This window comes from Myiozetetes cayanensis, unplaced genomic scaffold (assembly GCF_022539395.1).
Source record: "Myiozetetes cayanensis isolate MyiCay16 unplaced genomic scaffold, myiCay2020 scf24, whole genome shotgun sequence".
Taxonomy (NCBI): domain Eukaryota; kingdom Metazoa; phylum Chordata; class Aves; order Passeriformes; family Tyrannidae; genus Myiozetetes; species Myiozetetes cayanensis.
Window position 1 is genome coordinate 3,732,312 of NW_026087456.1, and position 72,089 is coordinate 3,804,400.

The window sequence follows — 72,089 nt, forward strand, 5'->3', positions numbered from 1 at the left end:
CTTAGTAAGAAAAGCAGTATATGTTAATTTTTCTAAATTTTATAAATACAAAACTAGTTGTGACTGCCTCTTAATCGCAGTAAAAGTACAGGCAAGTTTTAATTTATACTGCAAATATCACCATAATGAGAAAATACATTAAACATTTAATTTTCTACATCAGTACAGAAATTTCTTACCTGCAGGAATGGAGATAAACATATATAGTGGGAGCAGAGTATTCTCTTAAATCTTATCTGCCACTACTTTTTTCAACTCTGCTTTGCAACTTTCAGGCAATAAAGCTCATGCTTTGGGAGATTGTCCTAGATGAAACAGATCCTGCAAAACAAGAATTCGTAAGAAATAAATTAAAAATTAAAAAAGCAACAGGGAAAATTACCTAGAAGCACGTAGAGAGGAAACACAGTCGTAAGTGAATTTCCCTGTAAGGAAGGACTCAGACAACTACACTGATTTAGAAGTTAAAATAATGTATTATAAAATCATACATGGGAGCTCCTGAAGGAAAGTCACTATTGTTAAATACAGTACAAGAGGAGAGGAATTTCTGAACAATCTGCATCTCTTCCAGAAAGGACAAGTTTTGCTCCCAGCCTATCTAAGCACTGGTTACCTGAATGATGTGTATCCATGCTTCCTCACTTCCTAAGTAAGTAGGATATACTGGTCAACATGCTTCCATCAGTCAGTTAGGGCCCAGGAGATTTGGCAAAGGAAGAGTATTTTTGGTCCATTTTGCACTTAGTGTGAAAGAGAAGGACAATGACCTGGCATTTATTTCAATTCCTCACATCACAGGTCATACATAAGAATATAATTCATAAAAGTCATTCTACCAAAGGCAAGACATCTTAGCAGAAAAAACTGTTCTATCTGATTCCAGTACTTGTTTAATTAATGTAATGGGTAGACAGGACAGTATCGGGCTAAGTAAACAAGCTACTAATCTTAATAGGATGAGTTTTGAAAGTGAAATGTACTTGTGATCTACTGATGATTTTTGTTATTCTAAGAATAATGATGGCATATTCAAAAATAGTTTTCTGTGTGCAATTTTGCTTTGCCTTCTTTATATAGTTCTCCTTATAAGTTCTTCTAAATTATTTAAGTATTTACATGGAGCACACCTTTATGGAAGAGAGTAGCTTACAATCTAGGGCTGTGTACTATCAAATTAGATCTCAACTGCATACATCATCCAGAAAATTTCAGCATTTGCACAACACATTTATTCAGGTGAAATTTAATTAAACTGAACAAATTAAAGCTGACTACTGAGTCATTTCAAAGCATTGAAGCAGAGAAGTAGAAAGTGACACTGGAACAATTTGCAGCCATCTAGGACATTGTCATCTCTCAGTAGCCCTCAATTAGCCATTAATAATTTTGTGAAATTTAAATTCGATTTGTACTGTGCAAAAACTAATTTGGGAAGAGAGACCTGTTAACCTGTGCCTTTCCAGAAGTCTGTCAAAATGTGAAAACACTTCAGAATACACTTTCTGACCACTTCAAGCAACTATCATATTGGTTAGTGTCTATATGTACATGTATACACACGCTTCACATTTTTTATCTTCGCTTTGCTAGCTTTTCCTTCATCTACTCAGGTCATGATGCAACATAAACCGTGCTGACATGCTGCCTACATCCAGACTATACAAAACTGAGGCTACAGCTAAATGAGCACTTTGTACACACATTTATGTACTTATCAAATTATAATTGCAGGAATTGGAGAAAAAAAAAACCCAAACAAAACAACAAAACAAAAACCTATCTCAACTTTGTATTTATCTATGCATTTGATTGCCTTGACCAGTCAGGTGAACTCAAATTGAAAGCAGTAGCAAGCAGTTGTAAAAAGCCAGTATAAAGGCCATGTGCTCACTTATTCCATGTGCTCAGATTGGCACACTCACTGTTGGCTTCAGTACCAGGGAAGTATTTACCCCTGATCAAATTGCTTGTCTAGGACCACCTCACAACCCTATAGCATTAACTATTGGAAAATCATGGCTGACGATGTTTAACATAATCTGTGCTAAAAAGCCTCTAGTGAGCAAAGCCCCACAACCTCCACAAGTAACACATTCCATTGCTTAACTCTCCTTGCACTAGAAATGCTCAACAGCTAATCTGACCTCCCTTCATGCAACTTCAGGCCATTATATCTTCATACGGCATGGGATGTGAAAAATAGCTAATTCCTTTAGATCTTAAAACAGAACGTATATTTGAAAACTGTTTCTGTGTCTCTCTTCTATTTTCCTTTAGAAAAACCAACCCTAGTTCCAAGAGCCTTTTCTCTCAGGTAGTATTTGCAAGCCTTCTGAGCATTCCTGCAGTGCTCCCTTAGAGAATAAGCCCTCCTTGTGTTCCCTCTGGAGCTGCTCAGGTCTGCATGGGACATGATTTTAGAAGCTGGGCAATTTCCAAGGTAGCTCATGAAAGGTAAAAGAATTGACTTACAAGACTGGATGGTCAGAAACCTTGTTTCATAAAAATGAAAGTTAAAACAACTTGGGCTCTGACTGATGACAGGGTATCACCAAAATGCAGGAACTGCATTACCCCATAGTAACTGGAGTAGAAATAGGTTAAATATTCCACATTTTCCTGGAAAAATGAAGCATGCTGGGTAACCCTGATATGATATGTTCCCATAAGTTAAAGCATCTAAACACATTTAAAATAAAACCTGTCTCTAAAATAAGCATTTTGAAAGAAGAGGGAAAACATAAATCACTGTGATTTCTAAAAAAAAGTGAAAAATAATGAATGAAACTAAAAACAGGTATGAAATAGCACAGAACATTTCTAGAGAGTAAAATGGTACTCAGTAAACACTTAAATAGCTGAGGATGATTTTTTCCTTTACTGAAAAAAAAACCTGTATGGAAATAACTGCAGAAAGAAAAACCATTAAGGAAACCTACACTCGAAATGACAGCAGAAGAATCAGAATTGGCAGCAGCAAAAATACAGGAAAAAGGAAATGTTCTGATCTGCTTTTGAAAATCAGGCGCACTCAACTAAGGCAAGTAATACACAGATGACTCCCCATGTTAAATTTTTCCTGCATACCAACAGAGGCATCTTCGGTGTGGCTTTATCATTTCATGTGCAAAACCACAGGGTATCCACACACATACATGGGAAAAGCACGGACATCCTGTGATCTGTGTGGTGGAAGTCTGTGGGACTGTTCTGTGTGCTTAGAGAGCTGGGGTTCAGCCTGGAGAAAACTTCTATAAGGAGACTTTATTGTAGCCTTTCAGTACTCAGAGGGGGTTTACAAGAAAGATGGGGACAGGCTTTTTAGCACAGCCTGCTGTGATAGGACATGGGGTAATGGTTTTAAACTAAAAGAGGATAGATTCAGACTCGATGGTAGAAGAGATTTTTCATGATGAGGGTGGTAAAACAGTGACAACCTCTCTTTCCCAGAGAGGTAGTGGGTGCCCCATCCCTGGAAACATTTAAGGCCAGGTTCAGCAGGCCTGTGAGCAACCTGGTCTAGTTGAAAGTGTCCCTGTTCATTGCAGGGGGTTTGGACTAGATGGTCTTTAAAGGTCCCTTCCAAACCTAAACCATTCTATGATTCTATTTGTAGTCCAATACTTCATGAAGCCAAGAAATACTCATTACATGAGGAAAAGTTTTGGGCTACCCAGGCAAACTGTAAACCAAATTATTTAATTTCAGTTATTCAGCAATTTAACTAGGCAGAAGCCAAATAAGTAGACTTGAAGAGCCGGGCTGTATGCAGAATTTCCCATGTACTTTGATGACTGGAAGTTAATAAAGCTATCGCTTTCTTTTGCATGAATAATGTTTGTTACTACCTCAGTTCTATTAGATTTATGAATTGCTCATAAGCAAAGTCTCATTGTCTTTAATTCATTTGTTATGTGTATGCTCTCCTGGAACAGTTTAGAAAACTAATTTTTAGATTATTTTTGGTGAAATGTCTGGTTTATGTATTCTCAGATTTCATAGTGGGCTGTTACTGGACTGTTTCAATTATTATATTGGCTGACAATCTTCTTGCAAATAATAACAAATCCTCCTCCCCACACCCACTCACTGGCATGTCCAGGAGGAATTCTTAGATATGTAATTGATCCATTTCAAATAATGAAAACATCTGAGACTCATGTGCACTTGTACATTTAACCAGAAGATGCTAGAAGATTCATGACACATGCCCACTATGGATCACAAATATTCAAAATTTGACCCTGTCCTCAGAAACAGACTTGTATTTATGAATTTTCTCAAATTTTAACTAATTAGAAAAAGGGCAGAATGATACCTATAAATAGACATAGAAGGAGTTTTTGATCATTGGATCAATTGATCTGGTGACTGGGTCAGAGTTCAGTGCACAAAGATACTTTGAAGCACACAACTAAAATTATTTACTAATACAAGAGTGCATTAAGGCAATCAATAAGCATAGAAGTGATTTAAGAATTAACATGTTGGCAAATGTTCTTCTCTTAAGACTGTAGAGATCATGAAAATATAGGCTGTGCAAAAACTATGAAGCTAAAATTCTGAGCCCCTTACTAGTTTCTAGAAATATCACTTTTCAAATGTCTCTCTCCCAGAAAACTATAATGTATTATATAGCAGGAATTGTACTTATTTAACATTAAATAATGTGCAAATAATAGAATTCTGCATTTACATGGCACTATGCAACTGTTTTGGGTCTGAAAATACTTAAAATTTGAAGTCCCTGTCTTACAAACATTTCACAGAGCTTGTTACCAGGTACCTTACAGCACAGTTAACTGTGCTACACAGAATAAATGATGCCTGCTTGTAAGTATTTGCAGAATCGTCACTAAAAGAGGCAAAGTGACAGGTTTGGAATTCAATGTCGAACACCCTTTAATAAAACACTGAAAAAAAATTCAAAGTAATGGAGAGGAAGATCATACTATTCAAGATAAATTATATTCAACATATAAAACTCAAATATTGAGCTATTCAGCACAGTTCAGGTGACTGACCAAAAAAATACCAATTAAGACAGTTATTCAGGATTCAAACCCCAAAGAATTTTATTAAAAGGAAACAAATATTATACTGATAAAGGTTTTATTGTCATTTGGACTGTTCAGGTTGTTTGGCATTTTCCCCACTAAATGCTGTGTCTATCATTCAGCACCCGGAAAGATTTTACTGAGGGATTTTTTTCCAGTATTGACTCCAGTTACTATTTTTAAGGAGAGAGTGAAGACACAAGTGTTTACCTGCCCACACTTTACACAAATCAGATTAGGTATATATATATATATATATATATATATCATACACATTAACATCCTTGAAAGATAAACACACTTGTTAAAGTGTCCTTACAAGGTGATACAGTTTAGTGTTTAATCAGCTATTCCTCAAAGTTTAAACATCAGAAATCACAAACACAGTGATTAATAATCCTTTCATTTCTATGGTCATTGAAAGATTTATATTTATCTACATATTTTTGAAAATCTACTACTATCTACATACGGTTTTTTGGAAGACAGATACATTCTTTTTCAGTGAATTATCCTGGAAAAATTTAAAGAGGTACAGACAACCTGTTGTTTTCCCTGTGTTTTTAGATGCAGCACTTATAGATCTGTAAGGAAATAATTTCTCCATATTTTTGTTTGTTAAAAAGTTTTCCTGATGAAAAACTATATGTGTAGTAATTTTCTTTCCTCTCCCCACATGTAACAGACTACTCTTGTTTCTGTGTTCTTCCCTAAAACAGCAGAAAGAAAAAAATTAGGAAAGTGTAACTAATTCCACAAAACTTACTAGAGTGTTGTCTCAGTTTAATGAGACTGAAGTGTTTTGCTGAGGATGATGAGTTATGAGGAAGACCAAGCTCCTCCCTCTAAGCAATTGTAAATCTGAAATTAAGAGGCTCCAATTGAGGAAATACGGAGAAAGAAAAGATAATAGCCCTTTATTAAAGGATATATGTGTATTTGCAGAACAAAAAAAGAACATAAAAACAACTAAACAATAATCCTATACCCTATACTGTGGCCAATTCTTTTGTGTGTGTCAATCATTTCAGCCAAAAGAACCACCCTTCCCCTCCCTCATTCAACATCCCTCTTTCATAATGATGAAAGGGGAAAGAAAAAAATTCCCACTTGTTTTTTTTGGACAAGTAAACCTATGACAAGTGTCTGACAAGACACTCTAGTAGGCAAGATGCTTCTAACATTTCTAAGAATGACTAGATTTCAACTTCATACTGTTCTCTTAGTGTTTGTAAAAGCTATAGCTCCCAGAGCCTCCAAAGCTGAAATCTTTTTTCATTACTTCCACAGAACAGATGTGGCTGCAGTACAAGATTTTCAAACTTTACAGACAAACACTTTCCCTTTTTACAAAGAGTCATTTCTACAGGAGTGAAGCAGTAGTAGATTGTTGTGATATTATCTCCTAGGATGCCCCTGCCAGTTGCAGTGCTAAGTGGCATTCTCTTAGCTAGCTGGAGAGTCATCATATTGGTCTCAAGAGACAGAATGCATGCCTCAATATCTTCAGGAAAAATGACTAAGGACATTGTAGACATTATTTCAGCTTGAAATATATCTACCTTAGATCTTATTTCTTCAGTTCTTTGCAGGCTCAATGGAAAAAAAAGACACCTGTTGAAAAGGGAAATTGATTATTTTGAATTTTCAACACTGAGCAGCTATTCCCAGCTGCTGAATTCTCCAGAAGTTGATGAAGCAAGAGGGAGGAATACATTAGCAGCTCCTCATCAGATGGCAGCAAAACTTCCACCCCTCCACATCTATATCTTGGAGGTGAGAGTGACTGACACAGAAGATATTAGCTTATAAATGATCAATGAAAGTCTCTGTTTTAGCAATGTTTTCTTGCTGTTGCTGCTGTCAACAGCTACAAGGATTGCATGCTTCTTTTCTCTAAATATTTTATTGATGGGTAAGATCACCACTAACATATACACTTTCATTGTTCAGTAGGATCAATACCAACTTTAATGTTGCTTTAGCATTGATTAAAGCTGTTTTATATTTAGTTTCTAGTGAGAAGAAAAATCTCTATCTATAGAGTCTGAGTCTCGAATATAACATGGCTACCATATTTAGAACAACAAATCCAGAACAGGAAATATGGTTGAACGTTTTCTTCACCAAGTATTGCATGATCTCAGGATAGTACCAGGTTAAAAGAGAGAATAGTACTCATATTAAGAAAAAGCTGCTACACATTGATATCATTGACATCTCTGTCACTGATTCTTTTTGTGATCTTGGATAATTAATTTACTCTTTGTTTTACTTTGTCTCTCTATTGTGAAATGAGTTCTTAACAATATTCAATTATTGGTTATTGTATGACTTTGTGAACATGGGGCCAGAAACCAGTTTGTTTTCATCAAAGAAACTAGATGGGTTGGCATTTTTTATACATTATCGGTGCTCTTTGCAAAGAACCATGGGGTAAAAAAGGCCTTCTGATGTTCAGTCTTTTCAAAAGTATATTCAACAGGGTCAATAATACATTTAATTGAATGTTTCAATCAGGAATATTTATAAAAACACATAATTCACGTAGAAATATTTAATTTTGTTTTGCCATTTTTCAGGTAAATCTCTGAATTTATTCACTTTCTGTAACCGTAACTCCCCTGTTCATCTGATCCTTTACATTTTCAGCCTCAATAACTTTTCAATTGATCATACAAGCTCTGATGAGGTACCAGGTTTGTTGGCTTTAATTTCATGGCCTACAAAACCAAATTTCACTGGGCTTGCTAACTAATATTCGGGGAAAGAAAAAAAAAAAAAAAAGAAGAGAGGGAAATAGAAGAGCATATCAGTATATAACCAGGCTGCTGTCCAATTTACTTGTAATTTGAAACTTGTAACCTGTGATCTTTGATTATACTGACCTGAGCCCTATGCTGTAGGGAAGACCTGAAGTCCTGCTCCATGATCACCCAAATGCTCCTCATTTACTTCTAAAGGAATGGACAGCATAAAACAGGAAAAAGAATCTAAAACTTATTTAAACATGGATACAGTCTGGGCCCACATTTATTGCTTGGAGTTAGGTGGTCCGCAAGGCTCACAGACAGGTATGCATAATGGTAAACAGAACTATTTAGTCTCACTTTTTATCCCTTTCCTGCTCTCTGATCCAAATGCATTTGAAAACTTACCAATATAATAAATGCGATTCAACTAAATGTTCACAAGGTCTGTGTCCTATTGTCCCCTTGGAGGGTTTCTAGCAGTGTGAGTTAGATCCTTGGAAATCACAAGCAACCTGTTCATTTTCAGGTAGAAGCTAGCCTGGGTGATACCACTGTAGCAGAATATTCAAACCAGGCAAAAGTAAAAATCTAAAGAGGAAAAGGTCTGTTAAGGCTGTTTTTCCTTCCTCTGCCCAGTGCACCTACAGAGGAAACACTATTAACTGCAGAGAGAGGAGTCATTGCAAAACCCAGTTCTTTCTCTGACATTCATGTCTTCCAGATGTGCCAGCACCAATACTTCAAGGGATACAACTAAGCAAGAGCAAGTCATGGTAAAGACACAAGGTAGGCCCTAGCCTGTGATTAGAGACAAAGCTTTACAAGCAGACAGAAATATCACCAAGTTCTTTTCTGCAGCAGACAGCACCCGTGCCCCTACGGATATGACTGAAATTGGATTGTACAGTTCCCAAGGAGGAATGTATCTCATACACTGTAAATAGACTGACATTGATGCTGCCATACACTATATTGTCCAGAAAGTAGATTATAAAGCACAAGTTTCAGAAAGTACACCTCCCTGCAGCAATTTCAATGTAGCACAAAAGCTGACAGCGACCCAGCTACACATAAGCAGCATTAAAATCAACAGGAGTTGCAACAACATTTGGGATTACAGCCTTCAGACAAACAGCTCAGGTCCCTCATATTGTCACAAACCTGTGTCTGAATTACGCCACCAATTCATTTATGCTAATTTGTATTAATTATGTCATGGTATCTTTTGTTTTTTCCTAATGGTAATGTTCATGTTGTCATCCAACACCTTAGATACAATCAGAAAAAACTGACTATATTTTTTTTTAATGCTAGATGTACCCTTTAGACTTAATTTGTCAGAAAGGTAGAATAACATTAGATATCTACAAAATATGCTGAATTTACCTTGTAGTCTCTGTATTTATACTTCCAGATTCATTGTCTTCTATACTTTCAGGTTCTTTAGAGTAAATGCATAGCAAGCTTAAATCTCCAGTTTCTCAATGAATATATTAATTCTGATCTCTTCCTTCTCTGGCATCCTGTCAGTGAGACATGACAACATAAAGAAAAAATATAATGCCATTAATACAGAACATTTTGATTACTGTGACCTCAACATTTTAAAAAGCAGTGGCTTGACTGACAAGCAAATACCAGTTGAGAATTTAACAGGGAAAGGTTCCAGTTCATTAACAAATGATATAGAGAAGTAAACCAACCTCTTTTACTGAATGGAAAGCAGTGAGTTTCACATACCTGTTATTTATGCACAAATCTAGAATTTCAAATTATGACATTGTGAAGAAAGATTACGTGCAGGTATCACAAAATACCAGGCAGTGGAAGGATTAAGGAAAATTTACTTCCAAAAGCTGAGAACACTAACATTTTGGCACAAGTGGCAAAGCTTTCTTGAGTGACATGCCACTTGCCTACTCAGATTAAATCTTCTGGAAGGATTCTTCTCTACTTACACACATATAATGCAACATTATACCATAACAGCCCAGAAACCAGGTATTTAAGCTCTACACAGACAGAAGACGGAGAACATAGGAAAGGCTAATTAACTTTTTCCTTGCTGGAAACCTGGAACCACAAGCCAGATCTAATGTCCACTGGATCCCAGGCTGTTGTTTAAGCCCAGAATGCTGGAATGATGGATCCAAATTTTCCTGTGGTAAATTAGCATGAACCCACACTCTTTATCTACCACCAGCCTTCTGTCAAAATTAGCTTTCCTGCTGGTCTGCAGAGGTGTGCATATTATTGCCATCTTTCTCAGCAGTTGTGCAGACAATCCTTTGCATCCCATCATTGTGAGAGAGGCTCAACCTTGCCTGTGATTGTATCTTTGAATCAAATTTTCTAAGTACCAGATATACAAATAAACAACATAAGAAGGTTTGCATTCACACTGGTTCTAGCACCCCTACTCAACAGTATGCTTAAATAGTACAACAACACATTTCTTTGAGCAAATGTAATATTTGATGAATTTCTCTTCCTTGCAGAAGCCAATAAAAAAACAAAAATTAATGGAGAGGACTAAATCAAATAAAAATCTTACTTCAGATTTATTAGAGAACAGGAAAGATAGCTACTGCTTTTTGGAATAAAGTAGACATTCAAAGCCCCTTGTGCTGTGAAGCAAAACCATGGAAACACTTGCTCCACAAATACATCTGCTTGTTGAGACAGACTTATTCACCATACACCCATACCTTTTGGAGCTGGTTCTGCACCTTTTGTCTCCTAAGCCTCTCCAGGGAAAGAGGTGGATGTTGGGGGGGAGTTTAATTTACATTTGTTCTAGTCTATCATAGAGTCTAACATAGACAATATGTCACCAATTTAGGTTTGACAAGCTCTTTGGCTATTCCATGTCTGCCTGCAAGTTATTTGGACTATTATACAGGGTTAAAAAGCTGTAACTCAGTTGCCTCCAGCCATAGGAAGAAATATTACTTTGGATCGTGATTTACATTGAGATTAATCACAGTCATGGCCATGGCAAATGGTTACCCTGTTTTGTTCTAGTGATTTAATTGTACTGCACAGAATAAATCAAAGATGACGGAGTTTGTATTCTTGGTACTCTTTAAAAGTAACCTTACTGCTGCTATTACACATTGGCTGCCTGAGTTAACTGATTATATGGTTAAGTAATGTAGGTAGGTGATAAGTCTTATGTCATCATAATAAGTATATGTAAGTGCTAAATAAAAGTGGACAATTTTGACCAGGAGCCTGAACATCTGACAAGCCATGTGGTGCCTAGATCAAAAGTTGTGTTTTAACATGCTATACGTATGTGGGCAGCTGCACCATTTGGCTGTGGATCCAGGCTCAGGCTGGAACACCCCAGGCTGGTTTGAATGCTTCCTTGCAAAGTCCATGATGGTTTTCAGTTGGGTTCATTTTTCACAAAAGCAAATGCAAATGAGAAGCTACTCAGAAATAGCACTGCATATCAATTTTCTACGTCAATTTATAATGCAATGGAAACAGATGGTACATTCAGCACTGTCAGGGAAAGCCATTTGGGTTTTGGGGACTATCCCTTTTTTCTTTTTAATGGTATATTTACTCTGTCTATTTTCATTGCTGAGTTGTTTCAACACCTGTATAAAACAGGATACCACCATAAGTGAGAGCTACGTAAACTAATCTTGGTAACAGATGCAACTCTTTTAGTCCTGAACTGGTTTTCTGACCAGTGGTGGAGATTGTAAAGCATACCACATTTTGATGGCAATCAACAATGTTCACTTGCTTTCTACTTCCTGAAAGAGGGAGTAATTTATCAGGGGTTATGAGAAGCCATTTCAAAAAACATGAAAGGTTCCTTCAGTTTTTATGAGGCAAGTTTTATGTTAAAGATGAGTAAATAGATCATTTATTTTGATGTTGCATTCCACAGAATATTTGAATTCTACATTTTCTACAGTATTTACAAGAAAGGCCAGTATAGTGATCTAAATTCAGGAAATGCAGCTCAGAGAAGATTAATTTAGATCAGGCTTGGGGCAACACAGAGCTTGTGCAATTTACTGCCACCATTTCCACTGAACCTTCGCTGATTAATTCAGCAGCAGAAACAAAGTGACCATTGTTTTTTTAAGGGAGGAGCATGGCCGAGGTTGCTGCGTTTTGTACTGATATTGTACAGTTCTGAAGTAACCCCCTCTAGTGTCTACAGCCAATCAGAAATTCTTCAGTTAAACATTTTCATCAGAAATTGTTCATTCGTGAAGAGGCACAACCACTAAAATCCACCAAATATCTCATGCCCAGAATAAAATTTATGGCCATGATGAACAAAAACAATGTGGAATGCCCAGCTATCTACTTTTGTCACATAAAAAGAAACTAATTTAATTTTGAAGACTGAATCTCAGTTTTCCATTTTCCAGTGTCTCCCACTCACTGTTCTCTCTCACAGTTTGCAAGTCTTATTCTACCTTGCATTAAGTGATTACTTCCTGGAACAAATACTTGAATCCCCATCACAGGAGAATAACAAAATTGCCAAGTTAAAAAGTATTTTGCCTGCTTGGTCTTCTTTTTCCTACCCTCAAGCCCACTGTATTGAATCTTTTAAGTTCAGACAATTCTCTCAGAATAATAAAATCATTTTCCTTCAAGCAGAGTTTCTCTTTAGGCAATACAGGTGAATAAATATGTATTTTCTTCAGGGAGCTCTGAACACCAACTTGTGAGTGTTATCTTCACTGTACAGTAAACATCTACACTGGATATATATATCATAAAACAGTTTCCCTGTATCCATCAAAGGTAGATTAAGAATAATGGGAAATACTGTAACAATTATCAAAATAGCTCAGACATATAATTAGCTTTGGTAACTCATCGAGAAGGGACCATTGGGTTGTGGATAACACCCAGATAGGTAAATCTTGATAGTGGGGGGCATAGGGGGAGGAAGGGGGAAAAGAAGAGAAGGAAAGGAAGGACTCGTGTACTGTTCTCCTCAGGGAGAGAAGGACAATGAGTGACAGTTCAATATAGTGTATGAAAGGGGCAAAAGATTTCAATTAGATGAAGCAATGTAGTTATGAAAAGAATCAAGAAGTGTTCTTCTCTGGGATGTAAAACAAATTATTTAAATTTTATAGTACTTGGTTTTCCCATTTCATGTAATAGGGACCAGACATTCTTATTTTGTTTGGCCTATTTATCTAAAGTCTCCACAGCAGTATCTATGGAACAGTTGCATCAGATCACAGCTGCAGTCTTTAAATTCCACAGCATTAATCAATGAACCTTATTTATGCATTTACGATAGCATGGTCTCCCAGCTTAGTGCTGTTAGCAATAACACTGAATTCAACAGCAATACATTTCAGTTGGGTTGCTGTTGAGAGGCAGTATAGACAGCTCCAGAGCAGCCATGTGAAGACTGGAAATCCCAGTGGACATACCAGACACAGAACCAGCATGTGACCATTCATTGCACAACCACTGCTTGAGACAAAAATAGAAAACTACATAGTATTTACTTGCTGGACATGATTAAAATTAGAATTCAATTGAGAAGCAAATTAGCACATCATGTTATTTCCATATATCAAAAAAAAAAAAAAAGGTGACTGTAAAAAAAAGTTGTTTACATACTGCAATCTATTTACCTGATATTTACAGATAAACAAAATAGATATGGATCAGGCATATATCAATGCAAATCGTATGTTTATGTTCATCAAATGAACCTTATTTTTTGTGAATTTGCTGATAACCTATTATTTCAACACGTAAAAACTTCCCCCAAATGAGCAAATTTTTTCCTATTTACTATGCAAATAGAAGCAAACTGCATTTTCCATTTCTAATTAAACCTCTACCTGTTCCTCAATCATATAAATTGCTATTAGCTTCTTGCTAAGTTATTTTTGGGACTATTTTGAATAGAACTATTCTGGTTGCTATAATTAAGACTTCCAAAATTAATATTTAAATTTTATAAATGCTGGACTATGACATCCTGAGAAATAATAATTACCTGTCTGATTGCAGAGCTGAAGTGAGCTGTTATGTGCATTTGACTATTTAATCCTACAGTCTGTATCCCCATTTACTTGAACAATGCTATTAAGTTCTGAAGCTGATTACATGGGTTGGTTTGTGAGTCAGAGAGCCAATCCTTCAGGCACCTAAAAATAATGTTCCGTTTTATTTCTTTGAGGGGGAAAAAATATGCCTGTACCACTTCAAGCAACCTGAACTAGACCTTAGAGTGAAAGCCCAGCCTGGTCCAATCCATTCAAAGCCCTCACATCAAACCTAAAATACTTTTTTGGTGCTAAAGGCAGGAAATAGAAAATCTGTGATCTCACCAGCTGAACATTCAGCTGAGATGTATGTCGATATCTTGTCAAATCTGTCTGCAGTTCCTGTCTTCAGGTCTGAGACTTTCTAGGCTTTGATTACAGTAGGGAATTTGAAGCAGGGAACACAAGAAATGATTAAAGTAAGTAAGTGCTCAAAAATAGCAAATAAGTCCATCACAGGTTATTATCTGCAATGAGTTTATGTTTGTGAATGGGAGAGAGAATTCAGTGTGTGTATAAAATAACATTCCTAGAAAACAAGGAGAAATACAAATTACTTTAAGGATTAAATACCCTGAGAGAGCTAAGTTCAAGACATAGAGTAGGTGTCCATTACCTTTAATGCCTCTCTTGAAAGGTCTTCAAGAAAAGACTCAACTTCTTCAGATGCATTAAGGGACTGATGTTGTAATATTTTTTTACCTTTTTTTTTCCTTGTTGGAAATCATGTTCTGAGTCAAAGTTTTGATTCCTGTATATTCATCAATATATTCTATATATTCATGAAGGGTAGGTCAACATAAAGGAGAGTAGAAAAGGTAGACAGAGGGAAAACCAAATTCTGCTATGGTACAAAGAGAAAAAATTTACCACTTTAGGAGTTTAGTTTTTGAAACTAAATGTCTGCCCTTACCCTTCTAATGTGAAACAACTTAACTAGCATTTGTTAGTAAAAAGCTGATTAAGATAGTGAAGACTGCTTCTCCTGTAGTGTCTGAGTTAATGCAAGATTTGAATTGCCCTCTAGAAGCTTCTCTCCATTGATTATACAAGAACCTAGGACAACTATACTCTTAATTAGGATCTTCAATTAAGTACTTTAAATTTGGTGGGGTCAATGCCAACCAAAGAAATTACTCTCACTTTTTTTGTACAAAAAGAATGCTACATCATGTCTTTTGTTTCCTGGAAGACTCACCGCTGAAGGTACAAATCTTGAACTGTACCTTCTTGAAATCAAATGGGGTTTTTATCACCTAATTCAGGGACATTTTGAGGAGCTAAAATGGTCTTTGTAATACTATTCTTTTTTCCCTTTCCTTTCAATGAAGGATTTCCTCCCATTCCATGCTTTCTGCTGCTTCTCTATAAAACAGTGATAGAGGGTACAAGGAGACCGACTCACCCCTCAAACCAAGCTAATACCACCAGGAAAGCACATTTGTAAATAGCCCCCAAAGCATCTGCTCACGTCCTCCCCTGTCCTTCAGTAAAGAACTCTAGTCTCCTCCTACATGAGAGTCTTTCTGTTGCTCTACCATTTCAATCACTTATTAGAAATTTTACCATAGCTTCCCTAGAAGATGGGCAGAGGAACTGAACAGTCTTTAGGTTCTTTACCATACATCTGTAAAATTCCACAAATCTTAGTTTAATTTTGCTTTTGATTGCCTTTTTTATTTCCTATGCTTACAGTCTAAACTTAATAAGGTACCATGTACTAGCTATTAGTTTACAGATTGCTACAATCATTGCACAGCAATTCCATGCATGACTAATTAAGCATAAAGCATCAATCTGAGCTGTAGCTCATCATTTTTTAGAGAACATTTCAAAAGAAAACTTTAGCCAACTGTTCCTTCCTTTATGTGATTTAACTTGTCAATAGGAGAGGTTACGGTATTTTCATCTTAATTATCTTAATTTTAAAATTCCTCTTTCAAATCAGAATACTTTAATTATTCAAAAATCATGCACTACTTAACAATAATTAACAACTGTCTGTAATTATGGGTGCACAGGGGTTTCTCTGCTTAATGCAAAGTGCCTTGTTGAAAGTCAAGGTATTTCAGTGGGGGAAGGACATAAAATGTCACAGGATATGCTGAACAGAAAGCTTTGCTCTTCTGATAGAGAGTAATATAATTTTCAAATTAAAGTTTAATTCCTTTTACAGTCTTTAAAAATGTTGATCTATTTTAGAAACAATAGAGAAACAGATAAAGATAGACATATATAGTTGTAATTACCTGAAGTATAAGCAGGATTATTTTACTGATGACAGTCTATCTTATTTAGTCTGCTTATTGCTGGGAAAATAGAAAACATTGTTCTGTGGCAGCATGGTTCTAGTGATCACATTGTTATTTTCAGTATCAGAAATTAGAAACATCAATAATACTTACATCTAGCAAATAAGCATCTAGTGAACTAATGACATTTTCAAACTGAAAAAAAGTAGATTATTTTGAAAGTGATCACAAAATTGCCCTTTTTTATTCCCAAACAGGATATCTATCTTGCTCTAAATGTAGCATTGCTGGCAATCAGAATGGTCGATGAGCTTGAAGTCTTTTCTTCAAACAAAACTTGAAAATCAGTCACCTAACATTCAATTTCTCTCTAAATTAGGAAATGAGTATTGTCAAAGTTATAAATTACTCATAAATGGTGTGAGCGGTGATTTTGAAGTGTTCGTGTTTTTAGTGTTCATCCTTGCCTAATGTCAAGAATTCAGACCTTTATAGATTCATCTTTCCTAACATGAGAATATGCAGATCTGTTCATCTTTCCAACAAAAATAATAGATATGCAACAACAGTATATTTAGAAACACTTTTTCCTATATAAAAGGATGGATTTTTTCTCAATTGGCAGCTTAAGCACTGCACACTTGTGTATGTACACACTCATATATGTTCACAGGAGTTTGCATTGTGTACAGACATATTTCTAACTCTCATAACGGAGTTGAGATTTCCTCTAAGCTTTTACTCAATAGACAGAAACAAAGCCTTTTGCAGTAAGGAATCAATGACAATTTGGAAGCACTGAAGCTGTACTTTTTCCTCTTGATTAGTGAGAACAGCAGCACTCTCAGTGAATAAAATTGTGATTGTATTAAGTAGGACTGACAAAAGTCCCATTAGAAAAACATGCACTCTACTATGTTTTCCTATAAAGCTACTTTTTAAAAGAAAAAGTCACTTATTTCATTTGCCAACTGAGAGCCAGAAGCTGAAATTCATCCCAAATGTCTCTGTACTTGGTAAAAAAGTACTTCATTATAAAGATGATGCTGCCATCTATTGGGTAACATTACTGTACAAAAGAATTATGTCATTTCTGTATTCAGCAAGGACAAATAAATTCTGTGATTCATCTGATTTCCTGTAGAGTTTAACTAGCAACTAGGTTATAGCAACCTTTATTCAGTTTATAAGAGATGTCTTATACAAAGAGCTTCATCCTGTCTTTGTCACCATTACCAAATTTCATGAAGAGGAATGTTTTAGCACAGTGATAAACTTAAATTTAATGTGTAAGTGGAACAATGGAAAAATTAAAAAATCAACAACAGACCCACCCCTCAGCAGTGCATCACATGTCAGAAATGTCTTACAGAGATGTTTTGGTGCACAATGTCACTAGTGGAACTGCATCGTTGTGTTGGAATAAAAGATCTCATTTCTAGCTAAGTGGCAATCTTTTGCAATACAAAGAGATCCCTGTGATATACAGAGACTTCACAGGTTTTATTTTTTTAAGTAACCTAATGAAGCTTCAAAGAAATATTTTGTCCCTCTAAGAATGACTTAATTTTCTTAAAAATTTTAATTGCCATTCTGATTCCTATTGCAGCATCCCTAAATCTATAACTTCAGCTACACAAACTGTGCATTTTTATGAAGTATACAGATATCAAAAGCATAAGCCCTGAAAACACATATTTGATCTTTGAAAGTTGTAGTTCAGCCCTTTTTTTAGTGGGACCACGTGGAACTAACAACACAGAGTAAAATAAATTAAATAAGTTGGTGAAGTGTCCCCCTCTGCTCTGGCAGTTCCGGCAGTGCAGAGGCCTTGGAAGCATTGCTCTGCTACAAAAAACAGACAAACAACTAATAATGATAACAGAAAACAGTAGCAAAAGAATAAATATACTTCTCTGACATCACCTCTTGCCATATCTTTCTGACACTGACTAATCAGGATTTTTTTTTTTGGTCTTCTTTCTTAGCTTTCAGAAAAGCAAGAAGGCTCTATTTGTGGCTGAGGAGAAAATTAGCTGTCTACAGTAAGTATCATACGCGTTGTTGATGCATAGACCACCGGTAACCAGCTTGACATTCTATTGCTAAAAGGGACCAATAAAAGGCCACCAGTCCAAAAGAGCTGGAAGAAAATTCCTCTCTACTTTAAAACAATACGTGTGACTCAGAACACTGAAGCAACAGCAAGCTGGAACCTCACAATGCTAACTGTACCAGGACTTCAGAATTACACTTTGCAACTTCTGATTTCTTTATTGCTGAGGCTAAACCCAGACAAGTTTAGCTAACTGTGTGCTAAGGCTGAGAAAAGCCATCACAAACAGTAAAAATTTATTTTCTGCAATGCTTGGAAAAGAACCATTTCTTCCAGCTAGTGTTCTCCTACATAAGTATAAATGCCTCCCATTACCGTTAACGGCACAGAAAAGGACAGCTCTTAAGTATTAGACTAGAACTCAGAAGATCCTGTATCTAATTATACTTCTGCTACAGCATTTCTACATGACCTTGGGCCAGACACACAAAAATCTATCTATACTTCAAGCTACTACTGGTAAATGGAGATAATGATGTATTTTCCCCTTACAGCAGCATTGTGAGGTCATACTCAGGTTACTCTAATATTAACACTTGTTTTCTAATATTGAAATGATAAAAGCTGTTAAAGGCCCATCGCAGTAAGACTAAAGAGGAGTCTGACTTTCTTTTTTGCATGTTTACCTTTCCCCAACACATTTAGGGAAAAAAGGTTATTGTTTTGGAAACAGTCTCTGCTAAACAGCACCAGGAAGACTTGTGTGTGAAGAGCACCTGTAGAAAAAGAAGAGGAAGAAAACTCTATTCTTGTTCTGTGGAGGATTGCAGAACAGAAGGGCTGATAATGTAAGCTCAGTGTATTCTAACAACCAGAATTTCAACATTTTAAAAGGGGAAAGGTCTGCAGATGGCAGCAGTGTGAAATTACAACCTCCATCAACTCCAGTGGCAAAGAGGATATGGAAAAGTGGCTCCAGTGTAATATCAAGACCACGTTGTAGGTTTTTTTGACAGACAGGAAGTGAATTTACAGAGAATACAATTTAGACGTAGAGAGTCAAAGTCATCCTTTTGTACGTACCAGGTGAAGGGAAGCATTTATAACTGGGAACTGTTTATGTTCTCAGCAGTTGGACTATTATGAGATGTAGAAGGAGGATATATTGGCTGTCTATATTGCACTTTGTACTCAAACAACTGCTGTCTGTACCTGCAACAGGAAAGTCTTAACTGCCCAGAAAACCAGATGTGGCTGAAAGATCATTAGCTGGACCTGACATGCCCAAAAATTCAGAACCTGTGTGTCTCAGTTCAGACATTTAAAATTATTGGAAACACCACAGTTTCAGCCCAGTCACTATGAGGTTCCTTTAAGAAAGGGAATAGCAATATAATAATGAATAACAGGGACTGTGCATGTATATTAATGGAAGTTGTCACTGTCTGTCTTCATTGTCAGGCTGATGGACCTCAACCATCCTGTGATCTTTATCCCATGCAATGCATTAGACACCATAACAAACTTGTGGGAAAAATTACCAAGACTCAGTGTAATTACAGAGGGTACCATACTGCTGACACCATACAGCTTTGACACCAGGAATGGTGCAGCTATCATGAAAATTCCTAAATTTCAGTGGTTGAATGTTTCATTTAATAGAAAGTTTGGGAATTTTGAGAGGGGAGAGAGAAGGAAAGTGTTTTAATAATTCACAACCCACATAGATGCACTCAAGACATTTCGGTTTACCTCAGCTTCTTAGTGTATTCCTCTCCATTTTACCTCATTTCTTCTGTCTCTTTCTTGCCTGTTTTTCTAGACTCCTTCTTTGCTTTCCAGGCTTCCTAACTTTTCAGTCTCAGTAATCTGTACTGAATGCAAGTAAACCAAAAATTGAGTAACTTTAAGATATAAACAACTATGACCTTCCCCCCTGTCCCTCTTCCCCAGTAAAACAGAGATTGAGAAAGTTCATTTAATAGTACTAGCTCTTTTTATCTACTATTTATTTCAGTCTGTAGAATACTACTATGGGTGGAAGGAGATAACTTAAATGACAGAGGTTTTGTTTCCTTTTGTAGCAACTCCTCAGAGAAACAATAAGTGAAGCAAAAAGCTGGATAGTCTGTTCTAAAAAGTCTCTAAAGTTCAACATAAGAAACCCCAAAACTTGTTCAGTTATGTAGTACAGACTCCTCCAAATAAGCAGGAACAAGAGGCAGATCCTAGTTTACAATGTCACTGAAAATAGAAATTATTTTGTAACTTTTACGTTTCATGGGTTTTATCCAAATGTCTCTGACTCCCAGTTTCATTTCAGATGTGCGCTGGATTTCTCCCCTTTCTTCTTTTCCCTCCCTTGACAAGCATTAATTATTTGTATGCCATACAATCCTGAAGGGCAAACACTCTTTTACAGGTGAAGGGAGACAAACATTTTAAGCTGGGGAGAAAACATAAAAATATTTATTAGCCCCCAAAGTCAACACTTTGCAGGGCAGAGTTAGTAGTGTAAGCACACCTATAATAAGCAGAGATCATGGCAAAAAGGAGCAGAGAACAGCCAGCTTCCAACATCCCCAACTCCACCCACACAGCAGCTGTTCTGGAAATCCATTAGAACAATTTTATAGCCATTCCTGTAGTTGCCAAATGCTACTTAATATACATAAATAAGACTATTAAAGGAGAAGCTTATCCATAAACTTTGGAAGATTTTCAGTTATATTTTCTGTCAGTTCAGTTCGATGCCAGCTCAGAAAATTCTCTAATTCCACTACATACTGTTGACATCTCCATAGCATAAGTTATAGTTATCCATCTTGAGACAGTAGAATTAACTAAGATAAATCAAGAATTAAACCATGAGAAAGATTAAATAAAGTTAGAATCATGTTCTTGAAATATAGATAATATAACTGAAATTATTAATTTAATTTCAGATTGAAATTAAAAGGGCTATCTCCTGTGTGTTTATGGTGTTGGCACCAGAGACATCAGCTTTAACAACAAAGAAGGGAAGTGGTAAATTGTGACTGGATTGCAAGAAAACCAGAAGTGGTGTTATATTTGAGTCATTGTGGGTTAGTGAATTCAAGCAAACAAGTAATCCTTCACATCAGTCTGGCCAAATCCTGAGGGACTCATAGCATTTGGGAACTAATCCTGATTTGGTGATTTGCTCTCCTCCTTTGGGTCCAGGAGTTCCTAATCCCAGGTGAGGCATCCAGCTGAAGATGCATAGGAGCAGTACAGAGGTACCCCACAGCAGATTGCAAAAGCCAAATTCACTGAATGAGCTGAACCTGCACTATAATAATAACAAAGTATTTGCTAGTTTTCTATGTTCAGTGATTTTTTAACATCAGCTCTCTACAGTAATACTGTACTGTGTAGAATAAATAAGGTCATAGATAGCAATGCAATTGTAAGGATGTGCAGATTTGGAGTTTGTTTGAACCACAGCAACAACTCTTCATGTTCACTACAATAACATTCAATTAGCTCTAGTGAGTATAAGTTTTAGTGTTTAACCTGATGCCTCTGTAAGGATATGCTTGAGAGGAGGTGCAGCTACCAGCTGGTAAAATATGACACTATCTGATTAGGATAAATTATTTTCAAAACATAACTGCCCTAAAAATCTAGAATGAAAGGTAAATTGACAGATGACTGCTGCTAAATTCTATTGTCAGCATTGCAAATGCAATAATATACCATAATTTATTTAAATGAGTAATGATTAAGAAATGGTTTCTCAAGTTGTATGTAATTTCTTTAAATTATTAGTTATTAGTTGTTCATGTATAAATGTGTTTTAATATTGGATTATCTGAGATCTAGCAGGTGACTAAAGCCTTTCAGTATATTATTTTTTTTTGTTTATAGAGTTGCACATTGCAGACAATCCTAGCACAAGGCATTTATACAAAAGAGATCAGTGACACTTGAGAGAAATATTCCTTAAGATTTACAAAAATTATATAAAGCAATATAAGAAAGGTGCCACAGAAAATCCTGATATGCTTAACATTGAGTTTTCTTTTATCTAACCGCAGCTACAGTTTAATGGCCTCTGTCCTAATAAAATATTTAAGTTAACCTGGTTGCAGAGTGACTTATTATACTACATATTCTTTCACTTTATTAGGATAAAGAAATATTATCATGAGAGGCTGGTCTAACAAGCCTAGACATTGCTTGTAAATTTAAAGAATAGGTTCACATCTCAGAAGTGTGTAAAGACCTAGAGAAACTGGCACCTCTTTAACTGAAAAGGCATTTTACTTATAGAAAGCAGTCTACTTTGTGCTAAGAATAATGGCTTAGAACAACAAACAGCCTCTCTGCTACCAGTCTTTCTGGTGTAACACAATATTTACTGTGCTTGCTCTTATCCAAGCTGGGGGGATGGTGTGAAGGGGCAAAAGAAACAAATGCTGAACAGTTCTCTTCAGAAGTCAAACATTAACCTGACCTAATGCAGTGCATCATAACCTCATCAGTATGAATCTCATGGGAATCAATGCCTATTCTTACAAACTCATCCATGAAAATGTTCTTAACCGGGATATATGACTTACCTTGGTATACAGAAACTTTTTTTTTTTTTTACTTACAGTATTCTGTCAGGATATATTTATGTTCTTTAGGCCTCTATGCATCCAGAAACTTAAGAATAATGAATAAACCTTTGAAGGTTATTTTGGTAGTTGAACTGTAGGTCATTAAAATTAGGTTAAACTGCTTCAATAGATGTAGGTATTTCTAACCACTGTGCATGTTGCTTTTGCTATATTTTAAAGCATATTTCTTATTCTAGGTATGTTTAGCCATCAAAACAATAACACCTCACTATAATGAATAATTTTCTACTGCAACCATTTTTCAGGACAGTAAATAATGCACCATGATTTCCAAACCATTCCTAATCAAGTTTAAAATCTCTGTTGACAGGAGGAAAAGTGCCATCAAAACCTCAGTTCCGGATATGAGGAGAGCAGACTTCAGGCTGCTCAGGGAATTAGTAAGTAAGGTCCCTGGGAAAAATGTTTTTGTAAGTGCTGGGTTTCATCAGTGCTAGTCACTTTTCAAATATCACCTCCTGAGGGCACAGGAGCAGCAATTCCCAAATGCTGGAAGTCAATCAGGTGAGGCAGAAGGTGGCTTGACTGAACAAGAATCTTCTCTTGGAGATAAGACAAAAAAGGAAGCAGTGGAAGGGCAAGTGACCTTACCCAGTGGAAGCACAGTCAGGTGACATGGCAAGAATACAGAGATTTTGCTTGCTGCTGTAGGGAGAAAATCTGTGTGGCCAAAGCTCAGCTGGAGTTGCAGCTGCCAAAATGTGGGGGACAATAAAAAGAGTTGTTCCAAATACATTATTGGCAACAGACACTGTAGAAATATCATAGGCCCGTTATTACAGGATGAGGATGGTCACCTTCCAAACAGGGACAGAGGCAAGGCAGAGCTGTTTAACGCTTTCTTTGCCTCTGTCTTCAACACAATGATGGACCAAGAGGGTCTCAGTGCCCTGAGTTGGAGGACCATGACCATGAGAATGATCAACTCGCAGTTGACGCTGAATTTGTGTAGGATCTCTTGCTCCAGATGGATCCCTACAAATCTATGGGGCCTGATAAGATTCATCCCAGAATTCTCAAAGAAGTGACTATGTCATCACAAAACCTTTCTTGATGATTTCTGAGTGATCTTCGGAATATGAAGAGGTCCCATCTGACTGAAAGCTGGTGAACATTGTCCTGATTTTCAAGAAGGGTAAGAAGGTAAGAAGGAGGACCCAGGAAACTACAGGCCTGTAAGTCTCACTTCAGTGCTGGTAAATTTAGGGAGAAAATTATTCTGGGAAGTATTGAAATACAGTTGAAAGACAAGACAGTCATTGGTCACAGACAGCACAGCTTCATGAGAGGAAAGTCCTGCTTATCAAACCTGATTTCCTTTTACGACAAGGTAACCCACCTAGTTGATTAAAGGAAGCCAGTTGATGTAATCTTTTTGGATTTCAGTAAAGCTTTTGGTACTGTCTCTCATAACATCCTACTGGACAAAAAGTCCAGCACAGAGCTGGATAAACACAGCATGTGTGGGTGAGCACTTGGCTCACAGCTCGAGCACAGAGGGTGACAGGGACTGGAGTGACATCAGACTGGTGACTCATCCCTAGTGGGGTTCCACAGGGCTCCATCTTAGGATATCAGAAGGAGATTCTTCACCCAGCAGGTGTTTGGACACTGGATTAGGCTCCCCAGTGAAGTGGTCACAGTACCAAGCCTGGCAGAGTTCAAGAAGCATTTGGACTATACTCTCAGGCACACGATGTCACTCTTGGGGATGGTCCTGTGCAGGGCCAGGAGTTGGACTTGGTGATCCTTTTGGGTCCCTTCCAACTTGGCATATTCTGTGTTTCTGTAATTGCAAACAGTCTTTGTGCCAGTTAGATAATAAATAAATGCCAACTAAGCTTAGAATTCAGTGTTCCATTGCCATGAATTTCAGTAGAAACCAACAAGTTTGCTCCTTCGAGCTCTGCAGAGAGGCCTTGTACTTGGTCATTTTTAACTATGAGAAGAACTGAACAAAAAAAAATAAAGAAGCTATTTAGTTTCACTGTGTCTAAACAAATTAAGTTTGTCTGGGAAAGACTGCTGTGATCAGCACTAAGGTTTCCTGTGTGCTATTTCTCAGGGTGTCAGGGACAGGTTTTGTGAGGATTCGTTACTTGTTTTTTGCCTTGCAATGAAGCAAAGCCTATTTTGTAGAGATACAAGGTTGACTAAATCCTTCTTATGCAGCAGCGCAGAGTACATGAGCAATGCAGCACAAGAAGTATTACAGTCTGCATAATAAATTTATTGAAGCCTTTATTTTCCTGTACATTTAAAACCTTTTCTTTTCCTGATGAAGATTATATTCATCCTGAAACATTACCCTTCAAGTGTTAAAATGACAAGTGCTGATGAAGGTAAAGCTGATCAGCTGCAAGACTCCCACTGCTGAACATTATAAAATTTCTGTTATTCCAACTGCTCAGTTAATTATCCAAATGTGAAGGATATCAGGAGGGGACCTGCTGAGCTTTACAGCTGACTTCCAGAGCATTATCCATAATAGAGCTGTTATAAGAAAATTATGATAGACACAATGTACAGGCACCTCTGCTTACCTCTCCTGAGGATTTGTGCAGGACCTTATAATCAAATAGAGTTAGGACTTTTCTCAGAATCAAAGAGAAGCCACATTTTGCAGTAGAAAAGCAGTCCAATCAATCTCACGGTGTTTTATCACATAAACCCAGAGAGGATTCCAGAGTCATGCATATTAATTGGCTGCTGCAAGGATGACTGGCATTCCTCTGGTCCCAGGGACTATTTGTTCAAAATTATGTTTTCAAAATGACTATCATGCCTTGTCCACAGTAAAAAACAAACTCCTTGATGCCTCTATACATGGTTTTAAGAAGTCGTATGATCCCTTTACAATAGGCACTCATAATGAGTCATAACGTGATAGCAATTTTGGTTTTTTTAGCTATTACAGTCAACGTTTGTTTTGTGAACCTGGGACCTTTTACAGCAAAATCATTCAGGGTGAGGAACCTTCAGTGACTACTAAAGAGTGAAAGAATGAGCAGTAATCCAGTGAATTGTTTAAAACATGGAATCTGTTCAAATCAGTTGCTAGAAAATTCAAAACTTTGACAAATCTGCACAGCACTGGCTAAAGCTCTACAACACCTTATTTCATGATCACAGTCACTTGGGTAAAACAGAACGTATTAAACTTTTTCTTACCCTCCCAGAAAGCACAACTTGTGTACACAGCACAGTGATACATTAGCATAATGCTAGTTAGCTCAGGGAGTGGAAGCACAGTCATTGTCTCATCCAACCTTGCTTAGCAAGGCTAATATTCCTTGTTATTTTTTACTGTTTCCAGTAATCACTCTCCAGTACAGATGCAAAGCATTGAATTCACCTGTATGGGCATGCCCTGGCTGTGGGAAATTGCATAGACTTGTGATTAATCTATTAAAAGAAGGCTTTCTGACGGCATTGAGGAAGGTCCTACTGAGAAGTTAATATTTGGAAATGAACAGAATCAGTTTATCCAAAGCAAATAATTACTTTTCCATGGCATACAGTGGGAAATAATAATGCTATTGTATCTTTCACCAAAGTTCACCATTATAATTATATAAGCTTTTTTGAGAGGCTTATCATCATAGAATCTATGACACTATCAATTAATCATTTCTAGACATTCATAATTTTTTCAGACATTAAGAGTCTCTCTCTTTGAAATATTATTTACCTTTGCAGTATAACTTCTAAGCAGGTGTACATAACAGCTTCTATAAAATAATGTGCAGTAGAATAAGCAATTTTTGGTGTGATAACATCAGTGAAAATTATGCCCTGCAATTATTACCATAAAGTTATAAATGGCATGGTATAATAATGGAATAGTAATGGAAACCACATTTCCATAATTGAGATCATCCATATTCTGTAGTAATACCGGTTAATTTGCAAAATTAATTCAATCTGATAAATGGCTATAAAATTGTCATGATACTAACCAAAGCCAAAATAAGTGAAAAGTTTCTCTGATGTAACCATTCAGTTTATTATCTTTGTTCCTTCTTTCTTTCCAGACTGCTTGCAGGCTTGGAGACTGACAACTAGATAATTTTTTTGTACCAAATTCTTCAGCAGAGGATTAAGATTGGAAAAAAAGTCATCATTATCCTGGGCCCAGAGCTGATTTGGCTTTACTACTTCCAGCACAGCTGCTCGTATTGTGTTGGACACACCATCTTTCACAAAGAACCTTTGCTTGTGAACACTGACCAGCATCAGTCCAAGGGTTAATAGCCCAAGCACTGATGGTATTGCCTGTGAAAGTCTTATGCCAAATCTAAGAATTTAGTTTTATCTTCTTCCAGTTGTATTTCCACGTACTTTTATTTAACCTGGTAAAAACATTTAAGCCTGGGTGCGACCATATTCCCTACCAAAACAGTTACCTTTATACCACCACTAGAAACAGGAAGTCTCAGATTTAAGTCAAACACAAACAGCAGTGGGGAAATGCATCAGAAATTTAAAGTATTTAGCAAAATTGGTAGAAACAGTATCACAGTTCCCTGTCCTAGTTACAGCGGCTGGGACCAGTTTATCACTGTGTGGTTATAACCAGAATTGTGTATTCTGAACCCTCTATGTCATTTCTGATGGACTGTTAATACCCGATTGTTTGCAGCACCTACCTAGGGCACACCTGACACCTCAGGCTACAAAAACTATCCCCAGCCCCCCCACTCCACTCTTCCTGAAAAGAAGACAGGATGTGTGTGCAGGGATGTCAGGACAACTGACTTTATAAAAATGCTATATATTGTTTCTTAAACATAAGCCGCAAACAGGAAAAACACGTGTTACATAAAATATTCATATGATCTTAAAGTTTTTTTCACTTCAAATACTTCACAAAGAAAAAGTAACTTCCAGAGAAATTCTTGAATGTCTGGAAATTAATCTTTGATATTTCTAATCAATACCTCAGTGACATAGTTATTCACTCACTCAGACCAAAAGGCCTTAGAGTTCAATTCCTTCATTGTTAGTGAGATAGAGCACAATTTTCCAGTGGTTCATGAAAGTACTTAAACTGCTGAGCTACTGGTTACATGCAGATCAGAACACTGGGAAGTATTGTCTTAAAAGGTGGAACACAGCATGTCTTTAGTTATTACAGTTGCTTTGTAGGACTGAAAGAAAAAAAAGAAAATTTTTACTCTACTACCTACAGTTTGCAACATTGCACATTCCTGAACTGTAGCTCTTACTGAGGCCAGTGAAGACCAAAGTGACAAAGCTAAATTAAAAAATCACAACAAACAATGTTTTTAATCTAGATAAGCCCTGACAAACAGCAGCCTTCCCTGTCCTATGAAATTATGATACCTTTTTTTCAAGAGAATCCCCTCTTGACTTCAATGATCTGTGCAGCTTAATACTTTCCTCTGCTCAAGCTGTTCATTTCATGTAACTCAAGATGGTTGCAGTGTTTTTTCTGTGACAATAAAATTAATCCTACTCTAACAGGAACATCTGCAAAGTCATTAATGTTTTCACTGAATGCACTTTTTTGTTTCTGTTTTTCTAGAAGTATCATTTTTTATTGTAATCTCTGTCCTTCAAACTGAAATGTCTGATTTCAAGCATCAAGTGTACGTAAACAGGGTCTTCTGAGGCAAAAGACAAGGCTTTCATGAGAAAGAATTGTCTGACTGGTATATTTCCCAAGAGACCACACAAATGATTTCCAAAATACACTGTCCAGGAAAATAAAAATCTAGCCATTTCTCATGAAACAAGGTCTCACGAGGGTCAGCTGTCAGGGCTACTTCTGTGCTATCTAGCTAGTTTTTCATAGTAAATTCCCCAAACCAAAATTGATTTTAATCAACATTTTTTTTCAAGTCATTCCACATTCACTCACTCTCTATTTTTATTTATTTATATTTTAAAGTTGAGTGATTTTGAGATTGTTTTTCACATTTATAACTTCTAGGGCATTTGAAGTTCTGATGACACTGTGATCACTAAACTTTAGATGATTCTCAACTTTTACCTTATTTACCATTCTTGTTTTATTTTCCAGCAATAGGAGTAAGTACAAAATAGCCTGTACTTTCACTGAGATAGCCTGAGAAATGTATCAGAAAGGAGTCCTGTATTTCTTCCAGGAAGAGGTACCCTTTCTTATCAAATTCATAGATTGCTAACCCAGCCAATATTAGCTAATTTATTTTCAAATGATTAATAATCTATCCTTTTTATAGGATCATCTTCTTTTCTTTTAAATCTTCCTTTTCTTTTTAAATCTTGCCTAGGAGGTCTATGCCAATTTTTAGTGTTTTTTAGGGTTTTAATTTGCCTATCTTTCTGCTTCATCTAAACTGTCCCTACTCAGGTTTCCAAACTACATATGCCATTTATTTCTTTGGTCAAGAAAGGTTCTTTGTACAAATTGCCATATGTCTTTCTGTCCTGCTGTGCCTATGCCTTTTATTATATATATTTTTCAAGGCATCTCAACCTTTGTTCTGTTTCTTGGGATATATTTACAGAATGGACATTAAGAACAAGATATATTTGTGTACCTAATTAACATCCTACTTACAGATTTGCTTTTCTGAGAAAGCTGGTAGCTTTGCCTATATATGGCATTAAAGGTACTGTGAAAATACACATAGTCCTGAAGAAAGGAGGTATTTCAGTAAGTGTGGCTTTGCTGGATAGTGTCAGTCAAATAGAGACATTTTGCTGTTCAGAAAAATCTGTAGATGTTCACCTTGTCTGAAAAATCTGACCCTAAATTGCTTAATATTAGCCAGCCATATCTGAAAATGGTCATTTCAACAACCCTGTGCTTGTGTACGTGATGGGATTAAGAACGCTTATGAACCACCTGTAAAGTTACATCTATAATTGTTATAGACCCTTGAAGACACTTCTTCCATAACAGCAGTGCTATCATATCAAGACCACTGCAAATAAAGAAGTAGCTATTGCAACAAAGAACAATTACAGTATAATCAGACATAGACTAATCTGGAAAGCTCTGACCCCTCTGTGTGTTTACATTATTTGGTGTAAACTCTACCTTAATGGTATGAAGCAAGATTAAGTCAAAGATAAAGACTTTTCACTGCAAAAATTCCACTTCATTCAGAAGGTCAATAGGTAATGGAAATCAGAAATCAAGTCCATGCTGTTGGACATGAAGCAAGCACCCTGGGGCAGTCAGCACTGCTTAGCATAAGAATTTCTGCTTCAGTGTAACATCTAGGCTACCCTAGGTGACTTTAGGGAGAACTCAGGCAGAGCAGAAATCTGAATTCTTGAGACTATAGAATAACCTCTTATAGAATTCTTTTGAATGTCACAAAAAAATGTGTTACTTATCACGCAGGTTGCACAAGGATACCTTGATTAGTTTAGGGGAAAGATTTGATACCTTTTATCATCACCTTGGAAACAAAGTGTGAATATGTGGTTGTTCCCTTTACAGCATGAGTGCTGGATTTACAGTCTTGATGGCTGATGTGCTGTTTGTAGCCACTGACATGTACAGTTCAGCAGTAAAATATTGGAGCTTTCTTTTACTGTCCTGTCAAGACACTTCAATCCTGATCGGCAAAAAAAAATTGCAGATGAGGACACACATTTCCCTTCTCCCTCCCAATTTCTTCCTAAATATTGTTATCTGTGATCTTCTTTTAGTTTCTGTGACTCAGGAACAAGACTCCTAGTCCACAGTTATTAAAGTGGTTGAAATGCAAGTCTAAGGGTTCCAGTATAAAGTCTTCCTTTATTTTATTTTAATTTTAGTTTCTATATATTAAATGAACTAAAAGAAATGTTCTGATAATGGCTTATCATAATGTCATTCACAGCTCTGCTTTCACCAGCAAATATGATGCAAATTGAGAAAAAACCTGGTAATATCATAAAATGATATTATATTCAAACTGACAACTAAAATTTATGTCATACTTTGCCTATTCTCAGGCCCCAAAGTTGAAACTTAATTTCTTTTGAAATTGATTTAATTCCAAATAATATTCAAGGGGGAGATGTCTGTAGGATTTGCTTCTTTATATCCTGTACAATAGGTACTGGAGAGATAAATACATCCATGGAGAAGGGGAAGGAGTCATCCAAATGATTATTTTGTGCTGTGTGATAAGTCTTGTTAAATCTGGGATGCCTCACCTTAGAGCTTTTGCTAAAGGTTTTCCACTTCTTCCTTCTGTTGATGTAGTAATGCAAACAAACCACAGCCACATTCCACCTTTGCCAGTCATGGATACATTTTCAGTCACTTCTGATTGCTATATAAAAACTTAACTCTGACTTGACTTTTAGGAGCAATTGCACAAGATTATAGAATAATATTCAGGATCCCCTTGAGCATAAACACAGGCTTATTTGGGTAAATGTACTCCACTGCAGAACACTTGTTGCCAGGTTAGATTATTTTTTGTGATACATATGTGAGGTATGATTTAGCAACAGAAGAGGCTTTAATAATCCAGCTGCTCTAAAGTAAAGCGACAACAACAACAAAAAAGGAATAGACTAGATAAAAATCAAAATTTTTGAGTGACTTTAAAACCTATTCAGTTCTTTCAGCAGAACAAAAATCTGATATATGTGAAAAATCACTCCCAAATATTACCCATATATTAAGTACTCACTCAAGTATCCACAATAACAGCTCCTTATTCCAGTGTCCAGTTGTGGTTTTTTCCCCTGAAATTCACCAGAACAATTAAATTAATGCAAAACTACTCATTACTAAATGCTTGTATTTGCAGACAGCAACCCATGCAGTTCTGGAGGCCTGGCAGCAAGTTAATGAGGTTTGAGTATTCAACAACTGAGATAAAACTGACCCAGAGAAGCAACGGAGCTGTCAGGCTGTCATTTCTAGGTGGTAGCATAATGAAACCTATAGCAGAAGGCAGTTAAGAATAAATGCACAATAATAGTCTGTTTGGAAACAACACTCTAACAGGAAATTTCCATATTTGGGGATAGCCCTTCTTAACTCATTGAATTGTTTATGTATTTATTTATTTGACAGATATGCAGAAAAGGCAGTAACCACCTGGAAAAAATGTGTACTTACTCTAGGTTTGTTTTGTTTTGGTTGTTTTTGTTGGTTTGGGTTTTTTTTTTCCCAAGGTATGACGGTATTTAATTTTAAAGACAGATTCTCCAGAAGAATAATTGAATCCATGCAACTCAAGTATTACAGCAACAGTACCTCTCAAAGGACAAAATAGCATTTAAATATATACTGTTTTAGTTCTGACCTCAGTGCCCCCAATGGAGGGATGACAGAAAATAAAAGTATAAAACTGCTGAGGATTAAAGCTATTGTTTGGATATACTCTGCACACATCAAAAATATCGATTTTCATTATAAAGATCTCCATCAGAAATTAATTTCTCCTCCACAGTCTGAGTCAAGGGAAATAAATGAACCCAAATTCTTTTCTCTCCCAGAAAGGAAAATTTGCATCTATTTCCTCAGGGGCGCTCAGCACTCAGTAAACCTTCCAGTGGGTCCCGAGACCTCGGCTCCTCAATATGCTCAAGAGTTTCTGATGCACCCAGCACCCCGGCTGACAGAGACACTGCAAAAGCTGGGAGGTGGGTTTCAGAGGACCTGTGAACTCCAGAGAGATGGCCCTGATGGGAGAGAGAATTTGGGAGCAGCATCAGCAGATCTAACTGATTGCTTCAATGTGGCAGCAATTCAACATTTAACATTCAAGGGGCTTTTATGTTTGCTTATTCAGCATACATTTGGAACAAAGGAAAACAAATGGAAACTGTTGCAGCATTAATCCAATAGTTTCTTGCTGTAAAGAGGTATTACTGATTCCAGTTTTTCAGCACAGACTGTGAGTAACTCACATCCTTCACAATGGATAATAATGCCCTCCATCTCTGTTACACACTAAGAAACAATCTTTGTACAGCCTAATTCCCACAACACAATTAAATCACGGGAACCCACTATTTAATTTAGCAGAGTTATGTGCTTAGTTGAAAATAAGTTCTGCTAGTGCGTAACATGGGAGGTGCAGGCAGATGTTTTCAAAGCAAGATGCAGTCTTCCAGTCCAACAGCTTTTACTGGAGTGAATGAAAGACACAGATATTCTGAGCACCAGGACTGTGAGGCTGCATCACCACTCACAGGCCCTAGAGTCCTTCCAGTACTGTCTATAGAAACACCCTTTCTAATTATACTGCTACTCTGGGCTGCCATTATGCAAAGCAATACTGAAAATAAGGGGTGAATACCATTATTGCTTATTAATATTATAACTAGGGATCCCTGCAGACTCTGCTAATAAGAGAGAAGTATGTTAAAAATTGTTTTAATTTAAATAAACTCTCTAAAATCCGTGAAGAAATATAATGAGCCTGGTCAAAAATTGTCATTTTTTTATATTGTTTTGTATATGTTATAGCACTTTCTTCCTGGATACTATAAGAATGGCAGGTTTTTATAAGCAGTTCCTTATGCCTGAAAATATCAGGGCTTAGAAAACAGATGTGTGCTACCTTTTTTAAATCTAAGAAGGATGTTCTTCCAGTTCATACTTGGCTTAACGTCAAATACGCTAAGCCAGCGTGATCTTTACTTGTGCACAAAAGTACTCCTGAAACATGGAGTCAGTTTGGTTCCCATTTTTATTTCCATTATTGTTAGTAAACACATCTGTACTGCATAATCCTGTGTTAAGTAGAAAAACAAAGTACAAGATGTTTTCAAAGTTGTTCTTTCTGGTGGTTTTGGATTTTTTTGATTATTGGTTCAGGCATTGCACAGAATATAATTTATAACCTGGTAAACAGGGAACAGCATGAGAAAACTTTGCCCTCACCCCTGGGGTTGGAGTGTTTGCTGTTGTTGGCAACAGTAGTCCTTTGTTTTAGTTTAGCTGACTTTATTTTCCCTTTGAACAAAGTAACAGCTGAAACTGTATCGAGTTTTCTTTTCACTTCCAGAACTTAAACAGGCTGAATTTTGAACTGTAATATGAACAAATAAAGGACAGTAATATCTTCCTTAGCTATTGCTGATTGGAATCTATACCTTACCTATGTAAAGGAAAAACATAGCTGATGTTTCCCTCTACATGATATGGGAACATTTGCAGTGTTCCTTTGCTCATCACGCTTTTACATGTGGTGTAAGAGTGCTTTAAAGAGCAGTAAGCTTGGTTTTCAGGTCATTGTGAAATAACAAAAGAGCTAATGAAAGCACTGAAAGTCCCTTCCTCTACCAGCAGCTTCTGCAATTTAATGAAGGCTGCCCTGAGTGTTTGTGGGTCTAATTTCATGAGTCCCAAAATGGAACGTTTAATCTCGGAACGTGCTAAAAATTAAAAAGGACAGAAAAATAAGAAAAAACATCTTTTAAAATGAAGTTTCCAGAAGAAAGGAGAATAAGGACCTTTGTTTTCACTCTTTTTAACACAAACTTTAAAAACAAAATCCACTTGAATTCATATGCTTCCTCTGTGTGAGGTGCTTACACTAGATCACAAATGCACTGCTAGATGGAACTTGGTATGAACTACTTAAATAGTAATCATGTCAGATACCAAAGCTAAAAATAACTACAATATGGAGCCTAGGACATTTGTTTGGTAGGTGGAATATGAAGGGTGAAAGCTCCTGAAAAAAAGATCTGAAATACAACCCTCTATTTCATAGGAGAATACCCTAACCCATGCAATATTGAGGAAAATGAGGAAAAATACCATATTCATTCTACAGCAGCTTTTAGAATGTAGTGCTTCATTTCTTTGGCTTTTATTGCAATTGTTGAATCATTTCTGTTTTTCAAAATAGTGTTTCAGTATTGCACTCTCATTTCAGCACTTCTGAAAGTGCATTTTTGAGGAACAAGTAATTCAGCTCAACTTCTGAGTGATCTGATTGCCTTGTATCTTTCTGTTGTCTGTTCAGCACCTGAAATGTTTCCAAAGTTTGGGGTGCATCACAAAAGGTTAGAAAGTGTATTCCTTACAGTTAACTTTAGTTCTCAATATTTTTGGAAGATGGTGTAACATTTCAGTTAAAAAATTACAACTTTTCATGCTGTTCAATGCATTTCATTTTCAAAATAGTTGCAAAATAAACATTGTGGAGACTTCCCAATTTATTCTAGTATTTAATTTAAAAGCAAACCTGAAAAAATATCCCAAAACATTGTAGAAATGACTCTTAAGATTAATAAAACCAACCAGCCTAAACCTCCCACTCTTTTTCCACTTGTAAAGGGTTTATGTAATAAGACAGCATAAAAACAATATGTGTTACTTTTTCTGTCTTATAAATCTAGTGTTTATCATGGGAAATTTGTGTTAAACTTTGCTGAAACTATGTCTACAATATTCAGAAATATAGAGAACTCCTTAATTCTAGGGCAGAAAATATGAGTGATGATCCTGCAAAAATGGATGCTAGGAACATCAGAATTTTCATTAGCTTTTCCTTGTTATTTCCATCTCTTTTTCACGTTTTTGTTTGTCTGTGATTGTTTTCCTCTGTCATCTACTAACCTGAATTTTTTCAAGTTTTATTCCAGCTTTACTATGTTATATTTTTTGTTAAATTCTCCCTTAAAATAAAATTGAAATTAAATTTTAGCTCAAGCTCTGGGAATCACACATTTTCATGTCTGGAACTAGGTGATACAAACCTGTGCATCATTCTTAAGATATGGCATATCTAAGAGAATAGAAAACGCTCCAGTATTTTTTTTTTCTTTCTCTTGAACAATATTAGTAATCCAAAATGAAACATATTGCCACTTAAGATTTTTGAAGAACCAGAAGATACAGTTTCAGGGAAAAATACAAATACTATTAAAGTCCATAACTATTTCCTCCATACTTATTGACCTAACTCTGTTAAGTTCTACTTACCACCCTGGGTCTGTGATCTTCAGGTGGCATCATGGAAAGGGTTAAAAAAAAGTGAAGACCTGTTTTTTTGCTATAATCTTAATACAAAAAGGAGTGTTAATATTCCCTTAAAGGCCTTTTACCCTGTTTTGACGAAATAATTCTGGGAGCACTATTGTCAGTCCTATTTAAAAGTATCTTACTGATGGAAAGGTAAGGAAAAAAAGTAATTGCACTGACCTGAGTGCTGGAAATTTGAGTGAGTTATGAATGACAGCCTGAGAAATCCCAATCAATATAAAAAGAGAGCTTAAAGATCATTTAATTGAAGTAGAGTAAGTAGAAACTTACATGGTTTAAATAATGTCAACAGAAAAGTTACTGTTTGCAGCTCAGTACACATGATAAGACTTTGAGAGTCATAAGCACCTAATACCATCTCAGGAATTTAGTAGTGGGTAAAGATTAAAGCTTACTGTCTCCACAGGGTGCTGAGCTCTTGATTCCTGTTTTTTATAACATCAAGTCTGGATTATTGTAATACCCTCTTTGTATGCCTCTTTGATACAGTGGTTTGCCGTTCACAAGCTTCAACATGCACAGATTATAACAACTCAGATTCTCAGTGGAATTCAACTATATCAACATCCTACCAGACTTGATTGCTTTTCTGTCAGATTTTAAATGATTTTTAAAATGTGCATGTTACCTACTTTTTTTTTTTTAACTTTTTTTTTTTAGACTAACCTACTGATTTCTTATTTTCTTTGCTTGCTGCATATTACAGTGATAACTGTACTATTGGCTACAGATTCTGAAAGCAGATGTGTCCTCGACATAACAAGGAATGTGGTGAGAGAAATCACTCAGACTGGGATAAATAGTAGAAACTCTACATAACAAATTTCTTAATGCATGTTTTCCTTGTTCTCTTGTTCTGTGTTTCAGAGTGTGTCTCGGTGTGGTGAAACTGTGGTGACACTGAAAACGTGAGCATAAGATAATTTAGCCTTTTTTAAATGTAATTTTTAACATTTGAAAAGTGTCATTGGAGAATAGCAAATAATACTTTATGTATCTATACATAGTTAGAGATATATTATCTATATATATCTATATAGTTATACATTCTAATGTATCAAGGCAGTAAGTTAGTGAGCTCACTGTGCTACTAAGTTTCTGAAAAGTCATGAAAATGGGAAGAGGTAGTAAGTGATTGCAGGAAAATGCCAGCAGATAATAGAGCGACTTGAAAGATGAAAGAAAAGGGTAATCTTTTTAATTGACATTCACTTCACCTACTTCCATCATAAAAGAAATATTTAAAGTAGAAAAATATAATCAAATATTTAGGCTTAATTTCAAGAGAATTCAGCACTCCAAAGACAACTGTAAATTTCCTCACATAGTCTTTTAGCTAAGTAAATAAAGGTTACTTCAATATGCAGGCAGTACTAAATTGACATGTCCTGCAGATTCAGCTCTGAAAAGAAATGTACATAACAGAAATGTGAACAAAAATTGAGTGAAATATTAAAAATTTAGTATTTTAAACAATTACTTATAGTATTCCAGTGGGCTGAAGGGACTAAAAATCAAAACCTAGGAAACTGCTGGGCAAGGGATTTATTTTTTCTGCTACATAAGTAAAATAAATATGTAGATAAGTAAGATAAATTGTTATGTCACAGAATTCAATGTCAATTATCTGTATCTGAAGGTATAAGCAACAATGACACACGTAAGTTATTCAGGTTGGTCTATGGGAGTGTTGTTACATTTTTTGAAAGAAAATGGAGGGAAAGGAGTTGCTGTAAGCACTGCAAAAGTCTCACAAAATGCCAGCAGCCCTGCCTCTTGCAACAGGCAAAACACTAGAAGCTGCAATGTCTTGAACCATCTTGTATTATCATAAGAACTGATTGAAAATTAATGGATAATTCCACCTAGCTACATAGAAATAAGCACAAATGTTTCTTACTCTGATTCCCACAACCATTTCAGTGAGGTCACGTTGTCACACTGACTAATTACAGGTGCAAGGATATGGCCCAGTATTATGTCAAGTACTTTCAAAGCCTTTTTTAATATGAATGCTCAGCTTCTGTTTGTCTTACCTAGTTTGCTATTTCCTGTGGTTTTATTCTGGTTGCATAATTTCCTAGTTATATGGAAAAGCACATTCACAGAAAAAAATGCTTTGTAGGAATTCAGTCTTGGGTTCTTTCCTTCCAGATTAGTTTCAACTTTAAAACACTACTTCAGTATAATAATCTCAGATTTACATCAGGGTAGCTGAATACAGTACTGTAGACAAGCAGCTTCTCCTTTCTGATTTTCTTGGACAATCCTTTTTCTGTACTTCTTATTCCTCATTTTTATAAAAACACAGATTTCCTCAGTAGTTTTTTTCTCTCTTTTTTTTTTTCCCCTAGCTCAACTGTTTTCTTTGCTATATCACTGAATAAATTTTTAAAAAAAGTTTCATTGATGTGTCTGCTCGATCTGCTGTTTACACAAACTCAAGCAATTTATTACCTGCCTGTGCTGAACTGGACAAGCCTCTAAGTTACAATATGCTACTAAAAACAACGCATCTGAAGTGTCTTTAAACCAAAATTTTCGATGATCCACTGAACTATTGATCAGCTGATATAATAATTGACTTAGATAAACAAAAACGCTTCCCTTGAAAGTTATGAGACTTCTGTTAAAAAAAAAAATAAATTTATAAACTAGGCATTTCACAGGATCATTCAGGATTTTTGTTTCCCATAACATGACTTTTTAAAAGGAAAAAAAGAAAAGGGTGAAGGTGTGTGCCTGCCTGCCTTCTCTCTTTGACACACTTCAAAAGGTGCATGCTCGTTTCTTAAAAAGAAAATAGGAGACTCAGTACTGAAAATCCAAGTTAAAGGAAGGAATTGCCAGGAAGACGCCCAAACCCCAGAGAGAAGCAGACATATCCATGTCTTCACCATTCCCTACTGGCTGGTATTCCATTCAGAATCCATTGCTTAATCAGCCAGCAAACCCAGAGAGCGGAACAGCTAAGTTATTGGAAAGATGTAATGCCAGATAGCTCCTTACAGTAGATACTCAAGCATATTTTCTTACAGTATATCTTATTGCCTTTCTTCAAATAGTCACTACAATACAGAGATACTTTATCAAAGACAAAATTCCCTCAACTGGTGACAGCACATCCTTCTTAAAATCTCTATGTTCATGACATTGAGCTCCTTAATTATCCTATTTTACACTCCAACTGATAATATTTCCCTTTGCAAATAAGATGTAGAATTTACCCACAAGTGCTTTTATTTTTGTAGAACACAGATTAATTTTTCCTCCATAGTTCAAAAAGAACAGAGGCAGACGGAGTCCAAGATCATTTTCTCTTTAGGCCTAGAATGCCAGATCTGTAAAACTGGATCAACAATAAATTTATTCCTACTAATAAGTTCAATAATGGATATTTTTATATATATATATATATATAAAACTAATAGCAGTAAAACAATGAAAAGTCTAAATGTCTCTTAAAAGAAAACAAAAAAGAGCTAAAGCATTGTGAACAAAAAAACCTCAACAAACAAAAGCACTGTGAACAGTTATGCAGTGTTTTATATGAGCAAAGGGTATGTAAAGTATTCACTAGCGTTTAATTCTGTAACCAGTGAAAAGCTCCCAGAATGGGAATGTCTTTTAAACATTTTTTTAAACTTAGATGTCATGATGAACAACAGGGAATGTAATCATTTTAAGAGAGTACTGAAATTGGTTGCAACAGTCATAATTAATATTAAAAAAAAAAAAAAAGAGAGAAAAAATTGCTGGAAAAACATTGTATTTATGTACATTAAGCTTTTAGCCTATTTACTTAAATTACAACAAACTTACCAGCAATTTACAAGAACAATAAATGAAACTCATAAGTTACTTACCCTCAAAGTGGCCAGAGTCTTACTCTCATTCAGAACTTCCCTTAAATACTGTGATTGTCCAGTGGGGTCAGGCTTAGAAATCAGTGTTGTATGATAAGGTAGTAAACATTTCAATGTCAAAGAATAAATTTTAAAACTAATTTAGACATCATTCTGATAGAGACCTTCGGTTTAGTTTAGTATTCACTCTTTAGAAAACCCAAATTCTTTTGCTCTAACACACAGTCACTATTTACAGAGAAAGAACCCAAACTGTGATGTGTTAAGGACATTTTTCTCTTGCATTTTGTTTCCAGAAATCACACCTGAAGCACACCATCAAAATTATGTGATACTGATGCTACTCAAGGAACAGATAACAAAACACCCTAATGTCAAAAGTCATTTCATTTTTCTATCAAGAAGAGTGAGGCCATCTCTAAACATATTAAAATATTATTCACTTTGACAATAAAACTAGTTCTGAGACATGAACTATTGCTATATTAGAGAAGGGAAGCAATCAGTATTTTTCATCTTCCAAGAATCTCTATAACACAAAAAATCCATCATGACTAATGGAATTGGTAAGTACCTGGAAGGCAAATGTCTTTTCTTATTTCCAGTGTGAAATCTAGTTTAAAACAAGCACTTATAGTTAACTCACTTCTCTAATATCCAGAAAAGTTTGACCAATAATGAACAAATATTATTTTTTGAAATAATATAAATTTTTCGTTACTACTCCATGGTTCATTGTTGCACTACTAAAGAGTCCTAAAGGGATATATATATGAGCCTACACTTAATACTCAACAGTGCTACAAATGGTAATATTTCCAAATATTTTAACCTAAAGTGCTAAGTTGTTCAGAGTTGCTTACTGTTATTACTCACTTGCTATATTTTTTTTTTCTGCTAATCTATTAAACTGTCATAGGTTTACTTGTTCTAAAAAACCAAGCAGGGAATTTTTCTTTCCCCTGCATCATTGTGAAAGAAAAATGTTGAACGGGGGAGGGTGGTTTGGCCAGGGTCATTCACACACACAAAAGAACTGGCCAACAGCCCACATTTCATTTTTGTTATGAAAAGCTTCATTTTGACTGTGTGGTAATCATGCCTCGTGGTTTTAATGAAACACATACTGAAAAAAAAGAAATGCAGAGGAATGTTGAGTAAACCTTAAAATTACTTTCATTTGTACAAATCAAGAACTTGAGCTCTTCCGCTGTGACAGGTCAACCCTTTCTCTGACAGTGTTTAAGTTGCTGTTGCTCTGTATCAGCTCTAGTAGTTCAGGGATCATCACACAGACAATTACAGTTTCATGTTTTGTACAGTTGTCTAATCCCTCTAAGTTTATGAATCAAGAAGCTGTATTATGGTGATGGAATTTCTCTTTGCTTGCTAAAGACAGAATTCTCTCTGAAGTATGGACAGTTACTTACTTTTTACTTACTTAGGACTCAGTCAGCATAGCCATTCTGTATTGTTTGCTGTATTCTCCACTGAGGAGCGACTCAGTGGAGAATGGACATAATGAGTTCACTCATCTTTCATTCCTTAAAACCCACTGCTGTTTCACACTCCTGGTGGAGTCAAGTTCCTAAGGCACAACCAAGCCTCCAGGAGCATTTTGTACTGTCTTGTTTTCACCAGGAGAGAAATGTGACAAAAGGCCTTGGTCCTCTCCCAGTGTAGTTCTCTGGACCTGCCTAGGATGGGGCAAAATACTATCCTAATTGAAATTACAGAAATTGTTACCATTTAAGTCTATTGTCATTTTACCACCAATATTAATTACTCAAGCCAGTGTGACTATGCGATTCATAATTATAAGTAGGTTGTGTTTTACATGGTTAACAAGTATCAGAACATGAAACGCATCAAGATTAATTGACACTAGGCTTTACTGTGATGCCAGAGATATAACACAGAAACCCTAGCACAAATATATCTTCAGATTTGGTCCACCAGAGAGAAGCTTGCTCAAGGTCTCTTAATTGCATATTTTATCTTCATGGTAACTTCCCATCACCATTACCAAAGCAGCCAATTCACTACCATTAGAAATAAATTTTATAATACACAAACGGCTACGACTTTCTAAAGAGCAAAGGTGCATTTTCCTAATGCAGTCAAATCACAGCCTTGAAACAACTTCCTTTTGCCACTAACCCAAGCTGTATTTGAAAGGACATAAATAGACATGTGCTTCAACATCCTCCTCAAAGCTGTTGGGCTGTTGAGACACCTTTTCCTTTAGTTAGGCTTTGAAAGACTCTGCAATATTATTGTTTTTTAGAACATAGATATAAATAAACCATTTCTATGGTGTATTGAATCATAGTTTTCTTTAATTTTAAATTGCTATGTTCTTTGTTTGATGCATATAATTTTGTAAATATGTCCTGGTTAATGGGACTTTACAAAATGCAAATTAATGATCAGTCTTCTTATTTAACACCAGTAGCTAATGTCTCTTTTCTGTATGAAAATACAAGTACAAAAGCAAAGTATTCAGACCAAACTCTTAATTATTATGGTAATATCATGGAGAATGGTAGCAAATATTATTTTAAAGTATTCTTCCATTTCCTATTCAAATGATTAGTACAAAGAATACTCCAGTATTAATAGCAGATCAACACCTTTGTTCCTTTCCTACCAGACAAACTATAGACAAAGAGGAAGACTGGATTAAAATAATCCATACAACTTTTAACATGTTCTTCATTTTAGACAAAACTCAAAAATTCCAGTTTCTAGATTGTGTCCTGCTAGTAAGTGTATTGGATTACACTATAACTGTTATTTCCCATAGCAATTAACTGCAGGAGCACAGGAATTACTACACTAAAAGAGATGTGTGGTCCATCTTGTCTGACAATCTTTTTTTCAGACTGCCTGATCATACATGCCCTACCAAAATGTGCAAGAAAATCCATATATCAGGAGAAAGAGGTTGGTTAGAGAGCTGTAAAGCCCCAGGTCCAAGCCACAAGCTGCCCAGGCACTTTATTTATATTTAAGACTCCAAGAGTTCCCAACAGACTCTTGCAGAGCCTTTTAGTTCTTTAATACCTTGAATTCATGTAAAGAGAGCATGCTATACATGTTTTCCAAGAGACTTCTTTTAATTTAGTGAGAAAATAAGCATTTTGGCAAAAGGTTCACAGGAGTAACCCATCATTTTAAGTTACCCACAAGAGATTAAGGAAAGAGCAAAGAAAGGAAGAGATTGAGAGAAGAAAGAAGGAGTAAGGAAAGATGTTAGAATAAGAAAATTGTATAGCTACCACTAAAGGATCACAGGATAATGGCAGGTTCTGGGGGAGAAGGCAAAATGGAGCCCAATTAAACAATCCAGTGAGATATGAAATCAGTCTCTCACAAGAGCCTCTATCTTATATGGAACTAGTGAAAAGACTATATATGGTTTCAAGGCCAGAACTATGTTGGGTAACCCACCGTGAGGCTGTTGGATTAGTGTAACTCTTAGTTATAGTGACTTTACAGATCTCAGTTCCCAGATGCAATTTAGTGTTTCAATCACATGACTTCTAGAACTCTAGCTTAAACAGCAAACATTACAGTGAAGTCTTTCCTACTTATAAAATCAATTTATTTTCTATGAAACGTTATATGTCAGGATATAATATATCAAGGGCAGGCTCAGATAGTCCTTGTCCTCTCAAATTCATCAATAAATTAAAGTAAAGTAAAGTAAAATTGTTGTTATATCTGTGTGCATCATGACAAATGTGGCACTGCAGTTTTGCACTAGTTCTCTGTAATTGAATGTATTGGCCACAGTCCCAAGTATTCTAAATTAACATAGTGTCATCTGTGGAAAAAAACACCTAATGTGTGTTTCCTAAGGAAGGATCTAGTCCTTCTAATTCTACCACTGTCTACAAAGCCAGTATATCATAGCTGCATGGTGACAGCATTGCCTAATCCAGCACTATCTGACTTCAATGCCAGCACTGCTAAACAATTCAGTGTCTAAGTGGCCATCTGCTTTTAAGTTTTTCTAAGAAAGGGGCTCCTGTTTATGAGGGCAAACAGGGATTAATTCTCATGCTGCTAAAAACTGTAAGAGTCATATATTCAACTATATATACATATAGAAAGACATCAATAAAGTAGCAAGAAGTGGTACTTAATACATCATTATCTAGTATCACCTTGATTACTAAGTACTCATCATACATTACCATTTTAATTACTAACTGCAAAAGTAAATTTTTCAAAGCAGCTTTTGTAACTCCAGTGCAACACCAGGGAAATTTGTCGTTCAGAAACCTGGAACAAATTATTCCTGTCAAAATAAGACAATAGAAAATAAAAATTCACAAAGAAGGCAATTTTTCAATAACATTATATCATACATGGTAGTTCTTATATTACCAATCCATTTTCCTCTCTTCTAAGTTTTGAAGTACTACTTAAGGTCTCAGAAGGAGCCTGATTAAAAGCCTGCTGAACAAGAAGCCTGTTCATGCAGTTACATGTCCTCTTGCTTTCTATATATGCCTTTGAAGTTTAAATTTTAAGTCACTGGTGATTTGGGGATATCTGAGTTTGAAATTCAAAAGGCTGCCATAATTTTAAAGTATTTTGCATATGACTTGGCATCTTTCTGGAGACAGGAAACAGTCAAGGATGATTTGCTGAAATTAATTGTTTTTTAGGGGCCAAAATTACCACAAAATTACAATCAAATTATTTCTGTCAAGAAAACAAAAAGGAGGAAAAAGGAAACATGCTTAATTTGGCATTTCTGATACACTTCATTTTACAAAGAAATGTAACATATCTAAATATATATAAATATATATGTATTTATTTACAGACAACTTTAGTAGTTGGATATAGTCACTCTTGAGAGTTGGGAGACCATAGTTAACCTTCTTACTTTGAGTGAGTTCCTCTCTAGTGTTCCACCCTGAGTGAACACAGACCCCTGAATCACACGATGAGCAATAGTTACACCTCTGCCTCAAGACCTCTGAGAAGCCCCAGATTCCCAAATTTCCTCTTCTTGGCTAAAAATGATTCAGTAGAAATGTAATGGATTCTTTCGGGTTGTCTAAAAATAATGTCCCTGGTTTCAGAGACTGGCCATGTAACTTTTATTCATATAAAGCTTGATTTTACAAATTACTGAGGACTCAAGACTTTAAAAAGTTACATGCCTAATTTATAACATACAACTAGTATTTATAGAGTCATAGAATACACCAAGTTGAAAGGGCCCCCAAGGATCAGCAAAGTCCAACTCTTGGACCTGCATAGGACAGCCCCAAGAATCACACCATGTGCCTGAGACCATTGTCCAAATGCTTCTGGAACTCTGGAATATAAGAATTAGTGGTTTAAATTACACTACTGATAAATACACATTTGTGTGCTCTCTTACCTGTGGTCAAAAAAGGTCCAGCAACTCTTAGAGCTAAAAAAACCCCAAGTCATCCCATGAAATTAAACCAATTTAATTGAATAATTGTTGTTGGTCTGAGATCTTTAGTCTGAAAAACAAAACATCGCAATTGCTTTCATTCAAGTCTGCTACCAAATCACTTCATTTTTTATTTTGTTGTACTGATTCTCCAGTAATTAACCCTGAAAGATTTCCAGACACCCAATTAGGGAAAAGAGAAAAAAAAGAAAGATATCCAGCTGAAGTCTGACAGCATTTCAGACTGTGAACTTGTTAGATGAAGGGACAGTATGAGAAAATTTGTTATTTTCTGAAAGGATATTTGCAATGCTCTGCTGATTCAGGTTAATATCTTATGATGTCCTTAAAAAAACTGGAGTCAGCTGTTCATCATTTTTATCTATCTACTCCTTCTAGGTTTCTTAGAAAAGGAAGTGATTCACAGGTTTTCTCTAAAAATTAAGGATGAAATTTGCCAATGTTTAAACATCTGTTGCTTTATACTCACGAGGAAGATCTGTCACAGGGAAAGACAGCCTGGAACAAACACCAAGCATGAGTGTTTCATTCTACAGCATTTTTTTCTTAGACTCTTATTTATATTTGCTTGATTGTTTCTGCTTTAATTTATAATATTTGGGAAGCTCTGTCAGCTATTGGCTCCGACAGAATAAGCTACAAGACTTTAACAATCAATGATATGATACAGTATAGCAAACTCCATTTTTTCATTCTCTTCAGAAAAATTTCTATACACACCTTTTTCTACACTTACATCATTATTTCTTTTATTCAAAGCAGACATTCTACTTAAACTGATACAACACATTAAAGGAGATATAATCCTCAGTTCCGAAGAGTTCTGATTTTTTTCTATTTATATATACATTTACACACACACAGATGGAACTCAGAATATGAAGTTAGTTTTATTTAAATATTTGGCTTATACCATAACTTATCTTATGGAGATTTTATGGGAGAGAAAGACATCAGGCTAAGATGAAAATGAGAACATTCTTTTACTAGAGATTATGAGAACCTTACTGTAAAGACACTGAATTTGTGTTCTAAGCTGTACCTGATATATAATTAGCTCCTGTGGTTCTCCCATAAACTTAAAATAAAGGAAGGTGATATTTTTTCTCTATAATACACTACAAAAGAGAGTTACATATTGTTTCAGTAAGTTTATCTTATATTATCTGGAGCAGGATGCTCTTTAGTACTGTTATTTAATAAACAGAACTCCAGAAATGGCACTGGGCAGGGTGGTTTAAGTGACAGTTTGAACAAAAAAAAAAAGTAAATTAGCTCTTCTGCTAGGATGTGACCATGGATTACTTTTAACAGGCCTCACAAACACAGAAGATCACCTCTCATGAGGAAAGGCTGAAACATTCCACCAGCCAAACAATTTAAATTCTAACCATTTACCAGAAGACATAAAGGTCAGATATGTACCAATATCTCTAGACACATAGATATGTTATCTCCTTCTCTGAAGGAAAATAACTATTAGAGACAGATGGTACATGAGAATCAGAAATTAGATGCAGGCACTTCTGCTAGAAACAGCATCAGGTGAAATCTTATCCTTGGGTTGAAGAATCCTCCCAACTCAAGTTCAAAAAGATCTGCAGATCAAAGGAGAATACTCAACATCAGTCCCAAAGCATAACTATTCTTACTGAGCATCTTTTTATTCTTACAATACCAACTATGTGAATTGTTAGTCTCACATTAATATTTTGCGATAACATGGTAGTATGAGTCAATAGGGAGTAAAGATATTGAAAATTCATCAGAAAGAGTGACTCTGACTGTGGATACTTGGACAATTGGGATTTCACTGTCTTTCCCTTTTAAAAAATATCCACAATGCTATCTTACTTTGGAATAATGAAAACTAAATGAAAGCCACACAGTTAATTTGATTTATTTTAGTCTCCCTCCAAAGCTTTGTTACCCCAATCTTTTCAGTTCCTGCTATTGGTTAGAGTTGATCTCCCTCCTAAATGAACCTTTTCAGAGGGATAAATCTGTTTATAAATAGAAAACAAATCAAGCAGGCAGACAGAGCAGTGTCTCTGTGATTGCTGAGCTGAAACAAAGATTTTAACCAGGAAAGGGAAAATAACTCTGATAAACTTTTTTTTTAGATGCCTGGAGTTCGTAATGCAATTGCTAAATTAAGGGGTGTATGGCCACTAACCCTGCCATAGATTTAGCTTGGCAATGACTAACAAATCTGCAGGGACAGAGCACTAACTGGGGACAATGATGTAGCACACAACAAGCTATGTTTAACAGCAAAACCATCTGAAACAACATAAAAATCAGGTTTCTGGTTCTCATTCAGGTCCTGCTAATCTCAGCCATTTAGTTGAAAGACAATAAATGTTGTTATCAAATCTGAAAACATAAATGGGTTTAGAGGAGAAGGACTTGGGGTATATAGAAAAGAAGGGAATTTAAATTGGAGATGAAACAATAGCTGTATATACTTCATGGCTCTAGAACTTCAGGTCTTCAAATCATAGCTTGGTCACACTGGAAGATGTGATAAAGCTGAAACTCTAAATTTTATCAGTCAGCATAGCAAAACTAAAGAAATCTGCTTCTTTCTTTTTCTTCTTTGCTTCTTATTTTTCTTTGCATCTTCTTTCTCAGCCACTTTGCAAGACATCTAGCTTAAGGCAACTTGAACTGAGTTTGGTTTGCATTTGTTCAGAGTTTGAAAATCCAAAATCCGACCCCATCATTGTGTCTGACTACCACAACTACAACAAAAAGTTCAGTCATTAGGGCACTCCTTAACACAGAGGCAATAGGGACACCTTCCTAAACACAAGGGAATACAGCAGATGTACTCCATGTTAGCTTTTCTTAAAGATGTTGTTAACTCTTTGTCCAGAGTCTTATGGGCAATTTCAAAATCAACAAGAAAGACATCTAACAACACTAAGAATATACAAGAAGTAAACACACCAAGGAAAGAATTAAGTAAAGAACCTCACCTTAGAAATAGCTTTCAAGCTAAAAGCACAGTTATCTTCAGACACAATTTCAAAAGTACAGTCACTGATTTTTAAATATATGGTCTTCTACACAAATAACAGCAGCCTAGAAGTGCCATGATCTCATTCCCATGAGAGATTCTTTCAGCCCAAAATTATTCCCAATCAATATAATATTTGTAAAAAGATGGAAAGATGGTTGGTGGTTTTTTTTCTTTATTCTCCTCTTTTTGTTCCCATTTTATGTAAGTTTTAGCAACAATTGATTCACTGCCCAGTTAAGTCAACTCTAGGTACACCAGAACCTTTTTGTGAAATTCACAACTTAATAGAAAAGTTGCCCAAAAATCAGGTTTGAATGAAAAACTGGGATATCAGTTACAGACAGGTAACCCTGAAAAGGTGTTTTTGGAGGAAACTGAAAAAGAAAAGTTAGCTGTGAGAAAGGGATTTGTCTGGATTTTTATGCTAAGAAGCAGAGCAAAGGAGTAAAAATATCTCTCAAAAACTGATACATATTGTTGTATTTTCTGAAGTCAATACTGTCATCCTTTCAGCAAAAATCCATGATGTATGTTGCTTATCCAGGAGAGGAAGTATTGCAAAAAAAAAGATGGGCTTTCAAACTATTTTAGGAAGTGTAAGGAGTGTTTAATAAATTTTAATAAGAACTCTCACCTATTTGCAGCCAGCCTTGCTGTTGACATGTGTTATTCTATATGAAAAGGCAGACAACTGGAGCAGGCTGCAGAGCATGCTGCTCTCCTGTATGCATCATACAACTCCAGGCACACCTCCTACTGCAAACTGTACTCACTCATACGATTCAGACCCCGTTTTTTCTTTTATTAGCACTCCATTGCTATGCAGTAATACTTTGAAATTAGGAAGATAAATTAGTCTTTACAGAAACAGGAAGGTACATCTTCTCCTACACTCATGAAAACCAATCAAACTAAAGCATTGTATAAGCCAGTGAGATGTCCATGCCTTGCACAAGCTCTGCAAGACTCCACAGAATTTCGCAGATTATTTCCCACATGCTCATCAGGGCACTATTGGATTTCTCCTGAATTGCAAATTCTATATTAGGGCCATAGCCCACCATTTTACTTACATGGACAATATCAGGACTTTCCAAACAGAAAGAAATCTGTCTGTTCTTCTTTTTGTTGATGTACTGAGTTGCTCGGTACCCCTCTTCACACTGCAAAGTTCAGGGATTCTGTGAACCCGATATAGTGTGAGTATGCTTTGTAAAAACATGCATATTTCATAAGCCATATGAAAAAGCTGGGGTTGAACAGGTTACTTCAATTTTGGGCTTGCTTAATTTAACAATACTTATGGTAATAATTATTAACAGTATGTATGGCATGTTAAAGTAAAAAATGCGATTTTTAAACTGATTCAGACCTTTTAGAATTAGAGAAACGATGTTTACTTTTAGAGAGCTAGACTTTTGAGCAATTGATCATACTGGGGACAGAAAATATTTTGGACTTTTAAATGCTTACTTTCCATTTCTCTTTTATTAAAAAAAAAAAAAAAAAAGAAGGTATTTGAGCTGTTCCTTCCTAATCTCTATTAGTACACATCTTCCTTGAACTTGAGGTAGCATGTCTGGGTCTTACCCAGCGGAGCTTACCCAGCTTGATCTGGAACTATTTGGTTTTGTGCCTCCTGGACCAAGTCCCTCTGGACCTATCTGACCTTAAAAGGATTGCTGTTGACTCAGATATCATTAATTCAGCTGTCAACTTCAGTAGTAGTTTGACTGAAGTTAAAGTTAAATCATCCTTTACCTAATCTAGTGTGCTGGAATCCACTCAATCTATTTGAGGTATCCATTTAATAAGAGACCCTTCATTAAGGTCATACAGGAAGAATACATCAAACACATTAAAATTCTTATGAGTTATAATACAAATTTATACCTATAGTTTTTAAAAACACAAGTTCTTTTTTTTTTTTCATACTTGGCTTCATTGTTAAGGCTCAATGCAATCATATTTGACATTTTCAAGTAGTTGTTTTGGGGTTATTTCATAGCAAAACTGAACTGATTATATATGAGAAAATGTACTCTATCAGTGTTCATAGAACTCACAAACATCTGCTTCAGCTCCTCACGGACACATTGGGAGTGATTTGCTGGGGAATCAAGGATATCTTCTTCTCCCCACATTTTAGAACTAGCTAGTATAAAGTAAAACCCTAAGTCATGCTGCACTGTAGTAATTAATATAGGTTGAACTTGCAACTCTCCCATTTGAACTTGAATGTGCAAAATGCTATACTAAAATGAAAATTGTGCTGAAAGGCTGATTTACAAATTCTGTAAAGGGTACAGAGATGAGTGGGACTTTCATTTTGTCTGTAAGATGTCTTGATTATGCTTGAAATACTCTGTACAGTAGACAACCATCAGCTACTACATAATGGTTGCATCCAAACAACCCCCTGGGCAACAACCTTTCTTCTGCCAGTCATATTCAGTATCTATGTCACCCATTTTTGAAAAGCATAGGCTATTGCTAAGGTTTTCCAATTAAAGGCTCTATGGAAAGCATTTTTTAAAATGTTTTAGAAGTTATTAACATTATTGTTTCAGTAAGGCAGTGAAATGCTTATATTGTGGAACTCAATAAGCAACATATATTTAAAATTTATCTGACATTAATTCCATGCTTCTAAAACAAAGATTATAGGTCATATTTATAGTCCTATTCTAGCAGTGATTCTGGTAAAAAAAATAAGTCTTTCTAAATGTCCATTTCACATTAACTGTCCAGCTGAAAGACTTAATATGGTCTTTAGCAGGGTTTAACAAGTGGACAGACATCTGGACAAAAATATAGTGACGATATTATTTGAGATGTTTACTGAAATAATATATCCAGATCTATTCTCCACATGCTTAAAACTACGTTGCAGTAAGAAGCTGCAAGAATTATTTAAAGACTGGGAAATCTGCCTTATGGAAAGAGATTTAATAGGTTCAATCTATTTAGCTCATCAAAGTCAAGCTTAATGGATCTACAAGAACAGCCATGGAAAGCCATCTTACACCAGAGGGCTTTTCCACCTGGCAGGCTAAGATACAACTACCTGCCTTGACTGGAAGTTAAAGCTCACAAAATGGAACTTAGAAGGGTCTGTTTTAAACAGTAAGAATTAGTAACCAGGGAGAAAAAGGATGTTCTGGATTCTCTCATATTTGAAATGTTTGAAACAAACCTAGATTTTCTCTTTTATTTCTTAATAGACATGGTATGTCAGACTTGATGTTGAGCTCAAAGATTGCGAGCTAATCTTTGTCCTGCGGATAGCTCCTAGTTTGTGTTGTTCCCTCTTTGGAACAGCCAGTAACAAAACTTGTCTCTAGTTTGCTCAGCACAGGCAGAGAAAGCTCCGGTCCATCATACAAATCCTACTAAGATCTTATCCATTAAATGTTCCTGTGGGGCCAACCAAGGAGTTGGCTCATTTTCTGGTCAATAACGACAATTAAAACGGCATAATAAGCTTCCAGAAAACTCCCCTTTCTTGCTGTTGATTATTGCTACACTTTATTGCTACAGCTATAATCTGGTTTGGAAAATGGGAAAACTGTGCATGTGGAGCGAAGAATTTATTATTACTGTTTTAACAGGTTATAATTACAAATCATGTAACTGAGAACTTAAAGAGCTGAACCTTTAGGTGTTTTTAGGACTCATACCATTACTTTGAGTTCTGAATTACTTGACAAAAAGAAGAAAGGTGCTAGTTTCCCTTTTGTAAACTTCTCAAAGGTCTTGGTTGTTTAGTTTAGTATGGAAATATCTTCTCTCTGTATTTTTAAGGCAAACATACCATCTAAGCAAGCCATCACATAATCTTCCATCTAATCTCCACTAATAGCTACATTTGGTTCCTGGAGTAAAAGGCATAAACCCCTTATCCAGAAAGCTGCTCACTTCTCAGTGTTACAGCTTTTGATAAAACTTATTCTTGATCCCAGTTAGTACTCACTATGTGTCCTGAACCCCAAGGATTCATTAACTTCATAATTTTCACCACAGTTGGTATAACTGTAAATGCTATTACTCACAGAGAAAAATCAGCCTTTAAAGGGTCATAGTTGTATTATTACCTTTTGAAGCTTAATCAGCACTTCACTGTAAAGCTGGTATTGCTACTCTGAATGGCAGGGAACTTCCCATCTGTATGAGGAATCTGAATGGAACTTGGGTGGCTGCTTGGGACTTCTGTCAAAAGAAAATGTAATTACCATTTATGTTCAAGTCCTGATTACTTTAAATATTTCCCAGAGTAATTATTCACTTTTAGTATATCCCAAATATGAATCCAGGGACTAAGAAAGTTCTCTTTTGATATTTTTTTAAGTTTTGTCTCTATGAAAGTAACTATCACGATCCTCCAGTAGTTGTTTTCCCAGCTCACCTTCCGATTCAAATGATGCCGCTTCAGTCTCTCTGATCAGCTGCTTTTTATAAACCCTGTATTTACTGAAGCATTTATTTAATCTTATACTTTTTAAATGTACATTTACCAAAATAGTGAAGTGTAGGAAAGGGTTTTCTTGGCCATGCATTCTTTCAGAGTTATATTGGAAGAAACTGTAGACTAATTTTCAAATGCACGATATAATCATTACACAGTTCAGACAATATTTAGGATACATAATTTGACCTGTTGGCAAGTGAAGGCATTCAGAAGCTCTTTGATTTTACTCTGTAAAAGAATCAAGAAAAAAAGAAGCATTTTGAAATGTTTAAGTGAATACAACAAAACACTGAAATGATTTCTTTAATGCTTTCATTAAAGGTTTAAGTAGCTGAAAGGTCACCTGACACAAAAGATGCAATTCACATTAGTGCATAAGATGAAAAGGAGGAAGAAAGGAACACAGGCAAAAAATCAGGAACATATGGGGTAGGTAGCCCCAGAAGAAAATATTTCACCAGGAGAGTGGGTGGGAAGCAACTGCAGGGGAAGAATGGGAGGACAGTCTGAGGAAAGCAGTGACAAAAGCAACATTTTTTAGGTTCTTGCTGCTCTACTACCAATTACATTCTTTTCTTGTACCAAAAACCCAACAATTCATCAAATAACCTGCTGTTATATTGGACACTTTACAAGTCAAGAAGTAGCTTTAACTTTCTACCTTCAGCTAGGGCATATGATATCATATCTCTCAGTTGTCATCCTACTTGCATTTTCAAAACAGGGTTTAGAAGGTGGTGTTCTTTGAGGGTAGATTTTATTTGCAGCAAGTACAACAAATTTATGCACAGCTTCTGGTAAAAGGAGTGATTAAGAATGCCAGTGGCTATGAACAGGCACATCGAGGAGCATTCTAACACCTGGATACAAACACCATAGTAGTGGACCACATGTGGAGAAACATGAAGAAATATTTCAGCACCGAGTGCTGCCAACCAGTAGAAAGCTGCAGTTCTCCAGAACATATCTCTACATGTAAAATTACCTTCAATCCCAATTATACAATTTATGAAGCAAAAGTTGGACACACACACACACACACTGAGTCAGCTGGTGTTTTTTTCATTTTGATTTGTTTTCTAGTATCAGATATCAGTCCTGCATCTGCAGAGCACCACAGTTTAATTTTTTTAAGTTTTTCTTATTTTATACTGACCTCAATGTGTTTGTGCAATATTTAGAATGTTCCTCAGAAAAACTCAGTAGTCAGGGTTTTTTGTGAATACCAAAGACTGAAAGAGACAGTTGTGTGCAGACCATTTGGCATTTCTTTATTTCTTTATATCATATATTGATTTTTGCTCCAGAGGTGGGAAAACACTTTTGTGAAATAAACTTATTGAAAAAACACTCAGGCGAGGCCTTAGAGTTTGTTTGTCAGACGAAAAAAATTAGCAAGCAACAACAAGCACCAGAAAACCCCCACGAAGAATATTTGTTACTTCAGAAGATAAAGTTTTTCCTTATTAGGTCTTTCTGGAAGAGGCTGAGGAATCACTTTCTTAAAATTTCTGCAAAGAATGGGAAACTTCTTCAGTTCCTCTGAGATTAATTTCCATCTGAATCGGAAGAGACATCGTTTTATTTTGGACCATCCACACAGACCACAGTTAATAAGTGGTGAGTGTAGGACAGAAGTGACTTGGTTTTCAATCTCAGAGTTTTTTATCAGTTTCTTGATAAATGCCCCACAAAGACCATGTCCTTGCAGAGAAACCTCAATTAGCAGCTGGAAGCACCAGTGTTGTCCTGGACCACCACAACAGTGCAAAAAGGAAAAATGATGTATATAAGAATGTAGGAAAAGACCGTAAATATAACCCTTCCTCCCTGGAACCCAGTATGCACACTTTGTTGATTACTTTTTAGAGACAACGATCCCATTGTGTGTGCAGACACCTTGCACATTGGCAGGCATCTTGCAGAATTCAATATTCTCACGTGAAATACTTGATGATAAACAATTCTACTCAGTGATGTAAATTCACAAAGCAGACCATAAGGAAGAGCTTTCAAAAATTACAATTCAACCAGATTACTTTATTTCTATAGTTTTCAATAGTTTTTTTATTTATTTCAATAGTTTTCACTGGGACTTTTTTCTTCTCTGCTATAGCCAACGCCAGAATCGTTAATTAAGAATTGTTACACTGAAAGTATATAATTAAAACCTCTATTACGCACCAGAAACAATTTGTGATTTACTTCCAAGTTATAGGATTATTACATTTTTTTCTCTTAATCATGCATTATATGTTAATTCTGCTTTCTCTCCTTAGAGTCATTAGCATATAAATACAGACATTGACTCAATCTGCAATTCTCTGTAAAAGATTAAATTTTTAAATTTCAATGGACTATTTATTAAAAAATAAATATGCTTCATGAAATAACTGTTGCCCTAACATTTCCTTTAATAAATGCACATCTAGAATAAAGGGATTTTAAAACTACATTGGGCAATAAGGAAAAATGAAATTTTAGATTATAAAATTCATATGTACCGTTATAAATGCTATATTTTGTTTAACATATATGCCTTTGGTTTAGAGGCTGTTTTCTTTTCCATTTCAAATCATTCAAAAGTACATGGTTAAGCATTTCTTCATTGAAATTTCTTATCTTTTGTAGCAAATCAAAAGAGTAGATGAATAGTCTCAATATTAATTACCAAAGATTGTGGCAATAATCTGAAAAAAAGTTGCTGAATTGGAAGAAATCTCAGAAATATGTTTTTCTACAAAGTAGAAGAATTTAAATATTCAAGTGACCCCCCTCCAAAAAGAAGCAGGAATCTCAGTTCTTCATATCCTGTCCATTCTTTGTGCTGACATCATTCGAAATTATATACATATATCTACATCCATTATTCTAATAATAAAACAAGCAAAGACCATGCATTCTACCCAGTGATACAGACAGCATTCACAACATCACTGGTGAAAATGAAAGGCTGCTGACTTGGGCACTTTTTGGTTTAGTCTACATTTTGGAAGACCAGGACTGATTTGGAAGAGAATTCAGAATTTAGTAGCATAATCTTTCTCCTAGAGCTTTCCAGATGTTAGGGCCTCTTCTGGCTTATGCTGAAAGCCTTTGTAAATCAGTCTGGGTGATGTTTGTCAATCCATAGGGAGTTTCCACATCTACCTTTGCTTATGAATCAGATGGTGAGCTCTTGGCAGCTGACCAGAAAGACAGCACCTTTTCTCTACTGCATTATCAGTCAGAAAAGTCTGTTACTGTTCTCTGCTGCAGACACATTCTGTCACATATTAAATTATTTCAGATGGACCTATTGCAGTGAACTTAGCACACTAAACCCATTTGACTAGAAAGCATAAAACTCTTTATTACTACACAGACAGAGCTGCACCAGCAAATTCATATCTTTGAAGGGCTCAAAGGAGTTTTCTGTATGGCCCTTTCAGTAGTTAATGTATGTTCTGTAACAGCTTCTCTGGCAAGTTTCCTGCAGCAGTGCCCTATAGGCTATACAGACCACTAAACCCACTAAATATCCTGATGACATAGAAAGGGACCTGAGATAACCCACATGGGAAACAACAAGCAATTCAGTGCTCGGTTCTGCTCTGCAAACTCTCCATCCAACTCAGTCACAATATTGACAGAAAATATTGGCAAATCCACTGAAATATCATCCCAGAGCAAGAAAACACTCATTCCCTTCTGACCTCGGGCAAGACACATAAAAATCACCTAGTTCATTCTCAGTGGTAACAGTTATCAGTGATGTCCCAGCTCTCCCTGTAGCCTTTTCTAGCCCCCTCCTCTTTTTACAGCATTTTATTGTTGTTGGCTTGGTTACTTTTTTTTCCTAATAACACCTCTTTCAAAAAGTAAATTGTGTCCTCTGTACTTTGAAGATACTCAACCTATCTTCCACAGCACTCTGATTTGTAAAACATGGATGTTTGGGTTAGCCAAGCAGACTGACAATGGAACATGAACTGGTTGGACAACCAGAGAAAAGACCCAACACATGCTGGCAGGTGTTAATAAGCCAGTGCAGAACATGGGATTTGTAAATATTTTCATCACCAACCTGCATAATGACACAGACTGAAGATGGTAATACACTAGAGAACAGAGTAAGTTTTGCTGAGAGACAGAGACACCCAACACATTGGTATAGGCTGGGGAAATTAATACTGATTTTCTGTAAAGGACCAGGCAGCTACAGTGGATGCAGGAAAGAATTACGAGCCAACTCTCACTACAAGTTGAGACTAACAGCAGATTGGGCTGCATTTGGAGGAGTGTGGGAAACAGTTTGAGAGAAGTTTTACTCCCTCAGTGATGGTGCTGCCATGTCTGGAACGGTGAGCTTCCTTTTGTGTCCACTTTTGAGTATGTGGAGAAGCCCAAGAGGGTCCAGCCAATGGCTACCAAAGTAATAAATTTTGAGGCAACTGGGCTTGTTTAGTCAAGGAAAGGGACAATCTAATGGCAATCTACAAATACTGGAAGGGTAGTTACAAAGATGAGGGGGTTCAACTCATGCTCCTGGATCTCTTCAGTGATTTTAAGACTAGCATGGAAAGCCTGAATTTGGCTAAACACCAATATGTAAAGGGTGCTGAAGAAGACAGAGAAGAGATATCTTTCATTCCAACTAGCTGCTCTGGAAAGCAGCATTTTCTTTTAAGTATATAAAACAATCATTCTTTTAATGAATATCTGATGATTTTCTATGTGAAAATTATTTATTTTTCTTTTTCAAGGGGAGATTTGTGTAGAAATGTCCTTCTAAAAATCCAAGGGAATTAGTACTGAAAACAGATTCAAAACCAGATTCTAAAGATCTGGCTTCTTACAAGTAAAATTTAGATCACATCAGGGAAAAGCCAAATTTCAGATCTAAATTTGCCCTAATTTTACAAATGTTAGTGTTTCAGATCAAGCATTTAACTCCAGTAAAGTAGTATTGGTAGTTGAAAAGAAATTGATATTAAAGTGCTGTCATAGACTATTAGTTATTCCATGCTCTTCCCATATGATATATAGGCATGTTAAAAAACTTGTATTAACTGCCATTTGAAAAGGAAATAAAAGCCACCTAGCAGCCCAATATTTCATCATTCCTTGGAGGGAAGTGCAGAAAACACTGCCAGGGAGAGGAGCATTGTATAGAATATGATAAGTACGTAAATTTTGCAGTTCACAGCTCTTTGTATCTAATTCTATTGCCAGGCAATATCTGCCACTTAATAGCAGCAGTCTGAAGTGGAAAACATCTGGCTGTAGCTAATGAGCTGTTTTGCAGCCTCCTTCAATGCTAATAGCACTGAGCAAATGTGATGGTGGCTTTACAGGAAGGCATTACAGGAAGTTCTCTTTTCTAGTGCAATGTTACTGATGTTCCAGTCTACAATGTATTTCATTATATTCTCATGTATTTATTGTATTTAATTATATTCTCATCATGATTATATTCTCTCCTGTGCATTACTAACGGTTCATTATTATTTTTAATATTATTTTAAAATACTTACTGTTTCCCAGAAAGTACAACAAAAATGAAGCAATATAAAGATTGAAGAAATTCTCTACAATCAATAAATCTGAAGAACACATTCATAAATATGATAATTTATGTCACGGCTGGTATCCAATATACACATTCTGTGACTGCTAGCAATGATGAGGCCACTGGTAAAATGACAAGGGAAATGGTTTTTTAGGGTTCATACATTCATTTAAAATAAAATTTTACAGACATATGAAATATTGCAGTAAATTTTTTTAACCAATGGATCCACTGTTTACACTAAACATCTCAGGAAGAACCATAGAAACTAATCAATAAAGAGGCAATGAACTGTGTGGGATTTATCTGCAAGAAGTTTTGCTATATATATCAAATCAGAACAAATTTCAGTTGGGAGATACCAGGAGAAACACTGTGCTACTGGCTTTCAAAGCTAAGTCTAAATTTAAAAAATTAGGCTTTTTTTAATATTTTTCTTTAATTTACACAAAAATACAAAATATGGGCTCAAGGAGATCTGATGTTTTATGATAACTAGGATTGTTGCTGACAAAAAAACTCACCAACACCCAGTAAAGCCTGCTGCTATGAAATATTTGCATCTAAATAAAAACAACTGAATCAGAAAAAAAGTTTTCAAATGTTCCTTTAAAAATGGAGTCATTTCCTATTCATGTAAGATACAGAATCCAATAAAGAACAGACAGATTTTTGCTCACAAAGGATAACTGATTTTGATGAAACCAAACCTTCCCACTGTACAAGTGAGAGATACTCATCTCAGGGCAAACACCTGTATCTCTGTATAAAAAACAGTTTTCAAAGACAAGCACTGAAGGTAACAAATGAACACTGGGCACTGCCTCTGAAGGGTGGATGGACACAGGGGTCTAATATTAAAAGAAAATGTTTGGTTTAGGTTTTTTTCCCATCCAGTTCAAGTGAATCAAACCACTCAACTGAAATGTAGCTTCTCAAATGAGAAGCCAGCCTAAAATAACTTCTGTTGACCTCGGCTGACCCTGAAAATTGTGTTCAGATGGATATTCATCACCGAAGAATCTAACTGCTTTCTCCAAAGAGCAATATAAGAAAGACAATTCTCTTCTTTTTTGTTATCTGGCAAGCAGGTTTCATAGGTAGTCTCATTTTATTTAAAAGTCTGACAAGTCTACTGTTTAAAAGTATTTGTGGGAAAGCTTGGGCTCAAAGATGGATTTTGCATTTTCTTAGAAATTAAAAAAAGCAAGAGTCATCTCATATTGACTTGACTTCATGAAAATACTATGGACAAAATAATGTTTCCAGAGACTGGCCCTTAATTCACTTCACAGTAGTCAATAGCCATTCTGAACATTTTAGAGATGAAGATGGTACCCTTTGAGGATTACTGTGGGATAGATTCTGCCAAGTAGATCATCAAGAGTTTAAAAAAACCCTCCAATTTGTCATGAAAATAGCCCGATACTTTCTGTGGAAAAACAACCAAACCAAACCAAACTAAACAAAAAAGACAAAACAATAAAAATTATCCCACCCAAATCCTTCTGTACCAACAGGTAACTGTAGCTTGCTAGTAAATTAATTTTTGAAAGAACCAAGTCACTGGTTTTTCAGGAAGATTCAGAGCAAAGTTATAAATCATTGCTCTCCACAGCTGGGTCAGCTAGTTCATACCTCTCCATTCTGGGGTCACTTGAAAACAGTAATTTGGCTTAAAATGTTCAGAAGCAAAAATTAACCTACCCTTTTTCAAGGTACCACTTACAGGTAGGACTTGATGTTACACTTACAGGTCACACTGTGATTCTGCATATACAGTTCTGAATGAATATATGAACTGAAAAGGTAATTAATTTATTACAAAGGGCTATTTTTATAGGTTATAGTAAAGGCTGAAAGCTTAAAGGTTTCTCTGCTTTAAATAATTATATTAAATTTTTTTTGGAAGATCAAAAGGAGATTGGAAAAATTATTTCTGTAAGAAGCAGTAGTCTTCTGAAGCAATGCCATTTACTCTTAGCCGTGATGTGATTTCCTTTGGATATAAATGTGCTGAACCTCAATCAGGATGCAGAACAGCCGGTTAAAGGGGAACTTCAAAAAGCCCTCAAAAAGGGAAACCTGCATAAAAGTTCACAGTAATTTCTGCATACAGTTCTGAAAATGAAAGGGCTTTATAACGTGAGTTCTCAGTTTGCAATTTAATGTGCACTGTTCATCTAAGATGCTTTTCTTAAGACTGCTTTTTGCTCTAAGATTCAGACAGACAAAAATTAGCCTTTAGATGTTTTCTCTTTTTAAAATTCTGTTTCTTCTTACATTTCAGAAGCCTGAAAGTCTTTCAAATGGGGTCTTCTTTATGTAGCATTTTTGGACAAAAAGAATAGCATCTAACTGTATAATTTTCCACACTTTTAATGTGAAATGTTAGAAAAGGAACTCACGTCAGTGGATAGGAATGACTAATCCTTCAAAAATATGGATAAAGAAAATTGAGAATAGCTAGAATGAGGTCATAAAATAAAGCATATCCTATCTTAACACAATTGTAATATTTTAATACATTTCAAATATCTTTCTAATTATGAAAAATTAAACAAATTATTTTAATAAAGTACTGGGAAAGCCTCCAGGAGGCATAGGGGGCTTAATACAAGCCATATGCAAATCCAGTCCTATGACTTTGCTATAAGTTTATGGCATATTGTAAAAAAACATATAAATATACTGAGTTTAAAATTCTGTTTTCAAAATGGAAATTTTTATGTCAGCTATATTTTGATACAAATATAACAACTCACCCAACACAATAAAATGTAAATAGGCAGTTCCCATAGCAATGACAGTGAAATACAGGGAAAGGTAGAAGTGAAAAAAATTGTGTAGGAAGAGTGAGTATCTAAGAGCAAGTCCCTCTGGCAAAATATTGACAGATGTAATGAAGTAGTACCAGTAGAAGATGTTAATACAGTAGGTCATACTCTTGCCGAACACTGCTTTGTAACAGAGGAGAACAGATTGTGGGAAGTGTAGCAAAGCATCAGGCCAAAAGAGGAATAAAATTTCCAACAGGAGACAGGGATGTAGCAGGTGTTACAAAAATAATATTTTCCAACAGAACTCAGGTCACTGAGAGCAATCTATGGTGGAATGCAATCATCAGATAATGATCTCCCGGGAGATAATGCCTTTAGTACAGATCACAGGGATGACTCTGAAGAGACAAAATATTGCACATGAGGCTGCTTCAGTGCAAGAAGGGGTTTTCCTCCTTGCAGCAACCTTCTGTCCCATTTCCCATTGCTGTAACCTTAATTATGATTCTGCTGGGTACTGCACATGAGAAAACAATCCTGAGTAGAATTTTAGTACCTTGCTGGGAAACCACGGAAGTTCTAGCAGCAACAACTGTCTGTTTCATCATTACTACCCTAAGCTCTATTTATATATTTTCTTATAACCCTGATCCCAGCATATAATGCACACCTAATAAAAAAGATTGGTATAATACATCCGTAAACAATCTGCTGAAGACAAAGACTTGAGGAACCATTTAGAAGTTGACTCAATGTTTTAAGAAGAACAGAGTTAAAGCAGGATTGTCGTGATTCTGCTGCAAGGCAATTACTCCATGATTGTTGTTTAAGCATGACATCATTACTTTTAAAGCTTCTCTTATTATGGTGGAGTCTGTAAGATTCTGTTCCTCAAACACTTTAAGGAATGAGTGCACTTCACATTGCTGTAGAGGGACTGGTTAGTATTTATGCAAGTCATCCAAAATCAGGGTTCTAAATATAGTATGGAAAATAACTTTTTTATAACTATCTAAAATACATATGCAAGCTTTTCTACCTTACCTGGAACAAAGAGCTCGTTCTGAAACCAGACCAGCTCCTCCTTGCTCTCCACATTCTAGCTCCTGAATTTCCTTCTCTGTGTTCATATGATTTCATACAGAAAAAGCAACAATGACAGTTGTTCACATACAAGTCCTTAGTTGGTTAAATAACTCACTTTGAGCTTTCATAAGCTGCTTCTCACTTTGAATAAAGAGGACAGATCAAAGAAAATTATGCAATTATATCATACCCCTGCTCAAAGCACACAGTGAGGTTCTAGTTAGTCAGTTTCTGAAATTCATTGCCAATGTTTAAAATGCCTAAAATTTTGATTGTTGCTCTCTCCTGCCACACTGGGGCATTCAATACTTTGACATTTTGACTTGCCCCCCAAAAAAGTTTACTTTCTTAGAGGTAGAGAGAAGCATGGAAAGATTTGATAATTTTTCTTGGCTACTGAGTGATGGTTTTAAATGTATTTTATTGAGTAATATGTAGATGCCTACCTAAGATTAATTCCTTAGAAAATTATTGTGGTCATTCCACTAAAATGATAATTACATTTATTAAGAGGAAAAACAAACAAACAAACATAATCAAGGTTCCATATTGGGTAATATTTTTTCTTCAAGGTTCAGCAACACATGAAAAAGGAACAATATCTAATTTTCTAAGTCTGCATGTGTTACATTTGAAGCAAGTAAAGAGGTTAAGTCCATCTATTACAGCCTAAAATTTTCCTGTCCATGTGTTAGTTTCCACTTCCAAGCGTGAAACTAAATGTATTAATGAGATTTTAATTATTAATTTGCTCTATATTTTGGCATCAGGAAGAGAGAAAGCTGAATAGTCCTACCACATAATACACACAAGTTCATAGAGGTTAGCCTTGCAGACTATAACAAATTGCATTTTAGGAAGCACATTTATTGGAATGGAATGACTGATTTTTTTTGTGTTGTCTTGATTTTAGTGGGTTTGGAAAAGAAACATAGCACTACGATGTAGATGATGTATATTACTACTGGCTTCCTAATAGATGGCTTGCAATACATATTAAAAAATATATTAATACATATTAAAGTCTACTCTGATATAAAACCTTCTGCCATGTAAAGCTGATAAGTAATTTTCACAAGTTTTCATGAATTTTAGAAGAGTTTGATCAGCTAAGCCTGATTATAAATAAAAAATTAGAAATAATTCTCAATTATCTAAATACTTAAGAAATAAAAAGGTGACATCAGAATGAACAAAATATGAATACAGAAAGTAAAGGAATAAATACAGGGCCATCCATAAAATATACCCCCCCCCCAAAAAAAAAAGGAAAAAAAAATTGTAAAGATTATGTACATACATATGTTTTATTAACCAAGATTTAAATTTTGAGTTCTAAACACTAACTGATTTTATACCACTGGTGTTAGTCCTTAAAAATTAATACTGAATCCAATCAACATTATATACCTTAAGTCACTGAAAGGATTCCCTGCTTTAACAAGGATAGGGTCTGAGGGGTAGAATTTCTATTAAATCAGGTTAATGACAATAAGAATCGTACTTCTAATACTGTCTCACTAAAATGTAAATAAAAGCACAGCCTCAAAAGATCTCTTTTTTTTTTTTTCTCTTTTTCCCTTCTATAGCAAGGGATACCAAGACTCTTACCATTGCTTTGGTTTTGACTTTTGTTTTCCTGGTCTTTTGGCTCTCAAGCTGCTTTCCTGCATAGTTCAGCACCAGCACTGAGGGAAAGAAAAGGAGAAACAGATGAAGAAAATTTGAATCAAAATGAAATCATGCAGATAACTCTTGAAATATAGTACTGTGAAAAAAAAGTACATTCCTAAGGTTCTCTTCTGTGAGTGCCACCCAGCAGGAAATAAAAAATAACTACCGCCACCACTGGTAGGAAATAAAATAATCTGCACCATATTGATTTTAGCCTTAAATATGGAGATTAAATAGGATCTGCTCATACAACTTGCATGTAAACCTGGATAAATCTTAGTAATCGAGTTGTTTATTTTCATGCATTATAACCAAATATCTCCATGTGTTTTCCTTAACCTGACCTTTTGTTAACGACTGTCACATGAAAAAGGGAGATTTCCTCAACATTTAGTGATTCATTTGTCTGTCAGTGCCCCAGGAAAGCCAAGATCCTTCTGCCCAACCACTCTGTCAGCATCCTATTATGGGGACCCTTCACCACACAGTCCTGCAGGATCAGAGGGTGATTCAACTGCCCTTTTCAGAGCACTGAGTCGAAAGCTTAAGGGAGACACCCCCCCCCAGCAGGTCTTCCTACTATTTGAGAGTGTTCCCACCACTGGTAACTGCTAGCACCTGTTAAGGACTCACTTCAACAGTTTACAGAACGACACTCTTTATTAATATAAATTGTGACAGGTTAGGGTTCAATGAGGGAGAAGACATGTTCAGGCCATCGACTGATCCCAGCACTTTCAATTGAGTCTTCCCTCACTTTTCCCCCATTCTGGACTTACTTTTAAACTATTTCTTTACGTTTAGGTGGAGCTTGAGTGACTCTAGTCATGTATTCCTTTGTTACTGATGGGTGTAAAATTTTCACACTTCACTTTTAAAGTGTCAAAAAAATATAGAGCGCATGCCCAGTGGGGAGTGGTTGTACCAGCAGGCAGGTAACTCTAGGATGGTGATGTGCATTAATATCACAATTAAGCTTTTATGAACCAAGTTCATCCAAGGAGAGAGATTTCACTACAGTTGTTGGCTCAGCAGCAGGATGTTTTCTCCTCTCTCCCTTGATTGACAGGTGCTATGCGGTTTATCAGCTGCAAAGTACCATCGAGTTCCCCTCTCTGCAGGGAGTTCCACAGAGCCTGCCTGTGGTGTCTCCACTCCTCCCCACCCTCCGTTCCATCCCCCTGAGCAGGTGCTGACTGTTGTGTGGAGAATCATCATGGAGCTGCCAACTGCATTTCATCCAGGGAGCAGCAGCTGCATTTTACCCTATAATTTCCATACCGTCATAACTTCTGTTAAGATGTGAATATAACATCTCAGTTTTCTTTAATTTTTGCCCCCAGCTATCTTCCCACAACAACCAAATATCAAAGCATACCAATGTCATGATCTCTAAAAATACAGTAATTAAATACTCTAGTGACATCCAACAAAACCCAGTCTCAGCCTTACACAAAGAAAAGCTAACCCAAGTAGTTAGGCTGTAAGTTAATATTATTTTCATGTATCTGAAGTACGGCTTTTCAGAATAATTTTGCTTAGGAACCTAAGAGAGGAAAGGTGAAAACTTCACAGGTTTTGCCACAGCTATCTGCTAAATTTTTCAAAACGAGAGGTTTAGAACACAGAAGGTTTTTAAACACAGAGGTAAGACTCAGAACATCTGGATGCCCAGTGACCTAGACAAACCTAAATCTCCAGGTCCTCAAAGAATTTCTGCTAAAGGTGTTTGTTTTAAAAAGAAAACTGAAACAAAGGAACTATTTTAAAGCATTTTTATGTGTCTTCACTCTGAAAATGAAGAAAATCTTATAGCTATATCCTTCTGCATATCAATCAATCTGTAATGACTGCAGTCCTAGTGATAACAATTGCACTGACACCTGAACAGCTTGATAAGACAAGGTAATTTTATATTGCCAGAGTACACAGTTTTCTTTTTTAAAAAGATGAATTATAAATTCGGAATTACTGTAATTTTTTTGAAAACTGTAGACATTTGACAGAAATGTTACTAAAGAGTGTAATGTTGGGGTTTGGAGCTGTACAAAAGAGAAATGAAAATAGAGCACAAAATTGGAGTAAGCTACATTCTGACAGAAAACAGAAGCAGCTGCAACAAATCAGTAGTGTGTTATGCTATCATCTGTATACAGCTTTCTGGAACACAGGCAGAGAAAGAAAAGTGTTAATTTATTATTTTACTTTATGTTCAACATTTTCATTTCCGTTTGTCAGTGTATGGCCTGCATTTCCTTCTACTTTTCTTTTGCATTTTGTTGCTAGATACAGGTATTGACATTGATTCAGGGCTGCAGCTTACAGCTATTTAGCTTACTTTGTTATTGGGTGAAAAATACTTAGATATAAACAACGTCAAGGTAACAATGTGCATTACCGTAATAATTACTCTGGTGTTTGGTAATTCAACATGTAGCAATCAACCATTTTGCATTGATGTAATGCTGTGCAAAGCACTGGAGATATCATTGTAAATTGGCACATGCTAAATTACCCAAAACTGTGGCACTAATGTGCATCTGCTTCCATTGAAAATAAACAAAAAGGAAATGGGCACAGAAAAGGCGTGTACACTTCCCTTGTTAAAGAGTCTAGTAAATAACTGAGCATAAAAAAACTAGTGAGGCTAAAGCAAAGGACAGAAGCTGTTCCAGTTAATTAATGCATTCTTTCCTGTTAGAGAAAAAGCACAGCTGTTGAAAGGAGAAACTTTGAAAGGAAGAATGAAATTGCATTGGACTACACCAGATTTGACTTTGATTTCTGCTGGTATTGAATACGCAGAAGGCTGACAGCCTGAAATAGTGTTTATCAAGGTAAAGTCATGTTCCACTCCCTGGAGGTCAAGAAGAGAGAGTACCTGTCCCTTAGCTTCTCCTGTTACTTAAGGGGTTTTTAAAGATTTATAGACTCTTATGTTTTTCCACATTTGTACATATGCATATTTGTAACTCACAGCCACCCCTCAAAAAATACTGTTTTGAAAGAACATCGATTCCATAAGAATATGGAATGCTGTCCCACCTTATTCATGTTATGGTTCATAGCTGAGAAGAAGGACTTCACATGGATGAGATAGTGGGCTTCTACAACTAGTTCAGAAGTATAAAGACCTTACAATCCCTAAAGTTAGTGCTGTGTCTTCAAGGGTATCCTTATTTTTATTACCTGAAGTTGAAAATCTGCCAGGACGAGCTTGACGAAAGACAATGAATATCAGAAGCAATTAAAAAACATAAAACTAATCTTTCTACTCTGCCCTTCATCAGTCATTCATAACCACTTCAGCTTTTCCCACCTTTACAGCAGCACATCCCAGAAAGGCATATCTTGTGTCTTGGTATAACAGGAGGTCTTGCAGATGAAATCAGAGAGCAGTGGTACCAAAAGTGTTTACCGATGTGCTATCTTCCAGCTCAGAAAAAATATTTATTTCTTTCCTGACAATTGCATTCATTCACAATACAACAAATCATAGTCCTTTCTGAACACCAATTTCTGCTAAAAAACGTTCCTTCATCATTTAAGCCTTGGGCCCTTTGTTGCCTCAGGCAAACTAGGATATGAGACTTCTTATTTCCCTTTTACTAATTTGTTCCTGGTTAACATTTTAAAGTAGAGAAAACATATTTGCCTCAAGCTTTCTCAATATTTTTTCAACTCTTATGTCACTTTTCATGTGTAAGGGTTTTTTTAATCTATTTCTCAATTTTTTTCCTTTGTTCCCCTTTGTTTCATTGTATTTCTAAATACTTCTGTTTCCTCTTTAAATTTATATTACTCTACTATTTATCTTGCCATATTTTCCTACCTAATTATCTTCTTTTTTTCCCTGTACGGCTTCCTTTCAGCCTCCTCTCTGCTCCTGTTAGCTTTCCACATCAATCACCTTTTCCCTTCTATATTTTTGTAAACTGCTGACTTAAATACGCAACCCTCAAAATATCCCCTACCTACCACTAACCTCTCAAGCTCATGTCTGCTCCCTTTATGCACAAACCCATGTGCACATCTACGTGCACACCCACACACTCATGTACAAACACAGATTTTTTTGAAGCCAAGGCACAATCACCGTTTATGTCTAGAAAACAATTCATCTTCCCCACGTAGACTTTCCATCACACGTATCTTTCCTCCTCCAAAGTATATAAAGGGCATGCAGAGAGAAAAAAGCAGATGCTTCATTCTTTTTCTGGAAAGACAAAATCATTCACTCTGCTTTTCAGCTTCATTTGCAGGTCGGTGTTGGACCACGAGTTAGTTACAATTGGATAATTAGGGAAAAGAGGTATATTGTCAGACTGCCTACATTGCCTACTTATTAGGAGTGAGTAAAGTGGAGACATTTTAGAGAACAGGGGAATATCATGAAGGAAGCAGAGGCAGCTTCTACTTCAGGAAAAGGCTTTATGTCTTATTCCCCACGTTCATGCCCTGTTTGCACTCCACTATCCTGCCATTGCATGCCCTACATGCCATTAAGTTCAGCACTTCTATCTCCAACACAGCCAATCTGCAATCCAGTCACTCGAGACTGCTGCCCAAAACACCAGTAATAGCAAGACTGCAAACAAGACTGCCTGTCTTTGTTCTGGAATTCCCAGCATCCCTACCATTTTAGAAACCATGAAGAGGCAACATTTTTTGCCCACAGAAGTGTCCTCGCTTTTGTTTGCGTGATTAATTTCAGGTAAATAAGTTCCTTGGGTATTTCTCTAAAATCTGTTTTCCAGGCTTGCAATGAACCGAGATACGTGCCTCGAATCACCTTAGCAGAGTCATTTATTTCGACAAAATGTAATAGAAGTTATTTTGATGAAAGAGAGTGAACCATATTAAAACTGGACAATCTGGTCTTAGCTGTGACAGGTTTCAGCCTGTCATGCAGAATAAAAATAATTGGAAGTAGAAACAGGTCTATTTTTCCTTCCCACTTTGGAGATGTCCAATTGATCTTCCAGCTTGGGAAAATATATAGAGGAAAAGTAAACTGTCAATTATAGTGTCATTTATCTCTGTCAATTCTAAACATATTTGGCATGTATTGCTACAAACAGCTGTGCAAGATCAATCCCTTCATCCAGGAATCCCAGGCCAATTAAGGAATCTTGTCAATGGATGAAGGGGTTTTCTTTTTTTTCTTACAGTAGAATGTTGTGTAATTATATTGGGTCTTCAATAACTTCTATGTGTGTGTTTTAGAAGACTAAAGAGAAATAGTATATTTCTATGACACTTCTTCAGCACAAAATACTTGTTTCTCATTATCTTTTTAGCTGTAATTTAATCTGTTCTTGAAAACTTAGTCTCAGCTAATAGTTCCCTAACAACAAATCACCTACATTACAGAAAAGGTTTTGCAGAATATAAGAAAAAAGAAGCTTCTGATTTTATAAAAGTACAAAAGAACATCACAATCTCTATTCTAATTAAAATCTTATGCCTCCTGCCCCTGAGGTACAACATTTTAGTCAGTCTGTTTCCTAACCCACATTTGTAAAGGTGACTTGGGAATTCAGATGCTTGAATTTTACATCTTTAACCTGAAAGGCTCTGATTGTTAGAAACTGTTCTGAAACTTTTCACTGAGGAGCAGTTTTTTAGCAATAGAAACAAAAAAATTCTCGGGCTTGGTATAGGTTAAGAACCAGAGGCATCAGATGAAACTACAAGAAGTCACCAAAAAATGAAGTGGTTCTTAGCAACTCTGTAGTTTAGTGAGATAACTTCTTAACTTAAAGATGTTGGTGGGTCATTAAGTTTACATTTATATAGATCAAAAAAAACCACTAGGCAAGTTCAAGGAAGTAAATGCCAGGAAACTGTGATATAAAAATGATATCTTTAGCCCTCTAAGCTCCAAATTTTAAAAAAATGTGCAGAGTATTCCAGAAAAAAAAGTATTGCTACTTGACTTCTTATAATCATTCCTAAGCATAAGATATTTGATTTTGTCCCAGTCACACGTTAATGATCTAGAGACGTATTTTATATGGTCTTTCTCATCATTTTCTAAAGATCAATCACCTTGTGAAATAGTTGTAATCTAAGAAAAGACATAAAATTACAGACAACACCTAATACTTAAAAAATTACAGAGTGAACAGAAAGCAAAATATTCAGCAGTTTTCATAAATTAATGTTTAGCATAGGTGAGGAAAGGAAAATAGCTCTGTTCACACCTATATGTATTTAAACTGAAAGAAGGTAGGTTCTCACAGCCAGCATGGCTAGGACCTTTTTGAAAGCTGTCTAGAGTTTGGAGTTGTTTAAAAAAGAAATCATCTCTATCTCTCCCCCAAAGTGTGGGCTGCCTTTGGCCTTGGAATTTGTGGGCTGATGAGTCTTACTATTCATCCTTTCCATTTATGGGCTTTAATAAGATGAAGGTTGACAGACTCTCATCTACCTATGACACTTCATATTAAAGACAAGAATTACTGTCAGTTTTCTGCATCACAGTTCAACAGTCATCTTCTTGGGGGAAGCTTTTCCATATGGATGCTAAATTTTACCTGGGGGGAATGGAGGACTTGTTCTGCCTGAAGAACAATAAACTGGGCAACAGTGAAGACGCAGTTTATTGAAAGGGATGAATTACTGCAGTGAAGTATCTACTGAAAGCTTGTATGTATATCTCACTCAACCTATTTCCTGCCACGACAGGTGGCACTTGATGGCACGAGAATCTCTGTGGTCCCTGCTGTCGCAGCGTTCTAAGGAACAGAATAATTTAGTCTAATTAAGATCTCCTGACTCTGGTAGTATGAACCACAAAGGCCTGTGATATAAAAGAGACTGAATTAGGTGAAATAATCCCTTTGACCTTAAACTCTGTGGCATTATAAAAGCTCTACAAACTCCAGTTAACAGTGGTGTGTATCAATAGCCTTTGTTCTGAGACAGGGATCCCTGATATCATTTTAGTTCTGCAGTGTCAGCTCTACTGAGTGGAAAAGCTGTGGAAGTTTGCCTTTAATACTCTGGCTTTGTTTTAAATAGCATCAGAGAAAATTTGTAAAAGAAATGAACTAGAAGATGAACTAGTGAAACAGTGAAACAGCTCAAATTCAATAAAATAGTAATAATTTAATAAAATTACCTTTTTTATTATTCTTTTAGAGGATTGATCTTGGCACAGCGTCTAGATTTGGAAGCTGTATATAACAGCTTCAGGCCATGTGGGTAACTGAGAATTTTTTTTAGCTTTTCTTATACTTTCTACTGTGACAAATGAGAAAGCTGGAAATAGGTGTTATTTGCTTAATTCAGAAATATTCACAGAAATAAAGAGTATTAGGTGGTCTTTACAGAGACACACAGTGAAGCCTTTGGAGCTGAATCTCTTTTAAATGCATGTCATGAGACTATTCAGTCAGATATGCAAATTTAGGGTATCTGTTACTTTTAGTAGATTGATCTTTATTTGAGATGAAGGCATAGATCACAAGACAAGCATATCAAAATATCAGACCTTTTATATCATACTGCAGGTATGTTTGTTTTCTACTCCTCTTGGCAGTTTGCTTTCTTTCTATAGGGAAAATAGAATCTAAATTCTCTTAGTTTTGTCACTCCTATATGCTTTGATAAAGTGTTTCATCACTGAGACTTTACAAATAACCCTTTGCACTTCAAAAGGACGTTTTGATACTGTAATACCAAACCTACACAATATCCAGCATCTCAAAATTAGTTGTATATTGCAGATAAAAGCAGCTGAAAGATTTGAAAAGTCAAACAGATTCAATATAACTCTGTATTTCTCAAGTATCTAGCTGTATCTGTAATATATTCAGGCCAGTGAGAGAATGGGAAGAATTGCTACCCTATTTCAGGTACTATTTCAAAGCAGATTATTTGCTAGTTCCTTTAGGTGTATTTTTAGAACAAAATTTCGAGTGTTACTCCTGAAACTCTTACAGAGAAAAAAATGAAATGCACTGGGGAGAGGGCTTTAAACAGAGGTCAAAAGAAAGTAATTACTGACCACCAAGAGAATTCTGGGTTAGTTAAGAGGAGACTGATATAGTTCTGCAAGTCTCCTGCTATACACTTTGAAACATTAATAAATCGTAAAAGTAGATCTCACTTGCCAGATGCCCTGAATTTGAGATAAAATTTCTCCACTTCCAAGAAGACCTAGGAATTTTTATGTCCCCTTTCTCACTTTTCCTGCCTTCTCCCTTCCCCTACTCCAAAAGGATGTACACAACAGTCTTATGCACTGGGGAGTTTTATCTGCCTGGATGAGGATACACTACTCTTCAGATTTTCTCCAAAGTAGTTCTTTTCAGGTGGATTCTCTGGGAATAGCTGTTAGATATTGCTCACAATCATCCATTCAAAAATTAT